This window comes from Ornithodoros turicata, chromosome 8, assembly GCF_037126465.1.
Source record: "Ornithodoros turicata isolate Travis chromosome 8, ASM3712646v1, whole genome shotgun sequence".
NCBI classification, from domain to species: domain Eukaryota; kingdom Metazoa; phylum Arthropoda; class Arachnida; order Ixodida; family Argasidae; genus Ornithodoros; species Ornithodoros turicata.
This window is the reverse complement of record NC_088208.1, coordinates 14,814,930-14,873,892: the sequence shown is the minus strand read 5'-3', so window position 1 is coordinate 14,873,892 and position 58,963 is coordinate 14,814,930. Positions and strand designations below refer to the sequence as shown.

The window sequence follows — 58,963 nt, the reverse complement described above, 5'->3', positions numbered from 1 at the left end:
AATCGGTTAATTGGGGTCTATTAGGTCCGCCCTTAGTGAACCTCATCACATGGAGGCTCCTAGCCAGTTGAAATTAGGTACGCGCTAAGTGACCTGCACCACATGACAGCTAGGCTCCTAGCCAATCAGTTAATATGGGTTAATTATAGATACGCTCTAAGTGAACTTCACCACACCGACAGGCTCCTATATCTTACATCATTTCGAATAACATCGTTTTCTGCTTCCTGATTTGTGGAAAGTAGGAGACGTACCCCTGTTTAAGGACACTTTGCACTACTGTAAAAGGGGCACAAAAGGGGGAACGACGCTCTCCATCTTGAGATTAGAAGTGATAACGGTATCATTCTGTGCTGTGTTTGTTGTAGTACGTTGTATGTTTATTGTAATTAGCGTGTAACGTTTTTCTTGCTTTTCTTTTCCTTTTTTTTGTGATGTGTATCGGTTTTTAAAGCGTCTAGTGGTGAAGTTCCGAGAGTGAGTGTAGCACTCGAGCACCCACACCACGGTGACTCAGCCCTAATGAGGAGGGGGTGGCAATCAATGTATTGCTCCGTGGATGAAAGCGTGCTGGGCGAACGCAATGCATCCTGGACAGGTCCTGGTCGCACGTCACATTAGACGTCAAGGCACACGTGACCTTAAACATGGCGGCGCCCGTGATCGCCGGCCAAACCGTTTGTAAACAATGCCGTTGTTGTTTCTGCGCGACGTTATATGGATGTCTTTCGATCACGGTAATTATTTTCATCCGATAATCTCGCAGTAAAACGCTCAGTTTTGCACATAAGGCCTCGTACTGTACGACTTCGAAAGATGTGATGACGACCGCGCGTTAAGACCCACTGAACCGATGCGATGTACTTAAACTAAGGAAAAATTGACTAACATGTTGCGGAAGAAGCACCGCATAGTTTGCGCTGGCAAAATACGTTCGTCTCTTGGCTTTATGACGTCGGAAATATCCCGGTAAGCGGCAAAACGACGTGTAAACAAAGTCACATGACCTCAAAATGACGTTTTCTATGACGTGCGACCAGGACAAGACGGCGGTTTAGCCAAAACCACCCGCTTGAGGGTAGTTACAACAATGGCGCGTTTGTGTCACTCCTGTACCTTCTTTAGACGAGCCTGGACTGAAAAGAAAAAAAAATTAAGTTTGTAGTAGAAGCTACAATTACGATTACTGGAATATATATTCGCCTGAAAGGCGCGAGTGCACTGCGCAGTCTTAATGCGTTGGTTCGCATCTCTGGCTATGTTTCCTGACTTTGTTGCGATAGTCACCGCCGACCACTAACTGAATTTATTAAACGCTGCCTTGTGGCAATTGCAGCTTCCATCTTTATTAGTTGACTCTCAAATGAGGCAGGCAGTACATCCCTGAAACATGAGCTGTTACTGTTGTTAAGTTGTTACCTGCACGAAACATCAGTCGAGACAACACAAACTAAAAAAAGAGAGAAAAAGAAACACAAGTCTTCATTTCCGAATGCTACAGATGCAAAACTGGAAACTTTCAGGGCATAGTGGTGCAATTTGCTGTTTTTAGCCCTCCAATTTCTATGGAGTCCGAGCAAAGTTGAAAATTCAAGCAAAATCAACCTTTTCATGATCGACGTGATACCAGTCCTCCATACGTGCGACAGTACAGGACAGTCTTGCATGTACATATCATTGTGTAACAATTATTGGACGTAATAAATTTCATTAATTACATTTGGCGGACCTAGTTTCTAACGTTAGCCCAGCCCGGTACGGTGCGACCCACTGCGGTGTAGTTCGTGTTCCACAAAAGCGTCTGCGCCGTATGTCTTGATGTCGTGGTACCTATTACTTTATCTTGATCGTTTCCTGCTGGATAACACCAGAGCAGCGTGATTCAAGACCGGAGTCCTCTTTTCTAAAAGAAGGCGGCATACCGCACCTGCTCGCATAATTAACGCACCCCCCCCCCCTTGGGCGCAAAATGCTAGCTGGCCCGTGTGTTTAACGCACATGGCTGCGGGAACGGCGATCTTGAAAGCTTCGGAGTTTAACGGCTTAAGAAAAGAATCGGTAAATTTTGTAGCAATTACTGCTTTATTCCCCTAAATTGCAATTACTGCCCATTTTTCTCCCCTTTCCCCGAAATTTACTCCCACAGAACTACAAAAATGTCCCGCGGCACGCACTGTTTCACGTACTGAAGTACGCATCAGTTGGGCAGGCTTTTACCGGTAGGTGTTCCTTCTCGCGAAGTCCTCAAAGTACGGACCACCCTGAAGTGACTTCTACTACGAAGAAAGACAGTGCTGCTTGATTCACTGGCATCAGTGGTTTTCCCACGATCACGAGCACGGTGGATGTTGAAAAAGAAAAACAGAAAAAACGAGGGGGGTTTGGGCGGAGGCGTCTATGGGGAGAGTTTGGCCATTCGGAGAGCTTTCGCCGCCCGGAGATGGGGAGCCGCCGTGACGTCAGAGCCGTCATCGCTTCGCACATTTGCCCGGGACGAAAGGCGAGCCGCGGCGGCACGGGGAAGTTTCGAGACTGTGCTGCTTTGCTCCAAAATGGCGGAATGGAGATTTCAAGACGACAGCTCAGATCTCTTCACCGTGTGACGTCAAATGGTGCGCTTTGAGACAGGATCCTCCCAATGACCAAACACTCCTCATAAACGGCTCTGGGATGGGGAAAGTGGTATTATCGCCGCCCCCCCCCCCCCTCAGCTCAGCTCCGACGACGTCGCGCATGCGCAGTGAGACCAACGCCGTACCGGGTACCGTATCGGAGAAGCCAAAAAAAGTCGATTAAAACTCTATAATATTGAGTGAGGTGTACGTAAGGCTTTACAAAGGCGTTTTACTGTGAAAGGGTGGCTAAGAAGCAAGCGAGCTGGTGAAGTTGATGCATAATGTAAAACCTTACGTTATACGCGTTACTGTGTTTCACAACTAACGAACGAATTAGTTACTTTCTAAAAAATGTAACTAATAACGTACTTAGTTACAAAAATTGGTAACGCGTCGCTGCAGGTTACTTGTTCGTCGTCTTCTTATGATTACTTTTTTTTTCTTTTTTTCTCTCTGTCACTTTCACCAACCACGACCGCAAGTTGTGGGTTTTCGTTTTTCCTGAGGTTGAAGCTCGCGGGGGGGAAAATCCCGGAGTGTTTCAGAACAGTCAATGTGTTCTTTCTGTTCCTCCTTTCAATGATTCACTCTGCTCAGCGCGTTTAGTACTATGTCTCTCTCTCCGGACCTCTACTCGGGAACTCGTGTAATTGACCATGTGAAGGCCTCCGTGTGAATGAACGCCGGTGTCTTCATGAAAATCCCCCCTACGGATCACAACCTTCAATCCTGTTCTTTGGTCTACATTTAGCCTAGGGCTTATTTGATGCACAAGTGACGCCAGCTTTGAGTACCAGTTGCTACTGAAGTGCAAGTCATCGTGAATGAACCTGAAAAAAAAAGCGATGCTTTCGTATTTTTGGTGTCTGGAACGCTAATGTAATGTAACTAACGAGAACGCGTTCCTTCTATTTCTTAGTAACCGGTAACGTATTTAGCTACTAATTTTTTCGAAGGAACGAGTAACGTATGTAGTTCCTTTTTACTTGGGGGGGGGGGGGGTGACCTGTACAGCTCTGAATGTTGGGTTGTGAGAGTGTAAAACAAACAACCTACTGATATCTTACAACATACGGATAATGCTTCTAATGATAATGAAGATTCCATTGCTGTGACGCTCGCGGTTCGACTTATGTTGGATAACACGAAGCGAACCAACGGTGTTCGTTTTCATTACAAACGAAGTCAAAGGCGTTATCGAATTTGGTCACGTCTTTATTATCCACACTAAAGCGCTGTCAGCTAATCACCGTACAGCCTGTTGTCCAGTTCCATGAGCTGTGCACGGAAGCCGTCGTTGGGCCTTGCCACAGGTCTTACTTCCTGGACTCGAGCCAAGGCGTTTGCAAAGCGCATTCCTTTACGAAGCATCAGGTACGCGACGACCAACGACACGGACCGAGAGACGCCGGCATTGCAGTGTACCAGGACGCCTCCCCCGCCACTGAGCGCTTCGTCGATGAAGTCGCAGCAGGGTTCGAACAGAGGATGCAGGTTAGAGTCCGGCAGGTCCAACACCTCGAACCGCTTGTACACTAGGTCCGGTTCGTGAAAGTTTGGGATGAACGTTGCCGCGTTGACCACGTGGGTTATTCCGCGGGAGACGAGGAGATTCTTGTCGGCAGCCACGTCTTGAGAGCCTGCGTTATATATACAGAATGATTCCGTTTGGAAGGCATTGATGAGAGAAAACTAAGAAGAAATAAATGATTCTCTGACTGTGGTATGGGCCTGTTGCTCTGGGCCAGGTGGCGCGAGTGAGCAGCAACATCAGCGCCCCAAATCATGCAACACTGCCCAGTTTAGCAGACGACGCGGCACTTTCAAGTACACGGTGTCTAGTTCGCGCTTTTCAAGAAGCACCGCTTTTTCTGTTGATTTCCTACAGGTTTTGTAGCTTCCTTGGCACCATACCGTTTGACACACCATGCAAAACCCGCTGATGGAACTCCTTACTGTTGGGATCCGCGGCCGTTTGGGCCCGAAATGGCGCTGTGCACACTTCAGTGCAACAGCCCTATACAAGAAATAACGACACCCCTGCCACGCGGGCGTTTCAATGGTTATCGAAAGCGACGATCATCGAACTGAATGATAATTGGACGCTGCTACACGGTTGCTTTGGATTATGATTAAACTGGATCGTCATCAACTCGATGGAGACTCGAGATGCCTCATTGAAGATTTTCGATGATCATGGAAACTGATGACCTCATGATCATGGAAACTGCCGGTGAAAATCTCGTGCTCAGCGAGCAAGCAAGCGATCGATCAAAAAAGTTAAATAAAATAAAGCGGAAAGGTGAGTAAATACAACTTAATAAAGTACAAAATGTTGTGTAACCTTGACGGCCTCGTGTAATTAGTGCGATATATTTACTTTTTTACTGTTCACCACAGCGGCCGGCAACGTCGCGCACGCGCAAAGCACCCGTTGAGATGCCTGAAAGTTCGTCTGCTTCCGTGACACCAACGAAAAGATGCGAATGCAAACAAATACACACGCTCTGCGAAATGAAAGTTCCAAAATAATCTTCTGCACTCATTTTTGCTTCTCCGTGCATACGTTTTGATCCTACACAAGCCACATGCGCAAAGGTCGCTTATATACGGCTCTGGTCGCTTACTACGCGTGGCGCCATCCGACGAGCGACATGTCAACCTCTCAACGAGCACACCGAAGCGCCGGTCTTTGCCGGTGTAGCAGCGGTCAAGCCATGGGTCAAGCGTCAATTGACATCGAAATGCCGGATTGTCATCGCTTTCGATGGCCGTCGTATAAACACACTCCTCGAAATTAAAGTTCCAACATCATCTTCTGCACTCATTTTTGCTTCTTCGTGCATATGTTTTGATCCTACGAAAGCCTTATGCGCTGAATCCGCTCACTACGCGTCGCGCCATCTGACGTGCGACATGTCAAAAGCGCAAACGAAAAACTACACGGGCATTCCGAAACTGAAAACGGAGCGTCCATCAAACAACTACAGCGCCGACTGGTGACACGGGAACGACTGATAAACAACAAGCAGTGGAAAAAAATAGGAATCTCAGAACAAGACACATTCGTTCTTCTCTACATGGCCTCAACGTTACTTTTCCCCTCAGTGTTCTTGCAAACATTATTTCAATTTCGTAATTTCTTTTCCGTACCTGTTTACATATTTTTCTTCCGTTCCTTAATTTCCTCTTTATCTATGTACATATTTTATTTCTTGTACCTGTGCCTTCATTTTGAAGACTGCCCTGCATCAAAAGGGACTAGGAACGAATACTCTACTCTAATCTCTCAATGAGCATCGAACCGCTGCTGTAGCAGAGGTCAAGCGTCAATGGACATCGAAATGCCGGATGGTCACCGCTTTCGACGGCCATCGATACGCCCGTGTGTCAGGGGTATTAGTCTCGTTCTACCCCCCCCCCCCCCACTTGATGTTACGAAAACATGTGCAGTATGAAGAGTGCAGTTAGTTTCGAAGTTACATGCCTGCTGGAAATTTAAAGCAACGAGAGCGAAAGCTGTCACACGTTTTCTTGTGACGCTCAAGAGTCCCCGTGGGAAATACTTCCATTAACCTCGCAGCAAATTATTTACACCTCGATTTAATTCACCAGCGCGGACACCCGTCGTGATCAGTCTCTGGTTCCGCGCAGCTCAAAATTGCGGACTACGTTTCAACCAGGGATGGGTCAACCGAATCTGCGAATACTCGAATCCTACGCAGTGCCCAAAACGACGAATCAAATCTTTCGAATCCACGAATCCACGTTTCTTTGTTTCCTTTTAAAACTGCAATGTTTTCTTGTTTGTTTGTCTACCTTGTTCTGGGCTGAAAGAGCTTAGCCAGGAACTCTTACGTTACAAGTTCAAAAGTAACATGGTTTTGCTTTTCATCGTTTATTAGTTTTATGGGAAGAATTCAGACTCGAGAGTTTATATGTACTTCCTGTATAGTCGACGAACAACATGTTAATCAAATTACATTAAAGGGACTATCGCATCCATCTCAGTCGATTCCGAAACTGTAGTGCCGTTTTACTCCGCGTTCATCACTGATAATAACGCCGAAAACCCGACGCGAATTGGCAGCGTTGTTCCTGTGTAGTTTGATATAAAACTTCGCAAGAGCAGACGACGCATGCCGAGGTTCCCTCTCCGGAAACGTCACACGGACGAGGCCAATCACTGCGCGCCCTATGACATGGAGAATACCAATCACGGAGCGGCCGGAGGGACCTTGGTAGCCTTGGCAACCGACAGACAGGCGGCCGGGCGGGCGAGCGAGGCGGAATGCTAGGGAACGGCGTCTCCTCTGTTACCGGCTCGCGGAACGTTGTTTCTGGTTAGTGTCGGACGTGTTCGTACAGTCAGGAGCGTAACGCCTTGTTTCACGTAACATGGTTACGTCTGCACTCACACTGGTAAGCGAAAGCCAGCGTATTTACCGAGGAGTTTTCACTTAGTATAGTGCGATGCGAACGCCAAGCAGACGATCTGCGCTGCGCTCCTATTCGTGTGCCTGGCTTACGTCATCATCTTGTTGGCTGCAGATGGAATGCGGACCTTTAAAACTCGATTACTTAATATTTAAGCTGTTTTCGGAAGAGAAATTTGGCAAACTTGACTCTGAAACGGTGACGAACATTATCCTATCGGTATCATACATACGTTCCCGGATGCGATAGTCCCTTTAAAGAAGAAGTATATGGGTATGGTTTCTCCTCAAAGTGAGCTGCTATTTAATTTGTTTTTCATTAAACACATACGACTAGTTCTACTTGAAAACACGTTTCAGTATAAGTGTTTTCTTCCCCTGGCTTTTTGAGCTCTTTTTTAGGAAACTCGGGATTCGAAAGATTCGTGGATTCACGGAACCTTCCCTGGATTCGTCCCATCTCCAATTTTAACATATCTCAATACTATATGCTTTTATCTCTGTTGCGCACCCTGGTGAAAAGCTAGTTGAGGTTCTGCAGTACATGCTCACGTCATCGAATAATCGAAACAGGTCGTGAACATGCTGAATTAAATTCCGCATACGGAACCTAGAGGCAACTTTCAGTGGAACCGGAGTCTGATCTGAAAATCAGTCATCATTCAGAGCTCTTCTACGTTTCTCCTGCAAATACCTTGGGTCAATTTCAAATCAAATATGCATCGGTCACTTCGCACCCGAATCATAATCTCCCACACGTCATTAGTGGTCTCGGTCATCTTCGGCGGGCTGTGATCCATCTAATCTTGAATTCCTTTTTCTTTTTTCATTTACATTTGGCTGACGAAAGCATGAGTACCAGTTTGCCCATCAAGATCCACAGAGTGCATACAAAGCCTCTCATTCACTCAAACTCAAACCCTCAATATTGCACCGCTGTTTATTTTTGGTAAAAGTGATAAACATTCATTCTTGCAGCTGACCACGTTTCATGATACCTTGATCACCTTTGCGTCTGCCTTTCTGTGACTCCGCCCCCCCTCCCCCTCACATCAACGAGATGTAAGAAAAGAAACAAAGGAACGAAACGATTGCACGGCTTGACCCCATACTGCTGGCCTGCCGCGAGGGTGATTTGAAGCATCCTTACTGCAACATATCACCTCTGAAGAGAACACGTGTTATCTCCTGCATCCTCAACATCGCGCCGATATATTAGTTTATAGCGACCTGCGAAGCTTTGTTGAGTCTTTAACCAGTGCCTCGTTATCGGCTAACGTGGCGGCGTACCTGCATTTATCTCACCACTGTGGCACATTCCCTAGTTCCAGCACTCCGTCCTGGAACAACTCTCCATTCAGAGGATCTTTGACAGCAAAGGCAAGCACCAGTTGTTTCGTAATTTAGAGGGATGTGAGACTGAGAAACAACGTATATATCACCGAACTACCATCGTCTCCTCACTGTTGGTTGTACGCTAACTTCACCAGTTAAAGCATCTCGTCGCTGCATGAACCTGGGTGTCAACATATACCGACACGTAGAGCACACCTTGCGACTACCTTACGAGTGACTCAGATTGCACAGTGCCGGTAAGGTACTAATGCCTGCAGCAACCTTCTTACCTACGTAAAGGCCTGGGATCACCTCCGCCACCTGAAGGTCCGGGGTGAAGTCGAACACGAATCCCGCAGCGTCGCTGGCCCCTATGGGGTCGCTGGGGAACATGCTACGAAACCAACCCTCGGCGTCTTTCCTCTCCACCCAGCGTTGGCCGCTCAACGACTTCACATGCGTGTCCACCTTCCTCAACTTTGCTCGCGTGAACTTGCATATGTCAGCGAAACAATTCTGCATTTTCGACATGGCTACGTCAATGCCGTAACGAGACTTGCCCAGAAATATATCACCATTTAATAATTGGTGTATTCGAGTACGAATTTGCCTATGGTGCAAGTCAATTTCGACGCAGTACACAGATGTTTGCTAAGCGGACGAAAGAGAAGAGCTGCATTTTGACGGAGGTGTCTTGCAAACAAATACTTGACTTTGGCCTGCGAATCATAATTAACGAGTTTCTGAGGTTTCAGAGAAAGCTTTACATAAATAAATTGATGCTGGTCGCCCTCTTAGCGAAGAAAACGAAGACAACGTCCACCCGCGAGACGATGCAACCGAAATGCTATGGATGCCGCCATGTTAGTAGACTGATGCCGTACGCGCTGGGACTGCGTCGCTGGCCGTATACCTCGTTCGTTTCGGTTTCGCTTTAACGCTTTCATTCTTGTTTGCGGCCATCATGACGATCCGTGGAAAATAATGTTTTTTGTCTGGGCTCATATTTTTCAGTCAGGCGCGGGTGGTGTTATAGCCTTGGATGAAAGCGAGCAATAAACTTGTTGTTACAAAAAGAAATATAATACAGGCTACTGAAATATTGTGCAAGATGCGGTCGGGGGGGCAACGGTATAAATGAAGTCGACATTATTTTTTTAATTTCGTGTTAGCGCCGCGGAGCAACTGTGGCTATGAGCGGCGTACAGATGTGGACAGATGGAGAGAGGGTAGCAGGAAGGAGGTGGGCACAGGGGGTTAGTATGTGACCTTGGTCGACTTCAGGGGGAATTGTGCCGACATTCGCCTGGAAAGTCTTCGGGAAACCCAGGGAAAACCTCAGACAGCACAGTCGGTGGTAGGATTCGAACCCACCACCTCCCAGTCTTCAGCACGACCTTGGCTATCACCAACCATGCCTCCGGTAAACATTAATTAATGCTGGTACAATAATTACATAAATATAAGAGCGGTTTAAAACCTTTATTGCCGTCGACGTTATATTGATTTTTTTTTTTTTTTTCTTCTCTTCTTGTCCTGCCTGTTTCGTTCGGAGAAGAGAAATCAAGTAATCAGGTCAGACAAAGGCCAAAGGTGGTCTTTTTCTTCACCATTTCTTCGTTCACACCGGTTTTCTTCTATTTTCACATACACGTCATATCGGCCTCCTGCGGACTCGATGAGACTCACATTCCTCATCCTTCATAACAAGAACACGGAGAGCTTTCTGGCTACACTGCGCAACGACAAGCAATTTCACCACCACCGGCAGCACCTCCACAGACCGTGCGATCGCCTGCCTGCATATCAGCTTCGCTCATTAAAAACAATTTGACCTTATAATTCTCCCAGAACCGCATCACATCCAAACAACATCTTGAGATCTATTGCTGTACATTAGTGAACTCGAATGACGCCAAGCGCGTTTAAATTGTCCCAATTAAAACGAAGTATCTTTCTGATTTGATCTGTTAGTCCGGTTGAATCATTGACAATGGCGAACAGGTCACGTTCAGGGTTACTTGGGTGATCTTCACATACCACGGCTGAGCAGGACAAGGCTGGGACGGGAAATCTTACCGGGAAAGATACCGCAGATCAGTCCCCACAGGTTAGGTTGGACGAGAGAATGTCGGGGTGACGTCATCGAACGATTGTTTGTGAAAATATGAATGTCGAAGTGCATAGGGGAGGTTTTACCGGATGAAAATGGACGTATTTCTTCGGTGCTACAAAAGATAATACACCTCCTCTCCACATTGCTCACATCGCAGCTCACTGCAAACTCCTCGCTGCATGGTTTCGTCGTCGGTCGCGCCCTGCACGATGATGATGCGCAACAATTGCGCCGTTGCACGTTTTCCATTGTTCTCGCCTTCTAGGCGGGTCGTGCCACCCATGACAAGGGAGGTGCCCGTCCACCATCAAAACCGAGCGAGGCCAGATACACTCATCGCAGATCATAACCAAAGGCAAACACGGAATCACGGGTATAATCTCTTTCGAGTACTGTTGGGGGGAAAAATTCACGACGGGAACTGCAGGTGAAAACGACGAAGTCGGCAAAAGTTTTCCAAGTGAAATATTAAAATGACAGACTGGTTCGAATGGTTTTTCGAACTCGTTGTTTCGTATACGACAGTGTTTCTCAAACTGCGGGTCATGACACCCCAAATGGGTCTGGGGGTCATGGAGGGCCCAAGCAGACATGCGGTATGCCTCGAGTCTTCTTTCATAAGTTATACTACGGTCACCCCCTTCCCCACCCCAGTTACTGGCAACCACCTCACAAGTCGTTTCCACGACGTGATCACCCGTACAAAGTACTTGCTCCTCCTACGCGAACCAAAAAATTCCTGTACTCTCCACACCAGCTGATGATATCAAACTGGAATGACCTTCCTGCCCACATAGCATCAGACCGAAATATATCGTCATTTATTTCCAATTGCTATGATCATTTTCAAAACGAATGAATTCCTATGTGTTGAGTAAACGAATTTTGTGCATTTTTGTGTACATCGTTGTTGGTGCTTGTCTTGTTACAAAACTCCCCCCTTTGTGTAATTCCCTTCACAAGGGTCTTTAAAGTAAATAAATGAAATGAAATGAGTCACAGAGACCAACGTATTGATTTTCTTGTATCAATCAAGCAAATACATCCTTAAAATACACGATTAAATCAATCCTTAAAAACATTAATAAGCATTTTTGGTAGTTCTCTCTGTGGTTAACGTCTTTTAAATAAATTACAATGTAAATGTACCTGCGTCATTGCAAAAAGTAAATTTTCGGAATAATAATGGAGGGCTTATAAAGGTGTGTGTGTGTGGGGGGGGGGGGGTCATGGTAGGTTTGGCACTACTCAAAAGGGGTCACGTACTGCAAAAGTTTGAGAAACACTGGTCTATGACAATGATTTCCGTAAGAAAACTTTGTTTATAATCTGATTGTATAATTGTAATTGTATAATTGATTGTAATCTAAAACTGATTTATTTATAATCCGTGTCGGAATCATTAAGTGCGAGCAAATAACACACATTTAATGTTGGGATGGGTGTCTGCGCAACCCCGACACATAATGCTAGTTCTCTGCTTTAGGTGATAAGCATCCACTGCGTGTCTTTTGACGTAGCTGCGGATCGTTCTATGTAGTGCTGAGCATGCGGCGCGGCTAACGGCAGAACAACACACCACCCACACATGAAATATGCACCGAGATTACTTGAAATCATGTTTAACTGTGGCAAGTTAACGTTAAAAAGTGAATCCTATACAGCAATTATCACGTATAGAATAAAGTCAGCTGTGCCCGTGATTTTGATATGTTCATCCGATTTTTTCCAATCTCAGGACGTCGCAAGCACGGAAGCCTACATCGTACAAGCTGTGATAACTCGTATATTTCCTGGAGATTTAATTTACCCTACAACAGCACAGCGCCTTTTCCACAGAGTGCATATCGTTGTTACTCTTTCCTCCTCCAAATAATCGGGAACTCTTCAGACACCGCTGCGTCCCCTGGCTGGAGGCCTCCCATCGTTGGTGGCGAGACGTCCCATGCCCGTTTCGCCATCACGGCGTCGTCACCTGAAAATGATTGGGAGTGACATACTGACTCATGCACAGAAAAGTGTGTACGTTGCAAGTTAGGTCAAACAACAGTGACTATGGGAAGGTACGGCTTTGATCGGAAGTGGACCCTCTGCAAAGATATGACATCCATTGAGAAACTGAGAGAGAGAGAGAGAGAAAACCGTCTCTTTGAAAGTCGCCATAGTTACTTTAATCAATAAACCTCTACCCGAGAAACGTCATCATGACGTTGGTAGACACACCGAAACCAAAACAGATCGGAAGAGGAGAGCTGGGTTCCATGAATGGGCACTTGTTCCCTGCCTCCTATTGAAATAAAAGTAGGACCGAAGGTCGCGTCCTTTTCAGAGACCATCGTAATCCCCTCAAGACCGTGGCTTTCGGGCGCGACCTTGTTCGCCACTAGCTTTGAACGCAGTTCAACTCTACCAAACTCGTGGCGCTGTCGGACATTATGACGTCATTTGTTTACAAACCGGTTGAGGTCTATTGTGATTGACTTCCATGTATGCACTATATGTTAAATGTAAAGGCCCCATCGGAACCGCATGTTAAGTCAAGAAGAAATATTCCGGGTCGAAGACTTCGCGTTACACAAAAGCCCAAAGGGTGGCCATAACCTCCGTCTACATTCGAAAGAGCCGTTATTCTTAGGGAGCCACAACGGTGGTACGTATACCAAAATGTTGGTATACCCTCTAAGGTGTAGGTGAGCAGTTTTCTTACCGAGCCATCTGGTAGACAGTACTCTCCTGGAAACAGATTGAGAGACGTTGCCCGGAGCGCCATGAAGAGTACGCATGTGAAACACGATGCAGTCGCCAGGCTGGAAAATTGCGAATGTTGCATGGTGAAGAGGACGAAAATCAGGGTGGGTGCAGATAAAGTAGCCTCATATTTATGCACGTATGGCGTTCCCTGCTCGTCGCATGAACTTCCGGTGATGCGGGACGACGCATGAATCCGATCAAAACAAAACAAAAAATCGTAGTAACCAAAATCCACGTACGAAAAAAATTTATCCATGCAAACTTTGCTCTCCGTGCATCCCGATTTTCCTACGCAGAAGTAAATATCGCGGTCAGGGCACAGTTGTGTTTAGCTACCGCTAGGCGTACCAGATCTTGTTTTGTTTCTGCGTGGGTGGCACCCCAAGCGGTAGGGCGATGCAACTGTGCTACACTGCCATGTCCCATCGGAAATACACGGAGCGAAGTTCGCGTTGCTAAAGATTTTATTGCGCAGAGTTTGGTTACCACGATTTTTTTTTCTCCCGATTTTCATCGCATAAATGCGCCGCCCGCAGTTGGTACTATTTGCAGGGAACTCGCTATGTGCGAAAATGTGGGGCTACTTTATCTGCACCCACTCTGTATGTATAGTTATAAAAATTTCAACTGGGACACACCTAATAGGACTGCTGACTCATGGCGTAAACTGGGGACATGACCCACCATCACGATCACGTTCAGCATCGCCATCGCCACTTCGATCATTCCCGTCATCTCTCATCGTCATTACTCATCATTGTCACCACTCATATCAGACCCCTAGCTATGGGGTAGCGTTCCACTCCTAGACTGGAAAACCTCCCCACTTCATCATCACAATATATATGTTGTTCTTGGGGACATCACCACACAAGAAACACTAACACGTGGAGAATCCAATGACCAAGGTGAAAGTCGCGCAGAAATGAAGCAGAAGACTCAGTTAGGAGACGCCGGTTTCGAAGAGGGATCGACTGACACCCAGAAGAAGAACAGTCTCTGCTCGAAATACTGGTACCCTGCTCTCAACCAGAGGTTTCCGCTTCAAGCATACACAGATCACGCTGTACTGTAAGCGCAACACTCAAATTGACCTTTCTCACAACGCTTCTGCGCATGCTCCGCGACCCTGACGGCGCCGGAGAGAATTCCCTGCATGTTCAATAGATGGCGTCGGCTGTTTGTGGGTTGGTGCACGCCAAGCGCTTTTATGGACCTCCGCTAGAATACGACCAGAGTGTGAAAGAGCTTCATTCACTTCTAGATACCGAGTTTTGGACTGAATACGAGTACGTTCTCCTCCATCTAGCGCACGGCAACTTATAGGGTAAAGTGGAGCTACTTGAAGACGGTGGTAAGTTGGAGGACAGTTTGGGTTTTTCGCGTGGCATTTTCTAAGCAATAATTTTTTCTCGTCTGTGACACCAGGGTGAACACTGTAGTTATCTGGGCTTTGAAGTAACGTGTTGACGTTCTGCACGTGGCTTTTTAGAAAGACGTGAGACGCTGTTTTGCAGATGTGGTCGGGGTAAGAGGGGCCTTTCTTTGTCCCATCTATATGACTTTCGCGAGCACTGACTTCCAATTGGCTCACTTCTGCTGCACGGCCAATAAAAGATGACCTCGCCGTTATGATGCTGTGTCATGCCCTGTGTTTCCGTGTGCACTACTCGTGGCTGACCTTTCGGCTGACCCAACCAAAAGACAAAATTTAAACCTGACATTAATGTTTTGATGTCCTCAACTTACCCATAGGATGGGGTAAGTTGATGAAAATATGCAGCCTGTCCCTTTTCGCTCGTACGAAATAAATATCTGGTTTGGCACCACAGTAATTTGTGGATCATTTCTCGAAGGTTTGGGGATTCAGTTAACAAATTATGGTCCAATTTAGGCGATTATTCTGACTGCTATTAACAAAATAGCCCAACTGTCTTTAACATAGGCCACCTTACCCTACATTTTTTTTTACAAATTCGAGTTTATAAATGCCTCGCAACATGGCACACACGGGTTATGTCGCTCCAAACATTTTAATATAGAGTTTTAGTACATCGTACGCTATTGTTATTGCGTACGTATGGGGTAGCGTTCGTGGTCCTGCGCAAACGCAAAACATAAAGAGAGCTTCGTGCAGCGCGAAGAAACACCACGCTATTCCTTGCGTACGCAAAGGCGTAGGCGTAAGCAATGAATAGCGTGAAGGTTCTGCGCACTGCGCGAACCACAACCTTTGTGGCAACTTTGTAGCGGAATCCCACTTTAACGATATGTGTACCTTTATTTCTAAGCTAATGTTTATTACCTGAACAGCCCACTTGAGTATACGGTGTTTTCCACCGTCGATTTCTTCGACGGGAACGTCTTCGTACTCGTGATCGAGACGATTGTCGCCTAGCGCATAGTTCTTCAATGTGGCGAACTTCCTCGGGTAGAACCATTTCCCCCAGCGATGTGATCCCGCCACAAACTGGATGCTTGTTTCCTCCCCAACTGGGTCGACGGGCATCCAGATGGAACATACCTGCAGATTCGATATACGCTCAGTCCTCTGTTTCTGTGGTTCAAATCTCTGTCTTGCGAGAAATATTCATCCGCATGGTTGATATTATACGTATAGTTCTCGTACTCGAGCATTTATTTATTCGTTGTCACCTCTGACGATGAAACTCCCCATTCATCACCTTACAATAAAGTTGTTGTTTTTATTCCTTCATTTTTGTGCGTTGGGCGCCCCCGTTGTGTGTTTCCTCGTCTTCTTGTACGCACTCTTAGTAATGATGGTGGTGGTGGTGATGGTGAAAGGGCTTGCCGTTGTCGTCCTCACGTATGTGGGCAACGTCACGACTGACGCCCTGGGGAAATGTGCGTCCTGGGCCGACTTCTAGGGGAACTGTGCCGGGAACTCTTAGAAATGAACTTCACCGCATAGCACGCTCATAGCCAACCATAATCTCCAATGATATCGTTGTATGCCGCGATTTGTTGAAATCGGGAGGCGTACGCCTTTCCTGTGACAACTAACATAAGTGTCACAAAAAAGGCGTACGCCTCCCGTTCTTCACAAATCAGGGCAGATAATGATATCATTGGAGATGATGGTTGGCTATATAGGAGCGTGCTATGCGGTAGGAGGTAGCCGGGTTCCAATCCCGGTGCCGGCTGCGTTGTCTGGGATTTTTCCTGGGTTTTCCTCAGACGCTTTCAGACATAGGTCGGCACAGTTCCCTTAGAAGTCGGCCCAGGACGCACACACATTACCCCAGGGCGTCAGTTGTGACGTTGCCCACCTCTGTGAAGCCGACAACGGCGAGCCCTTTCACAACCACCACCACCACCACCACCATCTTTTTGAAGTGTGTGCGTTTTGCTGCTGATAAAACGCCATGGATAATTCACAATGATAACGTTCTCTCCCGCTTGATTTCTCGAAAATGGGGGCCGTACGACTTTTTGTGACACCTTGCATTAATGGTAACTTTCGCAACAAGGGCCCGCTCAATCCTCAAACCAGGCGTATAATGACGCTGTCCCTGTACACGGTAAATAGGGCTTCCGCATGCCATGTTGTTCATGTAGTCATATGTGCCTTGGGGCAGTGAGCCGCCCCGCACCTCAGTGGTGAATTTCCCCATTCATCATCATTAATTTAGATGTTGTTGTTGTTGTTGTTCTCGCTTTCGACAATGGAAATACTTAACTAAAATAATGCCCAAGAATAAGCGAAACCTTCTCCATGAATGGCCAACTGTGGCACCATCACCACGACCATACCACCACCTCTCTCGAATCCCCCGGTGCAGGCTGTGCTGTCTGGGGTTTTTCCTGGGTTTTCCTCAGACGCTTTCAGACATAAGTCGGCACAGTTCCCTTAGAAGTCGGCCCGGGACGCAGTCGTGACGTTGCCCACCTCGGTGGCGCCCACAACGGCGAGCCTTTTCACCACCACCACCCCTCTATGAATGGCCGACTACGACAAGCAGTTCCGTCACCATGTACCACCACCAGCGGTTTTAAGAGTGTGTGGTCAAGGAACTACCATTGGCTAACATTTTCATTCATGTGTCATTTCAAATGTGACCACGTTGTGTGATATTTTTTAATAAAGAAGCGATTGCGCGCCATTTCACCTGCTTTGTGACAGACGCGTTTTTGCATTTCACTTGGCCGACTCACCTTGAAGCCATCAATGGGGTAATATGCTTGGTCGTGGTGCCATGGAGTCTCCCGGGAAGTTCCAGGGTCTTTTACCAGCACGTGTTCGTGGTAGAAGGCGGCCCACTGAAGAGAGCGCACGCGACGAACAGAGACATGGAATCAATTGAAAAAAAAAAAAAAAAAGAACTAAGTTAAGCAGTCAGAGTATATTGCATTATGAACTTTGCTATGTCTCTGAGTACTTTACTGGAATCGGATGATTACGTTCGGTGCAGCGATTGATATTTTATCATGGTACTATAGACCTCTGCCGAAGAAACGTCACCGTGACGTAATCATGATGCTGGTAGACATAGTGAAACCGAAACAGAGCAATGCTATACAACTAATAATACGAAAAGAATGGCAAAAAATCTTACAATATGGGAAGCCACATTTAAACGTGGCTTTCTGGTGGCTTATTGATTTTGCTATAGTAGTTCCACTCTACCAAGATGGCGGCGCGGTTGTACCATCTGACGGCATTTGTTTGTAAACAGGGATAGGTCTATTATTTACGAAACAAAGCTTGCGTCTCATAGGGAAGTGGAAGCATACATGGAAGGTTACGTACAGAAAGACTGCAGCCTTAAAAAAGAAGAAGAAGGAAAAAAAACGAAGGAATTGTGGTCCTTGTGGGAACACACGAAAGTTTATGGGAAGTTTGGAAACCGTATTTGCAGTGTCGTAAAACAAATTTCAGGCTCGGGAGGTCACGAAGGTGGAAAGTAGCTGCAATATTGTGCAGGGGGTCCCAAATTGGGCTCTGCGCTCAGCACAAGTCATATGGCACAGTATGAAGTGGTTATCTAGTCAGAAGAGCTAACGAAAAAGCCGCGAAAGTTTGGCCGAGCACGTAGCTGCAGACGAAAGAGCGGAGCGCCCTCTAAGAGATGCATTATTTAGGTGGAACTTCGCTTGTGGTATTCTCCATTTAGGATAATACCTGCCCTGTTTCAAAAGAGATTAACTCTACCTGAACGTGAACCTGAACCAGCAAAAGAAATGTACTTTTGTTGCTATGGGACAATGCCATGTTTCCTTCGAGGCGTAAATGGCTAAGATTATTGTCCTTATCTACCTTATTAAGCGTAAACGTTTCTTAATTTATTAAATGGCTATAGGATTATCTATTATATGAATCTGTATTCAGTAAAAAATGAAAGGCTCTTTTAAAAATGGCAAGATAATCCAAATGAGAGTCCCAGGTGTCTTCCAAAGTTCCTCTAAACAATTCCAGCATGATTACACTTCTTTTGTTCTCGTGTGTAAAAAAAGTCAACATAATGCGCGTCACGTTCACTATCGCAACACTTACCTTCGACTGCATCAACTGTCCGACAAGTTCTGCCGCCGGGGACTTGTACACATAATCCACAAATTCCGGTACCTGCCTCCAGTTGCAGTAGTCGTTGAAGTAAGCAGACCCAGAAGAACCTTGGAGTCTTTCGGAATGGGGGCCAGGGTTTTCCATAGTCTGCTCAATACCCTTTCGTGCCGCTTCCACCCACCGTGGCTCAAAGACACCACGAAGGCATACGGCACCGTCACGGTGGTAGTCTTCAAGGATCTCCTGAGTGATCATACCGGAGACGGAGGAGAACCTTCCGCAACAACTGCGCCGGTTATGTGGTTCGGAGTGCAGGAAAGACGGGACGACCAGGGTGTATATACATATGTGCTATCAACCGTTATTGCCGAGTGCAATTGCACTAATGTGTGTGATCAAGATAAGAGTGTCGCGCGTTCCTTTGATTGTCGTCTGCCGGCGATAAGCGTACATGAATTGCATTTCTTGGAACGCTCCTTCTAGGAACTCTACAAAACAATGTATGATGCAAGCGATCAGAAACATAAGGCACGTGATAGGCCACATGGCTTATGCCTATTGTCTTCACGGCCTGGTTGACTTTGGTTTTTACTGGGTTGGCCAAAATCCCGACTAGGACTACCTGTTCCCGGGCCTGTCCAATGTTGTGGAGGAATGATAAGGACAAGTTTAAAAGTTTATTGTTCCCATCTTCGCAACAATCAAACATCTGAGAGTTTGAGAAGGAATGAGCCTATCACTTGTAAAGTTGGCGCGCCGTGACTGTTTTTGTGTCCCCTTTTTACGCCCAGTTGGTGATTTTCCAAACCCTTCGTCTGGAAAAGAGTAAGGGTCATAAAAAAAAAAGAATCAGATTACGACGTTTGATGAAAGTGTGTGTGTCAGTTTACCGAATAACATGAAAGGTTTTGATGTGTGCAATTTGTTTCCCAGAAAAAAAAAAAAAAAAAAACTCCCGTAAACATAGCTCCACGCGTTCACACTCAACTCGCCACTCCGAGTATAACGAGGAGGAGAAGCATGGTACCACATCACCGATGACGTTACAAGGTCCACGCGTTCTGGTTCCCTGGTCAGTGGGGGTCAGCGCCCTCACCCTTTGCCGCCGTAAACCAGTTTTGCCAGTTCCCCAGGAGAATTGGGGATAGAAGGAGCGGCGGGATCAGACTGAGACAGGAGCAGTGCTTTTTCAGAGTCTCGAACATTCGAGTATAGCAGACGACAGCTAAGAGTAGACATTTCTCTGAACCAATCAGCGAACGTGGACCCCGTAGCGTCATCACGATCGCAGGCAGATACTGCCCTCCACCACCGTTGCGCACGCTTGCTTCTTGCGGCATACTTTAAATTCAATTTGTGCGATAATTATGACTCGTGGTGCGAATTACTTCACATGGTACATCTCACTGGCCTACTTAGTAGGCTTATAGGAAGAATACGATATGTTTTATAGGATCATTGTGGCCTTATAAAGCCAAGTATTTGCGCAGTATTATCATCTCTGGGGGTGCTAGAACGCCATAGAAGTGGTGATGTGTCCGCCTGCTCTTTGGGCTTTCTGGCTTACAGTTTTGGGTTGGGAAAGTCTCTGCTTATGCTACTGGCGTTGAGCATGTAAAATCACAGAGGCAAGAATGGATGGCGATGATGATGTGATAAAGAAAAAAATGGGATAAGAATGGAACGCACATTTTGTTTGCGTGATTGTGTGAAAACTGTCAATCACGGTGTCGCACACTGGTGCTAGCTTTCTTAATACCTCATCAGTTTTAGCCTTGTGTTCTTCCTTTTTCCTTTCTCTTCTTCTTTGCCTTCTCCGTTTCTTTTCATTTCTTTTCTCCCCGTTTTCTCCTTTTCTGTTCTTCCCCTTTTCCTCCTCCTTTTCTGTTCTTCCCCTTTCCTTTGTTCTTTGGAATAGCAAGCCGACCTCCGTCTGGCTGACCTTTCCTTTCTTTTTTGTAATAAACATATCCCCCCCCCCCCTCATGCTCGTGCGCCCAGCTTGTATACTACCGTGGAGGCGCCGAGGAACATTCGGTGTGCTTGCAACAGATGGCGCTTGCGCAGTCGATTCTCCACTTGCTGACGGCTTGATGAGCATGGTTGTTGTTGCTGGTTGTGGGCGGCTGTTGTGGGGTCTCTTTTTCACGAAAGTAGTATTGTGCACAAGTGGCCAATCAAAGATTAGCCTCAGGTTAGGTCCATCCGGTCACGCCAGTTTTCGGGTGACCACATACATGGCGACCGATGTGAAAAACGTAATTCTTGTGTGAGCGTCCGACATGCAAAACACAAAGAGAAGTGTGCAACGTATTTATGAAAATGTCAACCGGAATGCTGCATTCGCTCCGTGTATTTGGGTGCCTTGTGAATAGCGGGACCGGTATTCACAACAAATGGTTCCATATGCGTTCACATTGCTGCAGTATCTTGTTCATTGTAATATGTGATCACTCGAAAGCACCTGTGTTTGAGGCTTATTCACATGTAATAAAAGTGTTTATCAAGTCATAGATGGAGTTATGAAAACGCCCGCAAGGAGGGTCCGCGTGACGTTGAGAGCCGCCAACAAAAGAAGGTTATATATATTCAGCTCAACATCGGGCCCCAAAGGTTTGATGTTGTAGTGTTAGTCTATGTCGGTTGTACCTGGTGCTTCAAGATGAATATTTTCAAATACAGTCAACCCTCGATTTATGAACCTTCGATTTATGAATTCCCTCCAGCCTTTTTCGTCGCCACCGCCACCACCACCACCTGGTAACAGTGGTGGTTGTTCTGCCGAGCATTCCGCTAAAGCAAGAAACCTTATTCTCTTTCTCCAGGAGGCGGGTCTTACTCAACGACCCCTCTAACACTTTGCTCTCCCCGATGAACTCACGGACTCCCTACCTTTCTCCACCCTTCATCCTCCATCCGTATTTCTCTCTCTCTCTTTTTCTTTTTTTTCTATAGTCACGTGACGACGCCCACCTCTGTGTGGCCAACAACGGCGAGCCGATCCTGCGATTACCCCCCCCCCCCTCCTCTCTCTGTTGTAACAGTGAGGCCGACAACGGCGATTCCTTCCACCACCACCACTACTACCACCACCATCTGCTTTAACACTGCAGGGTTCTGATTATGGATGTCTGTGATCACCAGCTCGCCTGCGTCTTCGCGATCTTGTGAACACTCCTCGTGGAATACCCGAATAGTTAGCCTGATAGACATCTTACGTGGACACATTAGTGCCTATATACGTCACTTACCCTCCAGCTTGTAGTCACACGAGTGACAGATATACAATATCGTGACGTTTGTTTTCGACAGATCAGCCAATCACTCATAATGTCACCGCAGTCACACCCCCTCGAAGTACAACTGAATCCATCACGACCTTTTTCAAAATAGAAAAATTTAATTACACCTCACATAAAAAACACTATATATATATAAATTCAATGTACAACCAAAGACAACAGCTTTCTGCGGACGTACATCCGTAAGGCACGCGTAACATGAACAGCCACAACACTTCCCATTCGCCCTAACGTGTTGACACGTTTTTTGTGCGATGTTCACGTAAAAAGAAAAAACGCTCCTGCGCAGGTGGTATACAGGTATGCACGCACTTTTCATCGTGTGGACAAAAGATGCACTCACTCAATAAATTAAATGTTGTACTTGTTTTAGATTTGTACAGCGTAGAGCAAAACACACCGCTGGGGCATTTGAGACAAGAATGTGAGTTCGCATTTATGCATGAAAGCCTCGCTACTCTGAGGTGGAAAACTGGCAAACATAATGTTACCGTACACGTGTGCTTCATTGTGCCCTTATTGCTTTGCCTAGTAGGATTAATGTATCTGACTCACGTAGTAGACTGACTACCCTTTTCACGTATAGACGAAATCTTCTCTGCACCGTGCTTTCTTTTTCTTTTGTCTAAGGAATGGGAATCAAGATCATGGCATTTTCAGGCAAACCCTGTCGGAAAACCCTGTGGTAGAACTCCTTACGTAACTCCACTTTCCAAATGCTCAGAAAATGCACGGCAAGCATACATCAGGAAAGTTGTGTCATGCTCTGCCATAGACTTTCCGCACCGCGACTTTCACACCTTATGGCATCAATCTCTGTATCACACCGAAACGCACACGCAAACACAATGCACTCCGTACACAATTTTTCCGAGCACGCCAGTGTCTCTCGGAGAACATGACTAGTTCCAGAAGGTTCGCCGTCACACACGCACACTCACATGAGGACACAATTTTTGTGCTTCTCATGGCTGACTCTTGTGTTCCTGCCCAGCGTTTGAGACGAAGCTGTCTTCTGGTGTAGCCTTCCAAGAGCTGCTAGAGCGGCAGTGCGCCAAGCGTCCCTGACGCTACGAGGGGCACATCGGGCACTCGTTTCCACGTAGGCGGCGGCACCTAACATTTCTGTCGCCTCGAGTGCCTCGTCTGGACTGACGCAAGGTACACGGGGCTTCAGACGCGCATCGCTCTTGCATCCCACCAGGACAACGGCAGCCGAAGGGCAATGCTTCTTCACTTCTGGGTGCCACTGTGTTTGAAAGAAGAACGAAAGATTTATAAGACTCCGAAAGGTTTGAAGTCACTACAATGAGGGGTACAGTAGAACATTTCACAAGTGCTGCAGGGAAGATGCAGTATCGTCAAATAAGCAAAACAAAAAGCGAGAGGGAAGTGTCCACGATTGAATTTTTATGAAAGAGTTCGTGAGACAACCTTGGGTAGCTTTCGATGCGCATGAGTACATCGTTGGACATGACACCAAATGGGGTGTTTGCAATGCACACTGTGCTAAAGAAGCGCATGGAAGAGCTCGACAAAAAAAAGAAAGAAGATGTGTTAGGATGCATGGAAATTAGGATTACAAGCTCTGGAGTTCGGATTGGGATATTCGCGCAAAAGGTACCAGTGCAGTGCGCAATCCTGGTGCGCAAGAGTAGACATGTGCGTCCACGCCGGTAATTTTCCGTACGTCAACGTCGTGTCCAAACCGGCGCGCCTAGGGCCTCTTCGCACGTGTTTTCGGACGCGAAAACGCGCATCGCAGTCCTTTCACGGTTTTGTGCTGTTTTTGACTCCCGCCGCCGCCGGTGGTAAAATGGGCGTGATGCCACCGCGGGTCATAGTTCCATCGGCGCACACGCCTACGGCAAGAGAGCTTGCAACCTCGCGAGTCCGAAAAGTCGCTTCCCTCGGTTGCCGATTTGTGACGTCACGTCATCCGCAGGATAGTGAGGCGCGCGCAAAGTCTTGCTCCTTTCTTTCTTTTCGCAGTTGTATTTCGCGCCGCCCACGCACTAGCAGACGATTCTCAGCAGTCAATAAAAGGTGCTTGTCTGACATTGCATCACCACACGCGAGGAGCAGCCTGCTGGGTGAGATTGCCGCCGCTTGCGCGAGTTCCTATAAACTAATTTTCTCGAGATATTCATACTTCCAAAGGCAAATATTTGCAAGACAGTTCCTGAAAGCAGTATGCTCATATCGCGCGGTAAAGAAAAAAATACAGTAGAAATATGTTCCAAGTGCCTTCCGTGCTTGTTTAACACTTAAAGGAGTACAGAGGGCCATCCAAAAAAAATTCAGATTAAGACATCTGATGAAAGTGTGTGTGTCATTATACCGAATAGCGCGAAAGGTTTTGATGTGTGCAATTTGTTTCCCAGAAAAAAACTCACATAAACATAGCTCCGCGCCTTCACCCTTAACTCGCCACTCCAGCTATAACGAGGATGAGGAGGTATGATGCCACGTCACCGATGACGGCATAAGGAGACTCGTTCTGGTTTGCCGGTCAGTGGGGGTCAGCGCCTTGTCCCTTTGCCGCCGTAAACCTGTTTTGCCAGTTTTCCCGGAGAATTTGGGAGAGAAGGAGCGGCCGAAGCATTACCGAGCAAGGAGAAAGGCTTTATCAGAACCCCGAACACCCGAGTAGCAGACGACAGCGGAGTAGCAGACATTTCTCTATTCCAATCAGCGAGCGTTCTCCTTATAGCGTCAGCGCGCGGTTCCAGGCAGATCACAGGCTGGTACTGCTCTTCACCACCGTTGCGCACGGTCGCTTTTTGCGGCGTATTTCAGATTCAATTTCTGCGATAATTATGACTCCGTGGTGTAAATTACTTCGCATGGTGCATCTTACTAGTCTACTTAACAGTTTTATAGGAAGAAAACTGGGTGTTAAAAATGACTTCTGTGCTACTTTAACAGAGTAGCTCACGATGCTCCTGTGGAAATGATTACGTGTAAGATGCAGTGTTTGGGACCTTCTTGTTCCCGTACGACTTGGCTGTCGGCGTTGCCGTTTCAATGAACATATCGCATATATACTGGAATATATCGAATATATACTCCGCAATGGAAATTCAATCGGGGCCCGCTTACACGAACGTTGCGGAGATTTCTCAGTGGTGTGTTCAGTAGCTTCGGTAGTGCTTCGGGCACGCGTGTCCTCAACGTTGCTCGTGCGCGGAGCGCTGCCAATGCTACTGTGGACGGCTCTGAAGAATTTCCTCAACGTTCCAGCAAGCGAGCCCTAGCTGGTACTCTCAAGAACATGAGAGAACGGATGTTCCGAGGCTGGAACAATATAGAAAGGATAAGTACATCATTTCTATGTTGTTCCAGCCTCAGAACATAGGTTCTCTCATGTTCAACAGTTGCCGCTTGCGTCGACCCGTCGTATGATTGTGTGTATGAGTGAGAAAAATGTAAGAGTGAAAGGAGGATGAGTGAGAGAGAGTGGTTGATTTGTCCCTTCAGATGGGGACGCGCCCTTGGAAGTCGCTGGGGAGGTGTGTTAGCTTAGCTCAATTGGTAGAGCCCTGGACCGGCAATCCAGAAGAGTCCGGTAGTCCTACAGCTGGCTAACCTTTTCAGTGACTTCCATCTTGCATCGTAAACTCTCAAGAACAACGTGCATCTCTGGGATCCGAGTGCTTGACTTGTACCTACATCGTACTTTTCTCAACAAGTTGTCTTTTCTCGTAACTAATACAGGTCGGACGTTGGGTATAGTTCTTCGAGGAACTTCGTATCTTTGCAGCTGCATGGGAACATCGCTTACGAGTTTTTATACGAAAACTAACGAAAGAGGAAAGAATATTCCTCTGGACCAACCTTTTTGGTGACATTTTCTAGGGACTCAGGACAACCCACATCGAAGCAGAGAAGGAAGACACTAGTGTCTACGTACACTAGAGGCCGCACGTTGTCGTACCCTGATGCACCTGTGCGGAAAGACAAAACGGCAATTAGCGTGAGACATAGTGTGAAATCAAACGCGAAGATACATGATGCGCGTCAAAATCTGTGTTGAAGCGTTGCAGGAAACACAAACGCCCACGAAATCCTGGGCACTCGTCGACAAGGATGAAATAGCTAGTCCATGCTAGAGCTAGTATAGCTATTGTAGTAGTGCAGGCGGTATACTAGCAAGTACTAGGTAGCCGTGCTAGTCTAGGAACTAATGCAGATCTCCAATGAATCACTGTAGTTGTCCGTTTTGCATGTACTGTTCGGGACACGGTTGTCTAAAATCTCCAGCCTGTGACCGAACAGTCCCCTACCAGCCATGTCGCCGCACGAAGGAACTATACCAATACAGTCTCCGAGGTCAGGCCACGCAGCGCCACCTGTCGGGAGAGGCTACCATCGCATACTCGCGACGTCGCGTCGTCTACATACATCGCGTCGTTACATACATCGCGTCGTCTGCTAGGGAAAGTAGTCGAGCGCGGCCTCCCCTCGGGGAGGTTACGTATTGGTATACAGGGTGTGTGCAGAAAAACATGACCCGCATTTTTACATGTAACTCGTTGTCTACTTAGCCGAGGAACTTCCGGTGGCGCACGACAGCGTATTTATGCGTGCGAAAGCTACAAAAAAAATCCTGGAAGCCATACTCAGTGTAAAAAAATAAACAGAGCGCGAAAACATGGGCTTCCATGCATTAGAATACGGCGGTCATGACAGTGCATGGTAGTGCATTTCGGTCTCATGAGAGTTATGTGCAGGCACCGCTAGGGGTACTGCCGATGAGCATCCATGTGGGACATCGTTTCGATTTATGCACCGATAGCTCCCCTAGCGGTACTTGAACACAACTCTCCTACGTGCAACATGTTGCCCTTTCACATACACCCTGTTGTCCACCATGTTGCCCTATTCTGATGCACGGAAGCCGACGTTTTCGTTGTTCCGTTTATTTTTTAAGCTGGGTATGGCTTCCACAATTTTTCTACAGATTTCGCACGCATAAATGCGCCATCGTGCGCCACCGGAAGTTCGTTAGTTAAGTAGGCAACAAGCTATGTACCTAAATGCGGGTCACGTTTTTCTGCACACACCCTGTATAGTTCCTTCGTGTGCAACGTCGCCGATAGGGGACTGCTCGGCCACGGACTGGAGATTTTAGACAACCGTATCCCAAGCAGTACTTCCTCAAAGGCTTGTCTCACACGTACAGACCCGAAGAGCATAGAAGAACGATTATCATACAGGGTATAAACCGGGACATGACGTCACTCGCAGAGGGCGCCATGGTTCCTTGCGTCGACCAGCGATTATGAATCGTTAATTATCGTTACTAATAGATTTATGCAATGTCGCATGATAGGACATTGTGCTTGATTGCTGACCAAGAACCTGCTCCATGTTGGGAGTCGTCCTAGTATCCGGAAATGAACCAAGATGGTTCGATGCGTACGTGGTCTATTATTGTGTATGGTTCACGTGAAACAACGACAATTTTATTTACCTGACGTGTCCCAAACGGAGTAGTTGATGCGCTGTTCCCCAACGTCATAGGAGGTGGAATAGCGCTCGAATCCTGTTGGTGTGTACAACTGAAACGTAAGAGAATCTCACATGAAAAAAAGAATAAAAGAGTGCGTTAACACGTAACAAATATTGAACAACTGGTTGTAAACTGGCAATCGTTCTAAACGCATGCTGACGGGTATTGTCATTTTTACGAACTGTTAAAAAGCTCAGATCATTATTTTATACAGACATTTCTTTAAGTATGCCATTTATTATTTCCTTTTTCGTTTCGTGACTCGTTGCGCGAACACTTCAAGATTTTCCTTTCGTTTAGGTAGTGATTAGCTTCCCAATTTTTAATTTTAGTCTGGAACTTCGAAGCCGTCGATTTCCCCTGTATACTTGTCCAGCAGCTTCTGGCAACGACAAGAGCACGACGAGGAAGAAACCGTGACGCTATTATTAACACCTCACGTATTTAAACGTGAGGAAGCATATTGAAGATTTCTACAAGTACTGTACCGAGCTTAACAATCATCGCGTTTCTTATAGTCACGCTGGCAAGACGGAGGATTCGTGAACAGACAGCGTAAGATACCCTCACGGTACACTCAAATGCTGCTTCCAGAAATATACTTCCATAGCCAGTGTATCTCGTGACCCAAAATAGAAATGGAGTATCGGGTGCGCGCGTACTTACCTCTGTGAATCCGTCCGTGATAAATCGCGCTGCGAGAGAAGTCTTCCCGCATCGGGTGTCTCCCACCAAGACCACTTTCACTGGACATTCTTCAGTTGTCGTCGGTCCCTCCTGTTGAAGACAAGAGCACCAAAGAATAAGGAAAGGGCGTACATTGCATAGCTAGATAGAACATATGTGGTACAGATATATATGCTCATGTTGCTAATTGCAGCAGGCTACAAATAGCCAAAACATACTGAGTGACGGCTGTCGTAAAATAATTAGCTTCACACAAAAATATTAAGGCGGAATCACTTCTTCAGAAATCTAGGGGCGATTTTCGTTCGCACAAGACACATGAACGCTCTAAACGATCATCGTAATACAGCGAAACTCCTTTACAACGAAACTCAGGGGACAGCAAAAAAAATTCGCAGTAAAGGTATTTTCGTTGAAAAGGTTGCCCATTATTGGACCTATAGGGCTCCAGCGGGACCGCAAAAAAATTTGCTGTAGTGGTATTTTCGTTAAAAAGGTGTTCGCTATAAAGGAGTTTGACTGTATTGATACTGCGTAGCTTTTCTCTAGTCAATGACGTATTTTCTAGACGACAAGGGTGAGCCGTTGATTTCTACTAAATTTAAGTTTGGTGTGTCTCGAACATGTGCTGCCATCTCGATAGAGCGTCGAACACTAACATACTTGCGAATTCGGGCTCAATACAAATCAACAGGTAGCTGGAATTCTACAAAATGTGTCATTGACAAGGGTAATACAAGGAGAACAGGCCAGTACTTCTGTTTTGACGATATTTCACGCCGTTTCTGAGCGCTGTGCGAACAAACTTTCTCTATTGTCTTGCGAAGAAGTGATTCCCCCTTAATTCTGTTCGGTGCCAAAAGTCCCAACTTCACTATATCGAAGACCCTGCTGTCAAGACGATCAAGTGTAACTTTCAGGGTAGCTCTTTGTGATGCGTACCTATAGTACAGCGCATTCTATATACTCGCTATCCTCCATCGTTGCATAAACCGAACAACTCGATGAGTCGGCTCTGCCAACTTTATGGAGAAAATGACAGTCATCATAAGGCAACATTCGAGCGACATCGGTGTAAAAACGTCTAAACAGAGCGCGGTTGAGATTTTCGTGTTGTTACTCCGTTCCACACATAACGAGAGATATCACTCCAGAAAACTGAGATATGCACAAACATGTGTGGTCGGAATCCCCTAGGTATACGGGAAGTATCGCCGAGTAGGTCAACTCAAAGTGTAGGTTCTCTTACTTCTCCAGAACATCGGTATTTGACAGACACTGACTGCCTTGACGTCATCAGCAGACGGAGCGTACTAGCCGTCAATGAGGCTTGTTTGAAGTTTGTGACGTTGAAGGCCGATTATGACAGCCGCCGGCAGAATGTACAGCTGGCCGACTTTTGATCCAAAGCAGGACTCGACAAGCTAAACATTATGCATGTACATCGTACGCATATAGTGACACTGATTGTAGCGTAGCAATCATGAGCGCACACTGTTATGAGAGGAGACACTTAGCTCCGTTTGTGTCCCATTTGCTTCGGTAACCTTCGAAACATGATATGTCCCAACCGGAGATATGCCACAACTATAGTACTTTTCGTATATTTGTATTTTACTTTTCTAGGGGACCCGATACATATACACTCTTAAGACAGAGCTTCACCACATAGCACGCTGAAGGTCAACCGTTTGCACAGAATGACAACGCCATATCACTACTGGTTTGTAGAAAGCATAGGGCGTACGCCTTTTTGTGACAATTAACGTAACCGCGTAAGTGTCACAAAACGTCGGTCGGTCGGTCGGTCTGACGGTCATGTGCCCGTGAACAGTGCGCCGTACAGCCTAGCCTAGTCATCTTTCTTTCCTTGTTGTAGTTTTTCGTAGCTTTTTCTCGGAGTAGCAGAACTTGTCAGGTGACAAGTTCAACCTCTCCGTATTATTTTTAGTCCGTCCAACTCCAAACGTCGTATACGCCAACCGTTTTCAACAAATCAGGAGAGGAAACGACGTCATTCGGAATTATGGTTGGCAGTGTAATGCGGTGAAGTTGCCTCCCGCTTTTCTCCCTTTCTTTTCTTTTTTTTTTGTGTGTATTGCGTGTTAGCGCCGCGAAGCAACGGTGGCTACGAGCGGCGTACAGACGTGAACAGATGGAGGGAGGACAGCAGGAAGGAGGGGGAGACGGGGGGGGGTTAGTATGCGTCATAGGCCGACTTCAGGGGGAACTGTGCCGACATATTCGTCTGAAAAGCCTTCGGAAAACCCAGGGAAAACCTCAAACAGCACAGCCGGTGACAGGAATAGAATCCGTGTCACCTCCCAGTCTTGAGCACGACCTTGGCTATACACTCTTAAAAATGAACTTCACCGCATAGCACGCTCCTAGCCAACTATCATCTCGAATGATATCGTTATGTGACCTGATTTGCTGAAAACGGGAGGCGTACGCCTTTTTGTGACACTTATGCTGTTCATAATTGTCACAAAAAAGGCGTACTCCTCTCTTTTTCAACAAATCAGGGCAGATAACGGTATCATTCGAGATGATGGTTGGCTAGCAGCGTGCTATGCGGTGAAGTTCATTTTTAAGAGTGTACCGTCGCGCTTCAATGAACATCACCCAAATCACGCGAAAAGCGAGCATCTTCTAACGACACTCGAAGAAACCAGCTTGCTCCGTTACCTCCGAGGGACCTGATCGAAAATAACGACTGTCCGCGAAAAGAAAACGCGGTCAACGGCGACCCATGGAACGTGCCGGCTATCTGTCGTTTCACGGTATCGTACGTGCCTTTGGCATGCACGGTGAGGTACGGCTTCCCGCGTGTACGTTGCATTTGGAGCAGAACGTTTCCGAAAGAAACGCGTTTCGTGTGTCTCACTTGAGAAAAGGCGAAGAAACCTCGCACCAGGTCGTTCTCCATATTTTTCTTTTTTATACCAACCAGTCAAGGAGGCCGTTCACAAACGATCTATTGTGTGAATTGTAGACGCATTTCAAAAGCGTTTCCAAGTACACTTCGCGATGTCGGTAAGTGGGAGTTCCGGCGGTCCGGTAAAGGTCAAACTGCGAGCTTTTACTTCGATCTACTTCACAATGTTACGTTGCGTTTTTTGACGTAGGATCTGATGTGTGATGTGATGTGATTAAAAAAAAGAAAAGAAAAAGCATACTTCGTCTTTCCAGTCGTTTATCCGTCTGACACTTAAGGGACTAAATATGACGTTTTGGCGTCAAGGTTTTGGTGCAGGTTTAAATTAATTAAATCGACGTATATAATTTAATTTTAATTACCCATTCACAATTCTTCTATTAATATGACGGTTTGGCGTCAAGGTTTTGGAGCAGGATTAAATTAATTAAATCGACATAAATAATTCATTTTAGTTACCCAATTGCAATGTTTTATTAATAGACTATAATTAACTAAACGAATTAAATGACAAGCCTTCAAAAAGTACTTAACTTGTACACCCAAAAACTTCGCGAACCTCTGCAATGAAGAGAACCCCCTAAACCCCCTGTGGTCGGTGTCACGTTTCAAAATTCCTTTTTATGAGCGTACATGAATAAGAATATGTTGCCTATAAACGTTTACTCATATATGACTTCCATCTCGATTGTTTTCCCATGTGGATTCGAAGGTTTTTCGGTTGTAACATTGGATTGCGATGTTGAACGGGGTTGAAATTTGCCACGATGAAAAACCTGCCAATTAGAGTTTCATCCGGACGCAGGAATTTTCAACCTGAAATTTTACCCATGGGTAAACTTTTATACACTCTAAAAACAGAACTTCACCGCATAGCACGCTGTGCTGCAACCATTGCAAAGAATGATAAGGTTATCGCTTCTGATTCGAAGAGAGAGGGGGGCGTACGCCTTTTTGTGGCAATTTGGATATATGAAGATCGTCACAAAAAGGCGTACGCCCCCCTCTCTCTTCGAATCAGAAGCGATAACCCTATCATTCTTTGCAATGGTTGCAGCACAGCGTGCTATGCGGTGAAGTTCTGTTTTTAGAGTGTAGGTATGGCTACCCTGCATATCAATGAAAAGAAAACAAACGAGATGACATAATTAAATAATGAACATCACAGCGACGAACGCAAGACAGATCCAGAGAAAGATAGCCAAGCGCAAGCGCCATGTTAGCCTCATATCCCCTTTCCTATACTATCGTACATATCCTGCTTCGTGCGCCTCACAACTGTGCGCTACGTAAGCCCTCTGGAACCTTGGTCTTTATCCGCGACTGATAAGGATTCCCGTGTGAAACCGCAATCGGGGACAGGTTCCTCGATCGAAAGCGAACAGCGTCGTTTTGATGGAGGCTCGTTTTTGCCCGCGGCGAAAACGCTGACGGTGACCCCGTTCGATTTCCTCCAATAACGGGTCTCTCTAGAAGCAACCACCGCGAACGCAGCGCAAGACAAGACATCAACGGTAACATGTAGGTTTGCACACCTCGTCCGATGTATTGTATGGCAATAGCGTACATTGTATCCGTTATATTCCGCGCACTGCGCACTCTACACTCTTAAAAATGAGGGGGGGGGGGGTCGAGGTAGCTTGCCGTTGTTGGCCGCACTCAAGTGGGCATCGTCACGACTATAGCCAAAAAAAAGGAAAAGAAGGTGGGAGAAAGGGGAGTTGAGGACTTCAAAGTGAACGATTTGTGGAAAACTGGGCGCGTACGCCTTTTTTGTGACAATTATGAACAGCATAAGTGTCACAGAAAAGGCGTACGCCTCCCGTTTTAAACAAATCAGGGCGGATAACGATATCATTCGAGATGATGATTGGCTAGAAGCGTGCTATGCGGTGAAGTTCATTTTTAAGAGTGTAAGAAAAAAGGGTGTGAAAGGTGGTAACTTCTATAGTTACCACCTAAGTCAACATAGCGTCTGATAAAGGGTGTAAAAGGGTGGTAAAAGCAATTATCATATATCCAAATGGCTACAAAAAGGCGTACACCCCCTCACTCACCGAATCAGAAGCGGTAACCCTATAGGTAGCAGGTAGAACTTTATTAACTAACTTAACTATTACCTCCTAAAAGGTGTAACTATGCTCCACCCTTTTTTTCCAAGAGTGTGTTGTGAGTAAAAATTGCAAAGAAAATTTTGAGTTATGTATATAGACTAAGCGTTAAGGTAAAAAAGCAATAAGAACAGAAAAGTAGTCGCAAAATAATTGAAGAAAAGTGTACGTGACGGGGACGTTGGTCAGTTGCAGTCACCGAAAGCAACAATGCCAACTTCCTTATAAAAGAACAGGAGCCAAACGCAAAGAGCCAAAATACTTCGTAATTAATTCACTAGATAAGGCTAATTATGCATTTTCCAAATGGAGAGTTGCAGACCAGGAACACACTTGAGGAACACATGACCGAGGCGTAGCCGACGAGTTACGCTTTGTGTAGCTTCTTCTTGTTCGTCTTCTTTTTTGCTTAAAAAGAATGCCCGAAGAGTAATTCAAGAAGCACCACGTGACAACACGCTGTAATTGCGCAACTGTATTGGTACGCGTTCTTTATTATTATTATCATCACCACCATCAGCAAATTAAATTGAACTGAGTTGAATTGAACGAGGCGACTTATTATTATTACTATTATTTCGCGGGCTTTCTTGTTAGGCCGAAAATTCCAGTAGAGCGCGTTCTGTCTTTTTAAAAAATCCTCGCGTATATCAGTTTGAACACCCTATATAAAATGATAGAGGAAAAAATAACAAGATCGTTTACACTGCTTCCAAGATAGCTGTTTATCTTCCAAACAACACAATCACGAAATTCGAAATTAAAACAAACAGCATGGAAAGAGGATTATTGCCTGTCTTGGATAACAAGCTCGCGAGACACATTTCAACATAACCGCGATACACACACAGATCATTTACCCCCCAATTGCCAGTTGCGCAAGCTCGGCGCCGCATTGTGTAAACCACAATACAGCACAATAGAGCAGTCGTACGGGCTGAGCAACGCTGTCGCATGGCGTATCGCACTTATTTACGCACGCATTGCCACAATGGTTGCACACGCTCGAAACAGAACGCCCGACTCAGACTCAACTAACGAAAGAGCCTCGAAGAACAAAAAAAGGCCCTTGACGAAAGCCAGATAGCCCGCCGTCAAGTAGGCAACAATGAGAGCAAAAGGGGGGCCGAAATAGCTCTCGAACTATCAGCTCGGGGCTCCTGCCGACCGGATGCTAACACTTCTTTCGCAAATCACGCCGCTTTTGCGTAAAGTCATCCCCATGAGGGCCTCGGTGACGTCAAAGCTCTGCTGATGACGTTGTAACTCGCGAGGTGAAGGGGAGTTGTATACGACATGTCTGTTTTGTATCGCGAAAGAGAAACAAATGGGGCACGGTGTGAACGTACTATAATGATTTGAAGGAGAGCATTTCATTTACAGGTGGAGAGCGATATGTTTAATAGAAAGCGAAGAGAAAAGAGGAAATGTCAGCAAGGCTGATGCCGGCTCGCTATTCCAGGAAAAATTAAAACAAAGAAATTGAAAATAAACATTAAAAAAGAAAGAAAGAAGAGAAAGAGGTTCAATAATAAAGAAAGAAAGGAAAACAGTCAGTGCAGCAGTGCAGTCATTGCTGGGTTTCCGACTGAAGTGTCGTAGAGCTAATTATAAATGTGGGGACATGGAACGGTACAGGAAGGAGACTCAGAAGATCGCGTGTAAGAATACACACTGGGTATGTTTTCAGAGCGAGATTATACTGTAATGCTAAAATAGAGAAAGAGTGTATAGTTGACAAAAAAGCAACTGAGCACGACCATACCAATGGATATATACAGTCAAACTCCTTTACAACGAAACTCAGGGGACAGCAAAAAAAATTCGCAGTAAAGGTATTTTCGTTAAAAAGGATCTCTATTATTGGACCTATAGGCTCCAGCGGGAGCGCAAAAAAATTTGCTGTAGTGGTACAGTCAAACTCCTTTATAGCTAACACCTTTTTAACGAAAATACCACTACAGCAAATTTTTTTGCGCTCCCACTGGAGCCTATAGGTCCAATAATAGACATCCTTTTTAACGAAAATACCTTTACTGCAATTTTTTTTTGCTGTCCCCTGAGTTTCGTTGTAAAGGATTTTGACTGTATTTTCGTTAAAAAGGTGTTCGCTATAAAGGAGTTTGACTGTATATACTTATCAATGCTCATCTGCTTCTCTCATAACAGGACAGTTTGGTTCTCATTATCCTAAGCTGAACTTTTCAGCGCATCTTTCGTATCGGAAGCCTTTCGTCGGTTAGTCGAATCTTCAATAAGATCGAAAGAATCAGTTGAAGGTTTTGTGTCGGTATATAACATTTCATTTTTATGACCACCTGCTCGAGTGTATATAACGGTAGTTACGATGACCGCTTTCTACGCAGAGACTGGGAACTGATGCAGGTTCGAATCCCCCGCTCCGGCTGTGCTCTCTAATGTTTTCCCCTGGATTTTCCAGATGAATGTCGGCACAGTCCCCCCTGAAGTCGGCCCAGGAGGCATACTAACCCCACTGTCCTCCCACTCCTGCCTGCTGTCCTCTCTCTACCTGTCCACGTCTGTACGCCGCTGGTAGCCACAGTTGCTTCGCGGCGTTAACACGGAAGTAAAAAAAAAAATGGCCCGTTTAGCAGATATCATCAGGTAGTATACAGTCAACCCTCGATTTATGAACACCCTCGGTTCCCCGAGAAATCGTTCATAAATCGAGGGATTCATAAATCGAAAATTCCGTTAACTGAGTTCTATCGAGCAAATCGAACAGTATTTCCGAGTTGGGATTGTGTTTATAATGCCATATATTGTGCAATTTTGCTTTTGACCATGCCTTCTGCTGTATCAATCTCACATAGAACAGACGTTAGCGCATTCACACTCTGTTTATTATGCAATACTAAATTGTTTAATTTTGCTTTGGACCATGCCTTCCGCTGTGTCAATCTTGGAAAGAAGAGATGTCACCATATTCGCACTGGACCGGTCTCGGATTTCCTCCGGGATTTTTAACCTCCGTTTATTAATCTCCGGGTGACAGCGACCACCTTACTCATCAACTGAGGTCAGGAACACCTGGTCTCACCTTGTGCGACCCCGGAAAACCCGTTTGTTGTTCGGATTTCGAGGGGTTAAGAACCGAGGCTGCAATACCTGGAAAACGTTTTGTCCGTTCAGGCGTCATTCATAAGACCACGAAATAATCCCTTTGAAGGTTTCTGTTGACCTCGGGACGGTCCGTTCATAAATTGAGGGCAAAAAAGCTGGGCAACTCCTAGTTGGTTCCCAGAAATTCCGTTCATTATTCAAATATCGAGGTTCATAAAACGAGAGAAAAATGAATGGAAAAAGTTTGGTTCCCAGTGCTCGCGTTCATAAAACGAGGGAATTCATAAATCGAAGGTTCATAAATCGAGGGTTGACTGTATACCTGCACATTATGCCTAAAGAGCACTCTAAAAACTGAACTTCACCGCAAAGCACGCTCTGTGCCAACCATTGCCACGAATGATAGCGTTATCGCTTCTGATTCGAAGACAAAGGGGGGGGGGGCGTACGCCTTTTTGTGTCAATTTGGATACACGATAATTGACACAAAAAGGCTAACGCTCCCGTCTCACCTCGAATCAGAAGCGATAACACTATCATTCGTGGCAATTGTTGGCACAGAGCGTGCTGTGCGGTGAAGTTCAGGTTTTAGAGTGAGGTAGATATAGAGATTGATTCAAGATTTAATTGAAAAACATTAAGAATGAAAGTGCCCGAGGACAGACCAGGTAGACCTTCAATGCACAATCTGCTATTAAGTCCTTCCACCAATATACAAAGGGCATATAATGCTTCACTGCGTCCGATTCTCTTTGCACTCTTCTTTTAGAAAATAGCCAGCCACCCCTCATCGCCGATTAAGTCCCACACACCTTTTCCACATCTACGAAAACCCAGGAAGTCTACACAAGCCCATCTGCCCGTGAGATCCCCTGCTGGCAACGTCCTAAGACAGATGATGCTTTCGAAATCAGAGCGTGGAGGACCTCCGCGAACAGCACACCCGCGGGAAAGGACAACTTCTATTTCAGTTCACGCTTGGAGAGCGAACTTATACTGTGTATAAATATATCCTCACTGAGCATTACAATGACCCCTGCGTCAACAAGGATGACGGGTGTTTTTAGAGCCACGTATTTTTCTTCTATCAGTGGAGAGCATGAACCATAAACTGAACGAAGCTGCAGGAACGTGCTATGGAAAGTAGCGATTTTCTAACTCCAATCTAATCTAATCTAATTGGAAGTATCGAAAGCCGTGGCTAGTGCATAAACGGACGAGTACAACAGTAAAAACACCACCGTCTAAAATTAGCTAATGTCTGCCCCATTTTAGTACAAATACACTTTAGGAGTCCGTCATTAAGATAGCTACTATCATGGGGTTCCACTGGAACTGTAAAAATGTTGTAATTTGGAATAGCGATAAATATCGATATCTGAAACCGAATATCGATCGACACTGATTACGATTATCGATTAAAAAGATCGATATTGGTCTCTATACAACTATATACATCCAACAGGAAACTATCGATATCGCATAGATGTCTATCGACGCTCGATAAAATAACGATATTTTTAACATCGATAACATCGATTCGGAAATATATAGATATTGTTCCATTTCTGGGCCTCATAATATATTACCGGGGACAGTTGATTCTATCTGAAGCTGTACAAGCACCGACAGCAAACAATAAATAAATAAATAAATTGAATTGAATTGAATGCTATACATATTTCGTTGCCGGCACATTTTCTTCCCTCATTCCCACTCATTCATTCCTCATTCCTCATTTCTTACCACATTTTCCCTCTATTGTTAACCCCTAAAGCATTATGCTCACATAAACACGGTAAACTGAATATATTACTGTCACTGATACATCATTACAAATGTCACTTTTATGGTAACACGTAACAAGAAAACTTTCGACGAGAAAATATTTACAGTTCCTTGTTGCAGTTCCTCGTTACAGCTACATCCTCCATTTGGTGAAGCGTGGGGTCATTGCCCTGTTTCTGTTTCTGGGAGAAAACTTCTGCATGTTTGTTTATTCCCACGTCATCCAGCGTGAAAGTGGGATATAGAAATCGTCCGCCGTCAAAGTTAGTTTTTGCCTGAGTCTACTGGAGACAGCAGACTGTTTATGTTCACAAGTGTCGCTGGGGATGTTGATGAATTAGTACTGGAAGAGGGAGAATTGCGAATCTGGACGTGCTGCCGTGAGAGCTACGCTCGTGGTATACGCGTTCGGTTGAGAGCCAGCATGGAAACAGATGCATTTTACAAAACGATCCCATTAAATATTGGACCATCTTGGAAGAGCAGTTACACGTTTTCATAACTGCAACTTCACTGCATAACACACTCAGAACCAGCTGCCGTACAGGACAGTATATCGCTTACTTTCATTACTTGCGGAAAGCACGGGCTGTACGCCTTTTTGTGGCAATTAATGTGACTTTATATCACAAAAAGGCGTACACTCTAAAAAACAGAACTTCGCCGCATAGCACGTTGTGCGTCAACCGTTGCCACGAATGATATGGTTATCGCTCCTAATTCGAAGCGAGAGGGGGCGTACACCTTTTTGTGGCAATTTTCGTGTATCCAAATTGCCACAAGAAGGCGTACGCCTCCCTCTCTCATCCAATCAGAAGCGATAACTTTATCATTCGCGGCCATGGTTGGCGCAAAGCGTGCGATACGGTGAAGTTTTGATTTCAAAGTGTACGGCCCCGCTCTTTCTTCATATCAGAGATGATAACTGTACACTCTCCGACCAGAACTTCACCGCATAGCACGTTGTCCGCCACCCATTGACACGAATGATAGGGTTATACCTCTTCTGATTCGAAGAACGAGGGGGCGCACGCCTTTTTGTAGCAATTTGGATGTATGATATTTGCTACAAAAAGGCGTACGCCCCTCTCTCGCTTCAAATCAGAAGCGATAACCCTACCATTTGTGGCAATAGTTGGCGCCACAACGTGCTATGCGGTGAAGTTCCGTTCTGAGAGTGTATAATTTGGGTGCACACGTTGGCACAGAGTGTTGTATAGTCCCGTTTTAAGAGTGTAACGAGTTAATTGGGAAGACTCAACAGCACGTACCCGCAATTAGCGCTATATTTCGTGCCCTTGGAGACTACACGTCGGGAACGTTTATCGCGCCAACAACTCTCTTCCCAATAAGTAAAATACAGGACTCTTCGAGCTCACTTCATCGGGTACGTTTGTGTTACGAGGTCACGTTCCTTGAAGGCCTTCAATGGTAGATTTTGTAACCGGTAATAACCGGCAAAGCAAGCCGTCAATAAGGGTCCTATATGACGGGGCCCTAGGATATAGAGTTCGAAAAAGGAATGCGCGATTGTGACACTTCCTCCCCCCCCCCCCCTCCTCGACGTCCTGCACACCGTTAAAGTTGTACTTCGTAGCATAACGCCGGTCTGAGTCGACCGTCATCTAGAAGGATACCGTCCTATATATACCCTTCCTTGTTGCATAGAGGTGTTATAGTGTATATGTAGTTATATGTACTTACTATAGCAGGTGTTATAGTATTCTATTGATCGTTCTGGTTTCATAATCAATCAATCAATGCTGTAGGCCGTAATGCATGTCACTGATTGACTGCATATTTCAGTGAGCATTGTGTACTTATTCCACTGTGCATAGTGCACATGCATCCTTTCGGTCACATCTCCATGACAAGTAATTTTTCTCTATGTAGGTGAATGCCTTCTTTTGGACACGTCATGCAAAACGCGAAGAGTTCAAATCGATCACATTATCAATCTATGCTAATATGCTAACCTATGCTAACAGCTTGTGTGCACGGGCGCTCACACGTCCCCAAGTATACTGTGCACAAGATATCCTCAGGATACGATAATAGAAATATTTGGATACGGTTGCGTCAGCTTCAAAACGGCTAACTAAAATGATAGCATAGCAACGATATTTGTGTCCTTCCTTTTGTGTATTATTTAAAAAAAAAATTCTTTTTGGGAAACATACGGAGCGTCAACGACACTGCATGCCCACTTCATCGCATAGCACGTTCTGCGCCAGCTACGTATGATAGGGTTATTGCCGATTCGAAGAGAGAGGGGGGGGGGCGTACGCCTTTGTGTGTCAGTTATCAGTATCCAAATTGACACAAAAAGGCGTACCCTCCCCCTCTCTCCCTTCGTATCAGAAGCGATAATCCTATCGTTCGTGGGGACGGCTGGCGCAGAGCATGCACTCTTAAAAATGAACTTCACCGCATAGCACGCTCCAAGCCAACCATTATCTCGAATGATATCGTTATCTGCACTGATTTGTTGAAAACGGGAGGCGTACGCCTTTTCTGTGACAATTATGAACAGCATAAGTGTCACAGAAAAGGCGTACGCCTCCCGTTTTCAACTAATCCGTGAAGATAACGATATCATTCGAGATAATGGTTGGCTAAGAGCGTGCTATGCGGTGAAGTTCATTTTTAAGAGTGTGCTATGCGGTGAAGTTCTGTTTTTAGAGTGCAAGGAAATCAAGAAGGACAGAATACTCAGGAGCAAGACGTATAGGACTTGGCGAAACCTCCAAAGCGGTGCTGCCAAGAAGCTTTTCACGACAAAAAGAAGAAGAAGAAGAAAATAAAGCCGTGACCGGCGAAGTGGCGCGTCCAACTGAACAACCTTCAATGCATCCTGCAGAGGTAAAAAAAAAGAAAGCAAGAAGCCCTGCCCACATTCAACACAACACCCACAGCACGCGCAATCAACCTCAGGCAGTGAACCAAAAAACAACATACCCCACGGACGGCACGTATACCCTCCAAGAAAATATCCCCCCCCCCCCGCCCCATAGCGTGAATGACTCACGTGTCTGACGTCCCCAAGCGACGAAGCCCTAGCGACGTCGTAGCGACCACGCGACGACTTGGCCAAACCCATTCTGAATCAACGGCGAGAACGGCATAGATCCTCGACAGCAGCAGGAAAGAAACAGGTTAATGGAGAGCCAACGGAGCTCGCCCAACGAGATTCTGCGCTTAAAGCGCTCGCTTCTATTGTCCTGGCGCTGCGGGACGGTAACTGACGTTAAGACGCATACCGAGTCACGCTATTGTGCGTCAATGGGAGTAACGCACTTGCTTTCGTTGCTCCCGCAAGGACGAAAGAAGGGCGGAGGGGGTTCGTGAAATAATTTCTAAGTTGTGTCTATGTATGTGTGCACACTATTAGAAATGAGCTTCACCGCATAGCACGCTCCTAGCCGACCATCATCTCGAATGATATCGTTATCTGCCCTGATTTGTTGAAAACAGGAGGCGTACGCCTTTTCTGCTACAATTATGGAGGACATAATTGTCACAAAAAGGGCGTACGCCTCCCGTTTTCAGCAAATCAGGGCAGACAACGATATCATTTGAGATTATGGTTGGCTAGGAGCATGCTATGCGGTGAAACTGATTGGGCTTAGTAAGTGTGCTTATGCGCTTTAAAAACAGCACTTCACCGCATAGCACGTTGTGTGCTAACCGTTGCCAAGAATGATAAGGTTATCGTTTCTGATTCGAAGGGAGAGGGGGGCGTACGCCTTTTTGTGGCAATTTTCATATATCCAAATTGCCACAAAAAGGTGTACGCCCACCTCTCTCTCTTCGAATCAGAAGCGATAACCTTATCATTCGTGGCAATGGTTGGCGCACAGCGTGCTATGCGGTGAAGTTCTGTTTTAGAGTGTGACGCTTAAAGGGGCTGTAAAGTGAAAAAAAGAAAAAAGAAACAGTTCTCGGACAAGACAACAACTTGTTTCATTCTGCGAGGAGCAATTTTTTTGCAATCACTTCTGATTTGAGGAAAGCGAGGGGCATTCGTCTTTTTGTGACAATTGACATGACTGCGTAATACCCTAGCCACCACACGGCAAATTTAGTGCATTATAAACCGAATTGCAGTAACCTCACCTCCCAACCAACCGTCATCTCGCATGTTGAGAACAGGAGGCGTACGCCTTTTCTGTTACAATTATGTCCGGCATAATTATCACAAAGAAGGCGTACGCCTCCTGTTTTCAACAAATCAGGGGAGCGAACGATGTCCCGTGTGGCATCGTTCTTTCCCCTCATTTAGTGAAAACGGGGGCGTATACTCCCTTTTTGTGGCATTGTGCAGTTCGTAATTGCCACAAAAATCGCGTACGCCCCCCGTAGTTTTCATGAAATCAAGGGAGAGATCGTTGTCATTTGGTATGGTGGTTGGCTAGGAGCGTGCTATGCGATGAAGCTCTGTTTTTAGAGTGAGAGAGCACAACATGAAGGAGTGTGTGTGTGGGGGGGGGGGGGGGGGGGTTAGTACGCATCCTGAGCCGACTTGGGAGAGCTGTGCCTACATTCGGCTGGAACGTCTGTCGAAAACCCCATGGGAGAGGGTCACGCGGGTCAGTTTTATTTGTGCAAATCAACAACAACAACAACAAATAAATTAATGATGATGGATAAACGTGAAAGGACGTACACAGAGACGGACGAACGAGATAAATTGAACGTGACACTATAGTCCCGATATGAAGTAACGTCATGAATATCTGTAACAAAGTATGATAACGTATCGCATTCAACCGCACTCTGAAGTAGTTGATTCTAATCCATTATGGCAAGGAGGCGAAAGCCGCAATCTATCTCGTTGTATGAGAAAAGAAGAAGAAGAAGAACTGCACGAGTTAGGTCATTCATCATTGACCAGGATAATTACAGAAGTCGAATATACCGTTCCCATAGTGGCAAGCGGAAAAAAAGACCAGCTTACAAGAGAAGCGGGCTAACCTAGAATTAACTTCTCCCGCAACCATATAATTATTTCCTGGTCCCAACGGAGAACACGAATCGTATTATGAATCCCAACTATATTTATATCCTTTAACGTAGGAAATTATTTCATCGTTGATCATGTAGGAATAACCTACACAGGATTTCCTGTGTGAGCGACGCACATTTTGTCGCTATGCGAGCTCATAACGTTTAATAAATTGCTCCATAACGACAGAAACCGCTCAATAATCTTGAATATTTGTTCAAAATTCGGTTCACCTGAACAGAATTTCGTCATATGGAAGATGCACAGCAGCTCGGACGGTGGACGACAGAAAAAATAAAAAAAAGAAAGAGGCAAAAGACGATTTTTTACGACTTTGAATTAAGCTGTGAAGTCTAAATATTTTACCCCGGGAACGAAGTTTTGTCTGACAGCACTATTTGCACGACCGGCGAATGGCACGGCAACCTTTATTCGTTCGGACAATCAGATAAAGTTTATAATTAGCAACTCATCGGTAATCGTAGTTGTAGCCTTTCAAAAGCAAAGGAGGCTGGGACGTCGTCTGCTTGGACAAACTCGATTATCGCATCCGATATTCGTATCGAAAAGCACGCTGTTGAACACAGTCCCAAAATAGCCCGGCATCTTGGTCCAATATTGGCTGGATATTGGACCAAGATATTGTACTTCTTTGGGAGTTGCTGCACAGTAGCTGCGAACACAAACGGGAGCACTTTTCAACAAGCTTCATCAACATTGATGGCTAGTAAATGTTATATGTACGTAGATAATCATTTTTAATCAATCATATCAGTCAATCCTCTTTCGTTCAGTTTCCGGACCTCGAGCCGTAAAACGCGAAGTTCGGTGTCTGCGCGAACAGCGCCCTCTTTCTTGTAAATTACGCATTCCCTGGCATATATAACGAAGTCACAATAGATGACGTCACGTCAACAGATACACATCCTCTCTCTCTCTCTGTCTTGATTTTTATTTCTTATTATTGTCCGAGACACCAATAATGTGTCATTATACAACCTAAGTTCATTATACCGCGACACACAAGAAAAAATCTGATGATACTAAAGACAGCATGCAGGAAGAAAAAAGAAATTGAAAAATACGGACAAGGCTATTGAGGTTATAATTATAATCCGTCGAGTTACACTGTTCCTATATCTAATTTCAATCCATTAAAAGTCCTCTGAACACGCACTTAGACTGAGATTATCCGTAAGAAGTGAAAAAATACGACCAATGCGAACAGGGAAGACGAAAGGAACGATTTCCAACGCAATGAAAGACACTGTCCCCACATATACACTCGCATAATTAACACGAACTAATGTACCTGACGAAATGTAGCACGGAAGAATATGAACAGCACCTTTCACCCCTTTGAAAACTTCCGTGACATAAATTCTGTTAAAATTACGTCTGTTCTCTAAAATCGCTAAGTTTCAAAATTCTACCGAACATTCTGCAACGTCATAAATCCCCTCCCCCACCCCCAACACACGAACCCCCCGAAGTTTACCGGTTTCCATGAACGTTTGCCAACGTGATCGTGCTCTCCGTAACATGACCTTCGTGTAAACGGCCAGGCTCGTTACCTACACAGTATTTTGCTTCCGGACAGCGCGAACCCTTTGTTTGCTTCATATCGGTTACGTTAGCTGGAAGAAAAAAAGAAAAGAGAGGTCGTAAACGTGTACTTAACTCCTTCGGCAACGTGCAATCCACATTCTTGAGACGACGCCTCGGTGGCAAGGACTTGCTCCTTCGAAAGAAGTATTCCATGTGTGAGTGCGTTCTCTAGCTGCAGTTATCGGAAATGCGCGATAAGGATTTATTTGCCAGTACGTGTTGTGGAAGACGTTGGAGATCACGACGCCGAGAAAGTTGGCAGCTCTCCGACAGAGGCGCGAACGCGCCCTGCCTGAATGTCGACGATGTCGCCCGGTCGGGTCTATAGACGGGGTTTACGCAAGACTCCGAACAGCTAGGAACGTGGCGCCCGCGTCGGTGGCGGGCAATGGATCGCTACCCGAGAAATGTCATCATGACGTCAGACAGACTGAAACTGAAACAAATCGGAAAAGGAGGGCTGGGTTCCACGAAGGGACACGTGTTTGCTGCCTTCGATAGACCTCTCCCTGTTTGTAAACAAATGACGTCATAGATGACGTCAAATACGTCATGATGACGTTGGGTGGAAGTTTATTGAAAGAAAAGTAGGACCAAAGGTCGCGTCCCTTTCAGGAACCATCGTAATCCCCTCAAGACCGTGGTTTTCGGGCGCGACCCTGTTCGCCACTAGCTTTGAACGTAGTTCAACTCTACCAAATTGGTGGCGCTGTCGAGCGCTCTGACGTCATTTGTTTACAAACAGAGAGAGGTCTATGTCGTGCTCGCTGCTTCCTCCATTCACTTTTAAAGGTGCACTAAGGCGCCAATATTTCTCCTCGCCGTATGAAAGATCCACCACAACCACCTTGCACCACCTTGCAGTTCTGTTCTGAGTGTGTGTGACAATTTACATACTGCATAAGCGTCACAAAGAAGCGTACGCTTGCTGTTTGCTGAAACAGGGGGCATGCGCCATTTTTGTGGCATATTACGCATAATTGCCACAGAAATGGCGTACGTCTCCCGTTTTCATCAAATCAAGGGAGAGAACAATGTCATTCGGGATGATGGTTGGCTGGGAGCGTGCTGTGCGGTGAAGCTGTTTTTAGAGTGTAGGAGCGTGTTATGCACTGTTAAAACAGACCTTCACCGCATTGCACCCTCCTAGCCAACTGTCATTCCGAATGATATCATTCTGTGTCCTTATTTGCTGAAAATGTGAGGTGATAGGCTCCTCCCCCTGTTTTGAACGAATCATGACACAGAACGATATCACTCGGTATGGCGGTTGGCTAGGAGCGCGCTACGTGGTGAAGTTCTATTTTAACAGTGTGGTTTCTTTTTAAGAGTGTAGGCTGACAAAATTTTGTGCAGCATATTAATGACGTCGCCTTTTAACGAATTCGATCGCCGCTAGTGGGCTCCCGTTATTGCGAACTCCATGTTGCCGTATGGAATACTCACGGTAATCTTTGTACCGTCCAGCTATAGGCGCCGAGTCAGCCTATCGAATAAACCTATTTTCTCGGTAACCCAAACCCCACATTCCCTTCTTTTCGTAACAGTTCCACCGAACATATTCCGATGGTGAACAGTTGTCGTCGAGTTCATCTGCGCTGCGAAGGTACTTTTCTTAGCCTACGTAAATATTTCTTGAAATCAAAATAAAAAAAACGTTGCTTTATTTTTTCAAACACCCCCCCCCCTCCCCCTCCTTATTTCTTCAATGGTACAGCCTCCGGGAGACTACGTCTTTTTTTTTTTTCTTTCTTGTCTGTGAAGTCTTAGGTGGGATATGCGCGCTGTGTCTATCACTTTGATGCCTAACGCCAAGCAAATGCCGTCTTAAAACACGTCCTACGTTATACGTTTTTTTATACGTTCCTATTTCGAGATCACCCCTATAGTCTGGGACCGTATATACATATTTCCGCTCACTGATATCGACTTCGTTCTGTTTTTTTTTTTTTTTTTTAACCTGCCCGATTCTTCCATTTCTTTCAATGTGCAAATACGGCATTTTCTCGTCGGTATACATACACGCGCACCGGATTTCCTCCACGCGCGTCTAGACTGGCACATATACGCGTCAGCGGTGCATACTACGCTCGATGATGTCATGTCACCCACAAACGTAGTAAGCTTGTCACGGCGTGGGCAGCCACGGGAACGTACGTCGAGTGAGACGAGCGCTACTGGAGGTCATCCCACGTGCGGCGTGGTCACTCGCAACCCACGAAGTTGTCTCGGGAGTGTCGCCGAGTTCAACGGCACTGGACCGCGGAATTCGCGAATATATATATATATAGCCTCCTTTCCTCGTATCATGAACCGTACACACGATATCCGATATGCACGGCAATTCTTCAGAGTTCGCCCAGCTGAATATTTTGTAGTCGACTGCCAATCGACTCTAATCGGTATTGATAGGGGAACAGTCGTATAAGTATTTTGTTGTTGAATGAACACCTGAAAACGATAAGTGCAGGCAATGTACTTATACCCCTATTCGTATGCAAGGATACAAGCCCGGCCAGACTGCACGTTTTCTTTCAGCGTTATCGAAGCATACTGGTCTTTCAGGATTTTGCGACCTAACGCGCTTTTTATAGCTCAAAAGAGCTGGTTGAAGAAACTGTCGAAAACGACCACCTGCGTAATCGCGTTCTTCATCAAAAGATTAGCGTGCAGTTAAAAGGAAAGCTAGTTCTCGCGTCATTCCCAGTGATGCACCTGGTCAGGTTTTGCATATTAACCACTGTACATCGTATCAAAACACTTTGGCAGCTTGACTGTCATGAGATTGTATTTATCTCGCGCACGTGAGCTTCGGCACAAGAGTAGAAGTCATCGACCTATAGACGACAATACATTTTAACCGGAAGAAGCTCGGAGAAGTGTCTCTGTAAGTCCGCTAGCTCATAGTCTGGCGTCTTGTAACGCGAACGGCAAGAGGAAAATGACAGTAATCCTTCGAAAAGGGGAAAAGGCTCCAGCGGAGAGGGGCCTATACCGGAAGGCCTAGGATCTGGTCGACGTACCACGCCCCCGCAGAATTCTTGGCCACTCGGACATAGAAAGATGACATTAGCTTGTAATGTCAGTCGTGTACCGAATGCCATTTCTTACGATAGTCGTGCTACACGTCACATTTGAACGACATTAAACGCGATGATGTCGATGTGGATCTCCCACTATAGCCGCGTAAGAGATGGGGGGTACTTGAAGAGCGTAAACGGTGTTCAAAGAGATTGAAAATGCCCATAATATCCCACAAAATGAGATTTGTTTTGCTTTATTTCATAATCGATGGTCGGTACAATGTCGGAAAACTGTTGTCATCTTGCTTGTTATGTGGCAGTCTATACGCAAAAAAGAAAGCGTTAACAACGCCAGTCGTTTTGCCAAAAAATAATGCTAGTTTTCGCGTAATTTATAAAATAATTGTGCGGTGCTCAGTACAGAACGGCTTTATGAAATTTTTACATTTCTCTTATGCTCAGACAATGGGAGTCAGGGTATGCATTTCATGGGAAAATGAGTTGTCATTACGCGGAAACTGTCATTCAGACGAATGGCCATAAAATATCGCCGTATAGCACGACACGAATGACATTAAGACTTAACTCGTTAAGCACTTAATGTCATTTTTCGTGCCCGTGTGGGGTATAAGATACTGCCTTATCACTAGCGGACTAAATCCTGCTGTTGTTTCAGCTGCTTTGTTCGTCACTTGTCTTTTGGGGACTTAATTCCCGCGTTTCTGTCAAGATGTTCCGGATCACTTGAGGAGTGGAGTAAGCTTTACCGCGTCCATTTATTCGTCCGAGCGGCATTCCCCAGAATACTCCAGCAGAACATGTGCAAAACGTCATCGGTTTCTGGTGCCACGTGAGCGCGAGTGCCCAATGGCATGTCTTTCCGTGCTGAACCGCAGGATATTCCGTAACAGACGACACGACCGACGGTGTCGTCTGCTATGTACGCAGTACGCCATTCGCCATGTTCCTGCACCGCGCAAGGCTCAACATAAGACGCAGACGACACAGCCGATGGTGCCGTCTGCTATGTACACAGTACGCCATTCGCGATGTTCCTGCACCGCGCAAGGCTCAACATAAGACGCAGACGACACAGCCGATGGTGCCGTCTGCTATGTACACAGTACGCCATTCGCCATGTTCCTGCACCGCGCAAGGCTCAACATAAGTCGCAGACGACACAGCCGATGGTGCCGTCTGCTATGTACACAGTACGCCATTCGCCATGTTCCTGCACCGCGCAAGGCTCAACATAAGACGCAGACGACACAGCCGATGGTGCCGTCTGCTATGTACACAGTACGCCATTCGCCATGTTCCTGCACCGCGCAAGGCTCAACATAAGACGCAGACGACACAGCCGATGGTGCCGTCTGCTATGTACACAGTACGCCATTCGCGATGTTCCTGCACCGCGCAAGGCTCAACATAAGACGCAGACGACACAGCCGATGGTGCCGTCTGCTATGTACACAGTACGCCATTCGCCATGTTCCTGCACCGCGCAAGGCTCAACATAAGACGCAGACGACACAGCCGATGGTGCCGTCTGCTATGTACACAGTACGCCATTCGCGATGTTCCTGCACCGCGCAAGGCATAAGACGCGGCAGAAATTGCACCACGTTAGTATTTTTTTTTCTTTTACTTTTTATCTCACTAGAATATTCCGTAAGGGTGTCGCCCCTTGTGAATACACAATGTCCGTAATGTCGGCGCTGCAAGTTACTCAAGTGCTCCGAGTGCTCGCCGGAGTGACACGTATGAAGGCGTATATCGTGGAGTGCCTCTGGAATGAAGCGCAGTTAATGAATAACCAACGTTGTCAGCGCGGCCACAGTTTCTCGTTAGTAAAGAATGAGGAAAGCACAGGACACGTCAACCGCAGAGAGCCTTTCGACACAAAGAGGGTCCCTGTCTGAAGTCTGTCTCCGAGTCATCATGAGGAGGACGCTCGAGGTCACTCATGGGAAGTCACTTGGGTGGGTTACTCGTGCTGTTGTTGTTTTTCTTTCTTTTTCCTGAAGCTGTAGTGTAGTCGTAGTGAGAGGGTAAGAGATAAGGAAGTAAGGAGCAGACTGTCCGAAATGTTCGCGCAAGAACATTGAAACGGACAGGCGCAGAGCGCGGTGTTCCTGATCAGATCTGAAGGTCGTACAGTAGGCCCTCGTTATAGCGAAATCGCTTATTTCGAATTGTCGCTTTATCCGAAATCTCATGCATGCGTTTGGCACTTCAGCATTGGAGTGCCCGCCATCCCGATCCTATTGGTGCGACCCTATATACCAGAAGACCAGGTGATGTCTTTTTCTCTTTCGTTCTTTTTTTTTAACGCAAATTAAAAAGCTATCGGGGTCTGTTTACTTGCTTGAACACTTTCTGGATGGTCCCGCGGTGTTTGCGGTGCTACTGCCAGTGTCTTGTCTTTACAGTGTAAACTACTAAGAAAGGAACTTCATCACACAGCATGCTGATGAGAAAACGCAGAGAGTACGACTTTTTGTGACAGTTCACACAACTGCATCGGTGGCGCCTTCAAAAACGCCTTTTTTCTCGTGCCTTTCTCACGCCGTTCATCAAAGCGAAGGTGAGAGCGATGTATTTCGGAACGATCTGGGGGCTTAATCGCTTCATCGTCGTTACGGTCGTTACGAGCTAACGAGTGGCGGGAAATTCAAAAAAGGCGAGCGCGAAATTTAAAAAGGTGGGCACGTGATAAAACACGAGCAAGGCGATCTTCGCGCGATACGTGAAGGCCGTGGCATACGTCACGCGCAATGTGTCACGTGCCCACCTTTTTGAATTTCCCGCCACTCGTTAGCTTGTAACGATCGTAACGACGATGAAGCGATTAAGCCCCCAGCTATTAGCACGTTCTGCTGTGAAGTTCTCTTTTTGACCGGGAGTGGCCGGGGAGATATAGAGAAAGGCACAAATTATTGCTAAATATACGCTTCGTCAGTCAGAAACTCCCGACGAACCCTTTTGTTGCATCCAATGAACATACTACGTAAGGGCTATTAAACGAACATCCATCCGCAAGTGTCCTGCAATCCTTCTCACTCGCCCATTTCATCGAAGACCGTTTCATCGACGCCTGACCACAGTTAGGTCTTTTACGTATTTTACACGTTGCCACAAGAAAAAGCTGCGACCACCAAGTCGATGAAACGTCCATTTTTCGACAAAATGGCGTTCGATGAAATGTCACGGAACCGAACGGGCACCACGTTGAACAGAATGCAGTCACGCCTTCCTTCCAATACAGTTATACCTCGAGAGCTCAGCAAAGAAAATGCGGAAATACAAATCGGAATTACACGACGGGCTCGACCGTTGAATGTCTGTTGACGAATCTCGACAAGTCCAGGCAAGCAGGAACTTGCACCGCGTGCACAAGGGCGCGTTACTTTCCTTTTCAGATGATAGCTCCTTTTCTTTTTATATCTTTACCCGTTTCTTTTTTATTTTGCTGCTCAGAAAGTTTCCCGCCAAGCGGCATCCAATGTATAGGGGGAGGGCAAAGGAATGTCCCAGAAAAGAAGGAAAACGGACCGAGCATCACTGGCCCGTGGTGCCCTGTGTATGGAGAGCAAGCCTGGCAGCTTTGTAAAGCGGCGCTTTCCCACGGTCCGACTGGGAAGAGAGAAAGAGCGTTTCTCCTCTCTTTCTTAAAGAAATATAAAGAAGCAAGAAGAAAAAAAAAAAACGGAGGAGGAAGCAGCAAGTGCAAGCCAGGACCTGTCCCGACGTGCCACAAAATACGGCACTGTTGTTGTTTCTGGTGTGGATGGTGGGGTCTGGCGGTTTTGACCGAAATAATTTTATGCAGGAATTTAGTACAGTTGTTTCTTTTTTTTTTTTTTTGTCACTGCTCTGGTAATAGGTAGTTTTAGCAAACCGTTGGTAAGGTTATCGTGCCTACCGAAACCAATTGCAGTCGTGCGTGACTCAGGATCCTCTGATTGGTTCCGGTTGATACGGTTCGACGCTAATCAAGTCATCGACGGTTTGCTAAAGCTCTCTAATTTTGTTTCTCGTCGAAACTGTAGGAGCAGTCTTGTCGAAATCGCTCGCGAGTCGTTTATTTGAAGGAAAGTTTTGAAACTCTAGAGTTCAGTTGTTGTCCTATCCGCACCCTTGTTTTGTGCCGCCTTTCTACGTCGGCTGTTTTCATTCTGATTTAACTGATTCCATTGTGTGAGCAATTCCTGCACTCTTAAAAACGAACTTCACCGCATAGCGCGCTCCTAACCAACCATCATTTCGAATGATATCGATATCTGCCCTGATCTGTTGAAAACGGGAGGCGTACGCCTTTTTCGTGACAATTATGGTGTTCATAATTGTATAACGATATCATTCGAGATGATGGTTGGCTATGGAAGCGTGCTATGCAGTGAATTTCATTTTTGAAGAGTGTGCATTTATGTTAACTGTCACAAAAAGGCGTACACACCGCGCTTTACATATCATTCTGTGCAAGATAGGGTTATCGCTTCTGGTTCGAGGAGAGGGTGGGCGTACGCCATTTTGTGGCAATTATCGCACGTCTAAATCGCCACAAAAAGGCGTACGCCTCGTTCTCTCTTGGAATCGAAGCGGTAATCCATCGTGGCAATGCACTCTTACGAATGAACTTTACCGCATAGCACGCTCCTAGCCAACCATTATCTCGAATGATATGGTTATCTGCCCTGATTTGTTGAAAACGGGAGGCGTACGCCTTTTCTGTGACACTTATGCTGTTCATAATTGTCACAGAAAAAGGCGTACGCCTCCCGTTTTCAACAAATCAGGGCAGATAACGATATCATTCGAGATGATGGTTGGCTAGGAGCGTGCTATGCGGTGAAGTTCATTTTTAAGAGTGTGGGTGGCGCACAGCGCGCTATGTGGTGAAGTTTTGTTTCATAGCTCTAATTTTGTGCTGGTGAAGCAATGTCACCACATCATGAGCAGATATTTCTCGCCCATATCGCATGAACTGCTTTCTGTGACATTGTTTCCGGTTTCCTATTAACGAGCCGAAAAAATGTTTGTATTAAAATAAGCGTTTCAGCCAACTAGGAACCAGTCTCAGCTACGGGGAAATACTGTAACATATTGCAGAATTGCATCATTATTAGACCTGTCACTACTCTGTCAAGCGGATCATACCGTCTGCGACGCGCAAACGAAGAGTGTGGCCCTTCTTGACAGTGCAGACACCGCAAATATGGATACCATTCGATTTATAACCCTTTAGTTCAGTAGAAATTCCGGTAACAACCACTCAAGTGACCTCATACAGCTGACAATGCTTTTCCGTTTTCGTTTTTTCCGAATGGACGTTTGTATAGTTTTGATAGTGTAAATACTTCAATAAATATCCCCAAACAACAAGAATGCGCGGAAATCAAAATTGTCAGCTGCTTAAAAAAAAAAACACACAAAAAACACTATTTTGATCTCTACTATGATATCTCGTTTTTTTATTTTGTTTAGATGCGTACAAACAACAGTTAACGGCTGGCACGACATACTGGAGCGAAGAAGGCTCCAACTCTCAACATCCCGAAAATTTATCCAACAATCACATCAAGTCAAGAACAATATATTCGGCACTCACCAGGGACAGAAGCAAGACTCCCACATTGTTCAACATGGATCTTGACCGGCAAACAGTCGCTGTCTTCGCGGTCATCCTCGGCTACGAACACGAGACCGAGATATCTCTCACTGACCACTGCGCACACCACCAGTCCACCGTGAAAAACGTAACCTGCCGGCGCGACCGTCACCGTGCGTGTCGTCTGCTAGAGTGCCGCGCTCTTTCCGTCGTCTGCTAGAGTGGCGCGCTCTTTCCGTCGTCTGCTTTCATTCACCGACCACCACCACCACGGGGAAGGAGGGAGAGGGGAGTTACTAAAAGGATCGCATGGAATGCAGCAAACTGCTTGACTTCCTCTCCCCCCCCCTCCCCTCCCACGTCGGCCCCTGGCAAAGCTGACTGGCCACGTCTTCCGACAGTCTAGAGTTCGGTTCTTTTCTTTTGAAGTGTGCACTGCGTTCCGTTTCTGCATGCTGAAAGATAATCAGCTTGATGCGTGGAAAGTGGGGGAAGCATTTTTGAGAAAGGAGGATTTCGTTGGACGTTGTTGTTGGTGCTCGCATAGTTTTGTTGTTGAGAGGGCTGTGCTGGTTTTCTTGGTTCGTGGGTGGAGAGTCTGGTTTTGCGGTGGCTCAAAGAGCGTCGCTCTGGAATGTGGAAAGTTGGGCTGTATACTCTGGCGTTTTCGGGAAGAAAAAGCGGGATTCCTTCATTTTTTTTTTTTTTTTCGCTTATGGATGGGCGAGGGGTTGTTACTCCGAGGAAAGAGGAAGATGCGTGTAGTGGAATGATGGATGGATTGTTTCGGAGAGAATTACTTCGGTTTCGTGAATGGGGTCTTTGTGGCCCTTGAGGTTGAGGTGTCCGGGAGGAAATGTGGAATGCGGACATTTTAAAGAGTGGTTATACTTATGGCCACGATCCTGGTCGATCCACACTGTGAAAACAGAATTTCACCACATAGCACGCTGAAGTTCAACCATTCTATACAGAAGGATGTCTGTATCGCTCTTGATTTGCGGAAAGCGCGAGGCGTACGCCTTTTTATGACAATTAACGTAATTGCATAATAAGTGTTACAAAGATGATTATGACTAGATTTATCTTGTCATAGACTAACTGGATTAGTCACTAGATGAATATGACTTCACATGCATAAAACAGAGCTTCACCACATAGCACGCTGATGGCCAACCGTTGTACAGATACGGCTGTCACTCTTGAATTGTGGAGAGCGGGGGCGTACGCCTTTTTGTGACGATTGGTATTTCTACGTAAGTGTCACAAAATGGCGTACGCCTTTCGTTTTCAACAAATCAAGGTAGATAACGATATCATACGAAATTATGGTTGGCTCGAAGCGTGCTATGCGGTGAAGTTCGGTTTTAAGAGTGTAATACATAGAATAACCAGTTCAAGCAATGATACACAACGTAGTTTTTTCTCTCTCTCTCTCTCTCTCTCTTTTTAACAGAACACAGTCAAGCAAATAAACCCATTAACCACATGCGTGCGTTTTCTATGCCGTGTGGTACACAGTTATATCGACACCTGACCGCCATATTTTCATCTAAACATGACCGCACTTCTTGCGGTCGTGTCGGCTATTAGTCAGGTGTATTGTGGGATTGTGACGACAGCGGATATGTCGGCCAGTACACGTTTCACCCCTGATAGAGTAGTTCGGACTTTCCGACCGGATGTCAGAGCGGACTCTGAAAGAGGTCTGATTAAATTAGATCAGAGGAGAGAGGATAAAAATGAGGAGTTGTTACTACGGATGGGGGTCAACACTGGCTATTCCAGTGCTAGCAGTCGGGGAAAATTTGTAGTAACAAAAGAAAACCTGAAAGGGTAAACAATCAGAAGAGCAATCCTCGCAAAATTCGAGATGAGTGCATCTCGAGGGGAAGAGGTGGTGGGATACGCTTTGCCTCCCCCTACACTCTTAGAAATGAACTTCACCGCAGAGCACACTCCTAGACAGCCATCATCAACGCATAGCATGCTTCGAGCTAACCATAATCTCGAATGATATCGTTATCAACACTGATTTGTTGAAAACGGGAGGCGTACGTGCGCCTATTTTGTGTCACTTATGCTGTTCATAATTGTCACAAAAAAGGCGTACGCCTCCTGTTTTCAACAAATCAGGGCAGATAACGATATCATTCGACATGATGGTTGGCCAAGAGCGTGCTATGCGGTGAAGTTCATTTTTAAGAGTGTAGAGCCTACCATGATCCATTTTTGTTGCATTATGCAGTTCGTAATTGCCACAAAAAATGGCGTACGCCCCCAGTTTTAATCAAATCAATGGAGAGAACGTTGTCATTCGGGATGTGAGTTTGGCTAGGAGCGTGCTATGTGGAAGTTTTTTTTTTTTTTAAGAGTGAAGATCATTAGTCACTGTACAAAGTATTTAAATTAAATTCGTGGCAAATTATACTTCGCATTGAATTTTCTAGCCAGCGCTTTCGCCTTGTTGACATCACTGTCAGCTTCCGTATTGCAATGCAATCGAAGTCAGCGATTCGAAACGAAACTTGCTGATTACAATCGATAATTTATGCTGATTTATGTCTGTTAATTACGGTAATTTATGTCTGTTAATTGTGGTAATTTGTGTCTGTTAATTATCATAATTTATGTCTGTTAATTGTGATAATGTATGCCTGTTAATTGTGATAATGTATGCCTGTTAACTATGATAATTTATGTATGTTAATGATGATAATTTATGTCTGTTAACTTTCTCTGCCTCGGGTCTCCTCATTGTCGCTGATTACGTTTCACTATGTATTTCAAAGTATGGTCATCGATCATTTTTATCTCGGTCGCACACGCTTGTGATGTCCGTTGCTGAGGCTCCTGCATACGCGTCATCAGCGTCGACGTCGAAACCGGATGTGGCCTCCGTTCTTTTCGTTTGCTATCTCAAAAACAACACTGCACCGTCCGGTTTTCCACGGCGGACTGTGCTGGAGCCCAGAGGTTCAGATTGTGATAACGGCGTCTGACGTAACGGCGTAAAGAGTTTGCAATTTTCGCAGGGGGGGGGGGGGGGCGGCCCCCTCTCGGAACACCCACACTCTTAAAAGTGAACCTGATCACATAGCACGGTCCTAGCCAACCATCAGCCTGAGCGACATTGTTCTCTCCCCTGATTTGTTGAAAACGGAAGGCTTACGCCTTTTTGCGACACTTATCCAGAAGTGTTAATTTGTCACAAAAAGGCGTACGTCCCGCGCTTTCTATAAACCGAGAGTGATAGAGGTATATCACTCCGTATAATGGTTGGCCTTCAGCGTGAAAATAGCACAAAAATAGCCCCGCAAACTTGGCACCGACAGCTTTGTGTCCCGTTGTCTCTCGCTCTTTCTTTTTTTTTTTTTCCCCTCAGTTTGTCTTAATTCTCGCGTGCTGTCTGGTATGTCGTTTGCGCACCGTGTTCCAATCAACCAGCCCAAATTCCTACGCAAAGCATAAAAGGCTCCGTCAAAGGCGCCACAGTCACCCCATGTTCATCATGTCGGCTCATGCAGTTCCCCGTGAAGTCAGCCAAGGACGCACGATCCTCCGCTGCGACAGTTGTGGCGTCGCACGCCTGAACGTGGGCGACTACATACGGCAAGCGCAGTTCCACCATCATATAGTCATCACATAAAATTTAGGAATAAATAATTAATTGATTTATTAAACGAATTGTTAACTATTATATAAATAAACATATAATAATATTATACTTTCATTGTATAAAATATATTATTCGATAAATAAAGAAATAACTTAGAAGTAATGACATAGAAATACGCCGCTGGTGAGGGTGAGGCGCGCCCATAGAGTCGTTCCACGTTAAAAGTCACAGTTGATGCAAACTTTCTGCTATACTACTGATTACCTGCGAAATACTTCCTCATTGTCACCCTCATACTGCGTGTGACCCGTCCGTTCTTGGGTTGCGGCTCGCAAATTGCTATCGCTCGTTCACAGGAAGAGAGCAATACAGCCGCAGCGCACAGGCGACGGACTTCCGCTCCTTTGAGGACCAGTCGCCGCAATTTACAACCCCCCTTGTCCGAAAAGATAACGAGCGCGATGACCCTTTTCCTCGTCGAAACACATCTGCGTAGTATACACCCTTTAAGGAAAACTTCACCACACAACATACTGAAGGTCACCATTGCGAAGATGTCATTCGGAATTGTAGTTGGCTGTATACACTCTTAAAAATGAACTTCACCGCATAGCACGCTCCTAGCCAACCATCGTCTCGAATGATATCGTTGTCTGCCCTGATTTGTTGAAAACGGGGGGCGTACGCCTTTTTTGTGACAATTATGAACAGCATAAGTGTCACAAATAGGCGTACTCCTCTCGTTTTCAACAAATCAGGGCAGATAACGACATCATTCGAGATGATGGTTGGCTAGGAGCGTGCTATGCGGTGAAGCTCATTTTTAAGAGTGTAGGAGCGATCTGTGTGGTGAAGTTCCGTTTTAACAGTGTAGGGTTATCACTCCTGATTTGGGGAAAGCACGGGACGTACGCCTTTTTGTGACAGCTCGATCCCCCCCCCCCCCCTGCGATATAGTCGTGACGTTGCAAGACAGTTCCGTCACCATCACCACCTGGTGACAGTTGCCGTAGCTCCAAAAAGTGGCACAAAAAGGCGTACATCCCGTTTTCAATAAATCAAGCTGTACATCTTTTTTGTGACACCCTTTGGTGTCACGTTAATTATCACAAAAAAAGCGTACGCCCAGCCCTCTCCACAAATTGGGATCGAAGGTATCGTTCTGCGAAATGATTGGCCTTGAGTTCGTTATGCGGTGATTCACTGTTTCGAGTCTATATAGAAATAGAATATAGGCGCAGGGCACCGCAGACGCGGTCTGCCAATGGGTGTACGTCTAAATGAAGTGATCGAAATCCACGCTGCAAAATAAACTACTGGAAATAAACGTTATTTGACTACAAAATGCACAGTCGCGCACGAGAAACTGCCAACAGTGAACTTAGACTAACCTGGACAGAAAAATGCGAGCACCAAACTTGGACTAACGTATTAATAAACTAACCAACGTGATGTTCCGTCGTGTCTGCCCCGCTAAGCATAACGGCCGCTAAAATTTGGCTTTCGTTCGCTAAAACGACTTGGACAGACATCGAAAACCCGTGAATTTGGGTGGAGGGAATAGCGATACCGTGTTTTTAAACACGGCATATACCATCTTAGGAAGCAATCGCGCATTCTCCTTGATTTTCCTTGTTTCGAGAACGGGAATCTCCAGATCGGGGATTTCGCAACCGGGAATATCGAGGTCCAGCCCTCCCAATCCGCACGCGCACGAGTTTTGTTGAAGCTACCCGCACCCGTGGGGACGTGCAGCCAAGTTCCACACAAGGTACACTCTTAAAAATGAACTTCACCGCATAGCACGCTGCTAGCCAACCATCATCTCGAATGATATCGTTATCTGCCCTGATTTGTTGAAAACGGAGGGGCGTACGCCTTTTTGTGACACT

General features: G+C 45.9%; 3 protein-coding genes across 5 annotated transcripts; all 3 read right to left on the bottom strand.

The window, feature by feature from the left end:
- Positions 1–3,809: 3,809 nt before the first annotated feature.
- On the bottom strand, positions 3,810–9,240 carry LOC135365980 (uncharacterized). The gene is made up of 2 exons (XM_064598626.1): positions 8,677–9,240; positions 3,810–4,255 (listed from the first exon to the last, which is right to left on the bottom strand). The coding sequence occupies exons 1-2, from the start codon at positions 8,915–8,917 to the stop codon at positions 3,858–3,860; spliced, it is 639 nt and encodes a 212-aa protein (XP_064454696.1). The 5' UTR covers positions 8,918–9,240; the 3' UTR covers positions 3,810–3,857.
- A 3,028-nt stretch (positions 9,241–12,268) lies between these two features.
- LOC135365979 (uncharacterized) lies at positions 12,269–19,106 on the bottom strand. Its single transcript, XM_064598625.1, has 5 exons — positions 18,769–19,106; positions 17,430–17,534; positions 15,559–15,777; positions 13,210–13,309; positions 12,269–12,477 (listed from the first exon to the last, which is right to left on the bottom strand). Exons 1-5 carry the CDS (start codon positions 19,033–19,035, stop codon positions 12,356–12,358), a joined length of 813 nt encoding a protein of 270 aa, XP_064454695.1. The 5' UTR covers positions 19,036–19,106; the 3' UTR covers positions 12,269–12,355.
- A 3,735-nt stretch (positions 19,107–22,841) lies between these two features.
- Positions 22,842–53,615, bottom strand: LOC135365978 (rho-related GTP-binding protein RhoN-like). 3 transcript variants are annotated; one of them, XM_064598622.1, is made up of 6 exons: positions 53,453–53,615; positions 44,892–44,951; positions 28,264–28,374; positions 27,559–27,646; positions 25,920–26,029; positions 22,842–23,331 (listed from the first exon to the last, which is right to left on the bottom strand). In XM_064598622.1, the coding sequence occupies exons 1-6, from the start codon at positions 53,525–53,527 to the stop codon at positions 23,020–23,022; spliced, it is 756 nt and encodes a 251-aa protein (XP_064454692.1). In that variant the 5' UTR covers positions 53,528–53,615; the 3' UTR covers positions 22,842–23,019. The 3 variants fall into 3 exon arrangements, with proteins under 3 accessions (XP_064454692.1, XP_064454693.1, XP_064454694.1); XM_064598623.1 differs by lacking the exon at positions 44,892–44,951; XM_064598624.1 differs by lacking the exons at positions 44,892–44,951; positions 53,453–53,615 and adding an exon at positions 41,234–41,419.
- Positions 53,616–58,963: the final 5,348 nt, after the last annotated feature.

Coding starts and splice junctions, on each gene's coding strand:
- LOC135365978 (XM_064598622.1), bottom strand. CDS start 53,527: ATGACCGCGAAGACAGCGACTGTTTGCCGGTCAAGATCCATGTTGAAC. Junction 28,375..44,891: donor GATTGCACGTTGCCGAAGGA/GTTAAGTACACG, acceptor TGTCTTCAACAG/GAGGGACCGACGACAACTGA. Junction 27,647..28,263: donor TCACGGACGGATTCACAGAG/GTAAGTACGCGC, acceptor CTTACGTTTCAG/TTGTACACACCAACAGGATT.
- LOC135365980 (XM_064598626.1), bottom strand. CDS start 8,917: ATGTCGAAAATGCAGAATTGTTTCGCTGACATATGCAAGTTCACGCGA. Junction 4,256..8,676: donor GATCCCAGGCCTTTACGTAG/GTAAGAAGGTTG, acceptor TATATAACGCAG/GCTCTCAAGACGTGGCTGCC.
- LOC135365979 (XM_064598625.1), bottom strand. CDS start 19,035: ATGATCACTCAGGAGATCCTTGAAGACTACCACCGTGACGGTGCCGTA. Junction 17,535..18,768: donor GACAGTTGATGCAGTCGAAG/GTAAGTGTTGCG, acceptor CGCTCTCTTCAG/TGGGCCGCCTTCTACCACGA. Junction 15,778..17,429: donor ACCCCATTGATGGCTTCAAG/GTGAGTCGGCCA, acceptor TCGAATCTGCAG/GTATGTTCCATCTGGATGCC.